The sequence below is a fragment of the Diuraphis noxia genome, unplaced genomic scaffold, assembly GCF_037042655.1.
Source record: "Diuraphis noxia isolate RWA-SAM2 unplaced genomic scaffold, SU_Dnox_SAM2 contig0001, whole genome shotgun sequence".
Lineage (NCBI taxonomy): Eukaryota > Metazoa > Arthropoda > Insecta > Hemiptera > Aphididae > Diuraphis > Diuraphis noxia.
This window is the reverse complement of record NW_028301711.1, coordinates 82033659-82105747: the sequence shown is the minus strand read 5'-3', so window position 1 is coordinate 82105747 and position 72089 is coordinate 82033659. Positions and strand designations below refer to the sequence as shown.

The window sequence follows — 72089 nt, the reverse complement described above, 5'->3', positions numbered from 1 at the left end:
TTTCAACTTCAAAATTACTTGCAAATTTCCGCGTTTTTGACAGATTTCGTAAAAATTTGAACTATATACGCTTATAAAAAAAATTTTTTTATAAGAAACATATACGTCTGATATGATACTGTCAATATAATACATGTATTGAATAAATTTACTATGTTTACATAAAATGTTTAGTTAATCTCCCAGAGTTAACAATATGTTTGTCTAGCAGCCTGTTATACTATAGTTTCAGCTAAACGATAAGTTTAAACTCAAAAAAGTCTAAAATTTTTGAAAATTAAACTGTATATAGATAACACTAACATACATATTTGGTGAAAATTTCAAGTATTTACAGTGATTAGTTTTTGAATTACAGCCATATAAAAAATTTTTTTGAAAACTGTTGGAAAATGTTTACTTTTGACCTCTATAATGCACCAAGGATATTCACTTTTACATCGAAAACCACCCCCAAAATTTGAAATTGAAGCATTATTTCAACTAGTTATGCTGTACACAGACACAAACAAAATACACATTGTAAAATCAATACTTCGTTCAGAATCTAAAATAATCAGTTTTATAATATAACAATATTATCCTTACCTGCATAAAGTTTTCTGTTTTCATTTTCAATATAACTGAATTTCTCATCGTTGTAGGTTTTATTCAAGACTTCTAATTTATTTGGTCCTTTATTCCCTGAATGAACGGCCAAATGACTTACCATTAAAAACATTTTTTTGTTTTCCTGTTTACTTGATTCTATAACTTTACGAGCTTCGTCTGTGAAAACATCAGTTGCGTACCGATCGTTGTTCATCTCATTTCCTACCCTTTCGAATCCACGCCTGGCATCGATACCACTCATTGTTTTCTATATTACCAATAACGAGAGTATAATATAATCGAATTTAATAGGCGGCGGGTACTTCCTAGCTAACTTATAATCTGTTGAATAATTTTTCTTACTGTAGCATGTATGCTGTTTCTATAACTGATATATCCGTTCCAGTAACCGAAATGACTGTCAAATCCCCTTTTTGTGGGAGTGAAACGTTTTTGATAACAGCCCAAATGCCATTTTCCCACCAAGTGTGTTGAATAGCCCAACTCTTTCAGATACTTAAAATTAATGTAAATAAAACTTTCAATTAATGACGATTGTACTAAATTAAATAATTAAATAATAAATGTGTACACTGCAGTTCTGCTTACTTTTGGTAAAATTTTTTCATTTATTGGCAGTGCTGAAGCTTGGCCAGCAGCAATGGGTGGACCTTGTAATCCTGACAACATTAAATTCGTGTTTGGTCTCAATAATACTTAATAATAACATATTTAATACTTATAGGTAGGTATTTTTAATTTTATATATTCCTATATTTTGAATCGTTATACAATATATTTGGAACATAGGAGTTTACCGATTGCGCATAAAATTACTTTTACATGTACCAATACGCCTATATTTTTTAGGCAATATTGAGCCTAAAAAATATTATTTTATTCGATAGCGCATAACATTATTTTAAATATAACACAATCATAATTTAATATACATAAGTATATAATTACAATTAAATAAATCACTATCATAATAGTATTCCATTTTAAAGCAGGTATATTTAAAAAATATATATCCAAAGTAGTAATGTTAATATATAGAATTTTTCAGATTCAATAAAAAAATTTGCTCGTAATTGTTTTAATTGTTATGCATTGAATATTAATAATAGTTGTTACATTTGAAAATTATAATCTATCTAACAATATTCATAAATATATAATTCAAATTTAATAAATCACCCACTATTTTAACTAAAGGTTAATTAAGGTTAGAAAATTAAAGGTTAATGGGATAATATGAGATAATATATTATAATATAAGATGCTGTTAGTGGAAAAGTTGAATGTAAATCTAGAATAATTTGTATTATTGTTTGAAGTTCAAATTTTTACAACATGAAATCGATTTCTCATGGAGCGATATTTTAAGTTTTTTGTCATTTACACTTTTTGCACTTTTATCATTTTCTAAACTAAATAAAATTTTAATGTCATAACATTTCATTGAAATTTAACATCCTTCATTACAATGACCAACTTGGGCCAATTGTATCTTATATTGTAAAGCATAACGTCACCCACTTACGTGCTTTTATAATCAAATACGATAGGTGCAAACGCCCTCAATAGGGGCTACCCGAAGGACCACTCGACAAAGTCGAGAACAAGTTGACAGATGGAATGCCGACAACAGAGTAAGCCTTAAGTTGGTGTAGATAGGCAAACTAATCTGCTCCCCGTTACCAATCTAGATACACAACCAATTACACACAGCGACGACGACGACGAATAGAACAGGAGGTACCTGGTACATGTAATGTCAGAGGAATGAGGATGGTGCAAGTTAGTTACGGGGTGGGACTCTCTGTGGTCGAATCGATTTGGTGCAATGACCACAGAGCTCACATACGATTGGGACGATATTTAAAATTATCTTAACAACTATTGGAGTATTACTACGACGGTGAACACAGTAGGTTAGGCAAGGGTGGTGAACGAAACGTTGAACCGGACGACCTGGGCGGCCTCTCACACAACGCAATGTTGCTGGCGGACTTACGCAGTGGACAATGGACACGTTCGAACCCGACGTCCAAAGGCGATTGATAGTGAATTTTGTGACGTTGATCAGACGTGTGAAACGAACTAGGCGGCCTCTCACACAACTCCGTTGCTGGCGGACTTATGCTTTACCCAACGGTTAAATAATAGTATTAATAAACAACAAATTACTGTTCGAAGACGAAATTTATTAGTTGATAGGTGCACACGGAGCATATACAATAGTTTGTTGATAGACAAATTGTTGAATAATAATGGTAATAATAATAATAATAATACGATAGAGACCACCGTGTGCACATAATGTTATATATCAATCTTAAGTATACGAAATAAAAGAATTTGGTCGCTTCATTAGCGGACCACAAAAAAAGAGCAACCTGAGTCGCTTTAATAGCGAGCAACAAGAAAAAATACGAAAGATGGCAATACGGCACACAGACACACCGACGCCAATAATACAGTAAAAACAATAATTTAGGGCGTTGGCCGCATAATAAATACAACAATAATAATAATAATAAATGATACAAACAAAATAATGATAGCGTACAGCAAGAGCTGACCAATAATTTACATAGAGAACATATAAAACAAAGAGAATAAATAAGGCAACAATTTTAACAATTTCACAATTAACGTAAAAGGATGGAGTGGTGGATGGACGAGGTGAACGAGATAACCGTCATGCAAATTTAAAAATGACACGCGATAAGCAGTAATTACCTTGGCGCGAACAATCGGTTTGATATATATTTATTTTGTTCAGTGCCTACTGTCTATTGGGATATAAGTGTTAGCTAGTGTTTCTATAACTACTTTTAGGACGACTTAAAATGTGGATGGCAAGACTAAAAATTTGATAAAAATGAAGCGTAAAATCTTTGACATGCATTATTGGTTGTACATTTAAAGCTTATTGAATAGATACCCAAGAATTTTGGAATTCAATAAAATTTATTATTCAATTAAGTACCTATATAGTTAATGAATTTACTGACATTTTAATGCGTTGGCTAAATTGTCATTATTTTTCCTATAAGCACATCTTCCTCTTTTTTAAGTGACTTGAAGTAAATATTCGTAAATACTTAATAACTTGTTTAGCAATAAAGAAAATATTGAACACATTGACTATTTTTAAACCATGGATCGTGAATAACTGTTACAAATATTTATAACAAAATTCAAAAGTTCAAATATTTTATCATAAGTAGGTACCTACATAAAAATTATAAAATGGTTTCTGTTGAAAAATATATTCTATTTAACAACGTTATAAATATATGTATTGACGCGGTCCCAGTCAACAAAAGTACCAGGAAAAGAGCCTAAAACATAAGCAGTGCAATACATAGACCTTAAAATATAAATTTTCTTTTAAGCACAACGGGTATATATAAGGTGCGACAGAAATGGCTGTAATACGATTGCGCGTGCTAAATTATTTTTGCTTCTAAGCAACGTTGCCAAATATATACAGATTATAGATTCACGGTAAATATCCGGTTAGATTCCGAATGTGGCTATCCGGACGTTATTTATTACTTATTATTGCCGATACCAGACGAACTTTCCATCACTAAGAAGTAGCAGGTAATTATATTTTAGATCATACTTTTATATTGAATATTTTATCTTTATTGTAAATTCCCATACATGTACGAACATACCTAAACTATGATCTCGCATTGTATGTCTATACGTATTTACTGGAATGTTAGTTGTGTTCGTGTCTTATACAAACGGGGCTGAAAGTTTCCATAAAACATATAACGCCCAGTTTACTAGTGCTCATCCACCGACATTTGTTGTTATAACTTATAAGTACCCTTATGGAAGCTCGGGCAGAAACCGTCACTAAATTATCAACCAATCAACCATTTCCAAAACAATAATCAAGCTAAAATCAAAGGAAGAACTAAAGAAAATTGATTTTATAAGTAAACAATATGAAGAATATTTAAAAAATAAAACACCAGAAAACTTACTTGAGTATTTTGCCATAATTGGAAATAGGTATCAACGCCTTAAAATTAAAATTATTTTATTTATATTATTTTATTATAACGATTTTTTTTTTAATGAATATAGTTTTTCGAATATTTTATATTATTTTATTATAACTATTTTTTTATTGAATATTTTTTACTTATGAGGTAGACTGAGTGTGAATATAAAGTATATGTTATTAAATGTAACTATTTGTACTATTTGTAACTTTGTGTACTATTTTTGACTGATTAGTGGTCGTATAACGCACGTTTATGTTATTAGAAATAAATACAATAGCAGCATATACGACAAATAACAATTTTTTTTATAATAATAATTATTTTATATTTTAATAATAAGTTGGCAACGTCGTATCAAATTTCATGCGCAATTATTCGCTTTTGAATATTCAAAAGCATGTTCCTTGTTATTCCGGCACCGCGCGAAATCGTATGCTCAAAAAGGTAAAACGCGAACAATCGTACTCCACCGACAGAAATACCAAAAAAAAGATAAACTTTTGTTCTAAATTTCTAATCAATACTATAAAATAAAATTTTATATTAATTTATAGACGCTTGCGTCAAATATTGTACAGCATAACATTATTTGTTTTTAATATACAAAATTAAAAATTGATTTAGATTTTTTGGGGCAACCCAATTTTTAAATTTAAATTTTTAGATAAATGTTAAAGGTAAAAGCGTTCATTTAAGTTCAAGTAGTTTATTTAAAAAAAATTTTAAATATCAACATTTTTTAGTAAATTAATTTAAATTTCTTGGATTATTTATTATCCATATAGGTAATCTTCATAATTTTTATCATACATTTAACAAGTATCAATTTTTTACCAGGTCTTTTCTTTAGTCTTAAAACCCTGTACTCATGGCTGTAACATAATTTAATTACGCTTATACCCAGTCTTGTAAAGAATACTTTTATTTTTTATTTAGAATATATATTCAAATAAATGAGAACTAAGGTATTCAGAATACTTATTTGAATACTTTTAAAAAAAAAAATTCAGAATACATATTCGAATACTATAAGAATGCTTTTTTCTGTTAGGTTTTATAGGTGTTTTTAAATGGTTGGAATTAACGAATATAAACAACAAATAATACATCAATATTCCAATATATTTACAAATTTATTTATTTATTTATCAAATACATTTTTATTACATTTTAATAACATTACTTTTTCAAAATTTTCATCACTCATACGACCCAGTTTCTTTTTGAACACTGCGCTTCCGACACTAAAAACCCTTTCAACAGATGCACTACTTGGAAGGGGAGTGTTATATTTTATGAATACCTTTTTAATTGAAGGTGTTTCATTTAATGATAAAAGTAATTTATTAGGACTTTTTGATAAGTAAGTGGATATTTCATTAATCATTTTCAATTGAAACATTTAATGAAATTTTATTTGACCATGGAAAAAAATCATTCTTACCAGTTTCACAGTTTTCCTTACTTTCCTCGCTAGGTATGGTATTTTGATCATCAGATAATTTAGCATACATTTCTATTACAGCATCTCTAAAAACTTTTATGGTGGAATCTTTATTTGTGTTGTCACACCACTGTGTTTTAAAAAAAGGATGAGAAACAGCTGCAATTATTAAAAAAGGATCAGTAAGAATACTAGAAAATCTTTTTAATAAACTATTGTGTATAACGTCTACTAAAGGACCATTAATGACAAAACATCTACTTTGTTTCATGTTTGAATATTTACTGATAAGTTGCGAAATTGAAGGAATTAAAAATCCAAAATACGTACTTTTGTCACCCTGTAAAATATCTAGACAAATGGCAAGAGGTTCCATTATAAAAACATAATCGTCTAACCATTCTGTGTCTGATTTGTTTAGATAACTAACATTTAAATCATCACACATCATTAAAAATATCCCAGGATTTTTTTTTAAATGTAGCATTAAATGTTTGGTTAAGTCAAAAAAAGAATTCCACCTAGTTTCATTGGGAGTTTTTAGATAGACACCCAAGTATTTTTTTACAATGTCTCCCGAAGTTGTAGATCGATTTTGTTTGTTCCATAGAGCTGTGCATTTGGCAATTGTCTGTCTTCTTTGTTTTTTAAAAAGTAACAAATCACTATGTTTAGTTTCACTTCCTGTGTCACATTTGATCACTGCATTTTCAATATCCTGAAACAAAATTATTGATGAACCACCCATAAAACCATCTAAAAATATTAAATAATTAGGTAATGTTCTAAATATTTACATTTGTTGCAACTAAATTAAACGTATGAGCAGCATATCTTACTTAAAACTTTTAACAAAATTTGAACCATTGTCTGTGGTTGTATAACTTATTTTGTTGTTTATATCATATTTTATGTATACAGATTCCATTTATTTTGCTAATACATCAAATGTATGTTTCCCCTCCAATCGTTTTACTGTCAATACACATAATTTTCTAGTTAAATCTTCATCAAGTATCCAATGACAAGTAATGCCTATGTATGATCTACCAAAAATTATAACATAATCAATTTTATAAATATATTCAGCAGTGGCAGTTTTTAATAGGTGACTGCTCTCTATTCCCCCCATGAGATTTGGTTAATATCTTTTAATATGAAAACATTCTAAAATAGAAATATATAACTATATATATATAAAACTTTTTTTCATAATTTTATGCCATTTTACTAAGTTTTGTCAAAGCTGCTATACTGATATTTAGTATTTAGTAAATAATATTATTTATTAAAATTGTAGATTACCTACCTTTTAAATATTGACCAGCAGTCAGCAGTAGTAGTAAGATATTCAATATTAGTCATTTCTTCTTTAAGACGGATTAAATGGTGTTGGAACTGGGTATTTAATCTTTTCATTAAAGTTGGACAAGACATAAGTGTTCTCCCAGGAAAGCCTTTTTGAAATTGAATTAGAGTTTTGAAATCAAAATGATCAACTATGCTAAAGGGTAAACATGCATTCACAATAACATTTTGGACTAAAATATCAAGTTCATCTAAAACAAAATATTTTAAAATGGTTAGTTAAAAACTAAAAAAATTTACCAAAATATTTATTTGAATAATTTCAAATTTTTACCTTGACTTGTATCTTTTTGACTGAAGTAAACTCTAATAACGTAGGTTGATTATGATCATACTTTTGAATATTTTTGGCTCTTTTTGCAGATTTTAATACTACAGTTTCTTTAATTTTAATAGTTCTTTAACACTATGTAAATACGAATGTTTAATCTGTGAAAAAAATTACAAAAATATATATTATTAATTATTATATTATATTATAATGATGTTAAATTAATATATTATACAAAATAATATTATAGTATGAGTACGGCTAAATATTAATGATCTATTATTCACAATGAACATAATTCATTTCATATTAAATTAATATTAATTTAGCCAATTTAGGTATAATTAGTAAAGCACTGAAGTACCTACCTTTAAACGATTTCGTAGGTTCGATTTCGATCTAGTATCAGCTGTACGTGTTTTTGTTGATGGACAATGTACGCATTTAACTTCGAACGTTTGGAATATCATTTCATCTTTAATTAATCTTACAATTTTAAAATTCTCGTTATTTATGTCCCAAGAAAGTTTTAAACACTGAACTGTCTGTACTGGTAATTGAATAATGGTATTCGAATGCGATACAGGATCATCAACCATTTCATAATTTAATGAAGACATAATAACAATATAACAAAAACTCGCACTTAAAAATTTATAAAATTAAGGTGCTTATGACCTACAAAACACTATTACCAAAAACAAAGTACGCGTGATGTAATCTTGTCGACTTTTCGAATTCGTTTGTTTGGTCTGTTCAGTGCTGGCAGCGGCAGAACTAATGTGTAATAAGTTAATAAGTAATATGAATAATTATATTATATATTATATAAGTAATAACGAATAACAACGAACCGATAACAAATGAACTGAAATTCCCGAAATTTAATGAATAGTGTAATCATAAGTTATTTATAATTTCGACGTATTATTGGTAACAGGATTGAGAATAGTTGTATCTTCACTGTTCAGTCATTTATCATTTATAATAATAGATCTATACACGACGAAAACCACATGCAATACTGGATATACGGGATAAGAGCATAAGACACAATTATGTTTATAAATATAATCATATCATGAGTCAATTATATTTCGTTTAATGATTAACATTAATATTAATAATATTCTTGATTTATAATTTTCTCATTTAATAATATAAAAATGTCTTGTTACAAATTTAGAACTATTTTTCTGGTCTAATAAAAGTATTTTTTTAATGAACAAAAAATACAAATAAAAGTATTCAGAATACGTATTTGAATACTTTTTCAAAAATGTATTTAAAATAGTATTAGAATACAAAAAAATTATTCAAATAGTTTTATTTGAATACATTTATTCGAATACTTTACAAGACTGCGCTTACCTGATACGTAACTGAGTTTCTACGGAGAATAAATAAATCTAGGTACCTATTATTACTTATTAGAGACTTTGTGAACCTACCATAGCGAATCGGATATTTTCCGGTAAGCAAAGCAGCCCTCGATGGAGTACAAGTTGGTTGGACATAATGACGATTCAATATCACACCGTTATAAGCAAGTGCGTCAATATTTGGCGTAGGTATTTGTATAGATCCGTGAAATCCAACATCATTCCAACCCTGTGTAAATACATTAAGTCAGCAGATCCCAAACGGGTCTTTTAAGGACAAATCGTTTTCAATTTTCAGGAGCGCGGTGGCATATTATAACTATATAAGAAATTATTTCTATAACACATTTGTCTACCTAAGTGGCGTAATTTTATATTTTAATCAAAGGGTTGAATAAATGAGGTACATTACGATATAAAACATGATTGGAAAATCGATAAATCACATGATTTTATTTTATTTTAAATTGTGGGTTGTAGCGGTAATCGCTTGTAAAAATTGTATTTAGAAGATCAAAATTTAAAATTTCCGATATTTTTCAAAAGTGCAGAAAACAAAAAAAAACTTAAGGGAAAACGGGAGTTTTCACAAAATGTCAACAAGATTAATTTAAATTTTGGTATAGCTCTAAAACAGATACTCAACTTTTAGTGTCTTTTACTGAATGTTTATATGAGCATTTTTACCATACATTTTTCAAAATATTTTCAATAATTTTAAACTATTTATATGCACACAAAATAATACTTTTTTATTAGTTTCTTTTAATAAATAACATTTTTATTAAAAAAAACTTAGAAATTAAAAAAATAAGGTACCTCAAAAGTTGTTTTTTATGAAAATTAAAAAAGGTTTAGTGTAAATCCACGATATTTTTGCATGATCATCTGAAGTTAGGATTTTGAAAAAGTTCGTAAAAATTAATGAAAATTTGCAAATTATTTTGAGTTAGAAATTCTTAAAAAAATGTTATTTTTGTATCTAAGATTTGGAAATATATTACAAAATTCCTTTTATGTTGTAACTATAACCTCTAACCTTTAACAAAAAAATTGTTTCAGTAGGTATGCTAAATTTAGTTACATACGTAAAAACAAAACAAAAATTACAAAAAAAAAAAAAAAAAATAGTGACTGGTAAAAAATAATAGTGAACATTAAACTGATGTTAAAATACTAACCAAATCATCAGCAATCATGAGTACAATATGAGGTGATTTTTTGAGTTCTTGTGGCAAAACGCAATCGATCATCTGTAGCAAGTTAACGATTAATATTAGTATACTAGTTTTAAGGATATTGGCCAAGTCCATGACAATCAGTAGTCCAGTGAGTGATATATTATTTTAATCGTCTGTTTTCGAGTATTATACAGTATAGCGACAGTTCAAGAGAAAATAAATTAGACCGATTTTGTTGATCTGACGCAAATTTTAATATTACAAAATATCGACTTGTTAGATGGGACGATTGATTAACAATTGTGAATTGTCGAGTTAAAACTGTACGCGCAAGTGTCAGATCGGATTTAATACGATTTGAATTGATGCGATACGCCGATACACATAATTATGTTTTTATTCGTATTTTATTGTACAATTACTACAATTTAATACTATACAATGAATAATGATGTAACATTCTATCGTATAATATCATATCATTAGCAACTTATTTCTACAAATTCTGATTAGTCAGAGTTTGTATGGTAATAAGTGATAATCAAAAATCATTAAGAGAATATTAATTATACACTGCCACATTATGTAGGTAATATATAAATATTTTCCCTATACGTAGGTGTACCTATACGTGAAAAACATAATTTTTATTATATACTTTTTGTACGAAAGAATCGTTTTATCAGTTTTAAGATTTTTATTTTTTAATAAATACAATTTTTAGTAGATGATTATCACTTATCTTTAGTAGTTCATAAAATAACATAAAGTTGTTCGTCGACCTTTATCGCACTGATACGCACCGACTGGTGCGTTTACGTTATCTCCGACACTTTGACGTAAGCCCAATAATATGCTATGTACACAGGTTTAAATGTTTTTGTATATAACAGTGGTTCTTAACCTTTTTCGAATGACGGAACATTTAACATTTTATTAGGTTTTTGCGAAACACAGCCGTAAAATAAAACAGTATTTATATAGGTACGTTTTTAAATTTTTTTTTTGCATTATCGCCATACATAATTTGAACTATTTCTGAACAATGATCATGCTGGTAAAATCAGACTCTCTACTATGGTTTGTTGTTTTAACTCTTTTGCAATTATTTCGGTAACTTTATATGTGATTATGTGATTTGTGCCTAATTAGATATTATTATGATTTTTTTAAATTGTATACATACATAGTTAGAATGTTAACGACAACATATTTTTGTACAAAAATAAACCAACAAAACCTTAAATTATTTTATACACGCTTATATTTTTGTGTTTTGGGAGTCCATCAAAGTCAAAATGTTTAGACAATAAAACTAAAAATTTAGTTAAAAGTGTTTTTATTACTAATTTTAAAATTTTTACGGAACACCGGTCAAGAACCAATATTTGGTATATTATACCATAATATAGTCTTACACTCTTACTACTTTAGTTGATAAATTATAATAAATACATAACGCAGAGGTTTACGACGTTACATTTCAACTATGGGTTCATAATATGGAACATTGAAGTAACTCATTGAAATAGTAAATGATTTAAAAATTGTTATGAGCTTATCAAATCCCAAGATAAAAAAATGCATGTATTTTGACCAAAACTCTATTTATTAACTCTACCCAACTAACTGATTTTATTAATGAAAATAAATCAGCGAATGTTCAAAAAACTAGAACTTGAGTTATCTGAAGTTGAGCGTGCTCAATCTACAAATTTCTAAGTTACAACCACAGATATATACAATAATTATTATTGTATATATCTGTGGTAACAACACCATCGAGTCTTACTACTGACGTATTTCAAATTTCAAGAGTAAAAAGGAAACTTATTACCTACTATGAATACTAGGTAGACTTAGTACTACCTATTCGCATTTAATTGGAGTCATTGAACCTAAAACTACTACAGCGTAAATATATCTCGTTTATTTTATTGGAATTAAAATAAAGAAAAAACGCTTGTGAACAGTATATTTATTAAATATTATATTATACCTAAATGGCTTACCGACTATCTCAAAAACGTCCGAACAATCACAATATAATGATTATATAGTAATGACCTTTATATATATGATCACAACACTCGTGGCATCAAAACTAGATTAAATTTATTTATACAAAACATATAGATTTATTTAATTACCGTTTCCAATTATGACATTATTGTAGGTACTAACTGAAACCTGGTTATTCAATGAACAATGATTAACTGACTCAGAACTTGGACTTAGTCCCAATTACCAAAGACCTATTTACAGTTACACTGTGGTCTGTGATCGTCATGTATACGAAAATACGTGGCGGCTGTGTATATATCGTAACAAAGGACCACTTCCCAACCCGTAAATTAACTCTCCACAATAACTCAATGGAACAGCTATTCCAAAAAATTAATTTTAAGACCTATAATTATTATTATGTACTATTAAAATTCCACCTACATCTGGTATAAGCTTAACTCACGTATAAGCCTCATATTTGTAACTATTAATATTTTTATTACATAGGTATTATATTAAAATTCTTTATTTACTAAAAGTGTTAACAACTAAAATCATGAATAAAAATGTATAATATTAATTAATCTAAATTTTAATTGATCAACCGTCCATCTAAATAAATATATAATAATTATAAAAACTATAACTCTTAATATAATTTATAAACTAAGAATTGAAAATTTAATACAAGATTCCTTACAAATTTTTCAATCTTTATCACAAAAAAATGTCCACCGGAAATTCAAATTAAATTTTTATTAGCATTTGAATTTCAAATATTGACAGAAATTCGTCAAAACCATGAATATTTGCAAATTATTTTGTAGTTCAAAATTCATAATATTGTTTGTATTGATATCTATAAGGTTATAAAATTCAACACTAAGTTTTCCATAAGTTTTGCTTCAAATAGCTATAGAGAAAATTTGAAGCGTCATTATAGGAAAAATGTTTTGAGCGTTTGAGTTTTAATTTTTTATGAAATCGCGTAATGATAACGATTTATCCTCAAACCAGGTATTCGTATATCTATGATAATATAAGGTATTATGAATTATGATAACTACACTAATTGATTAACCATGCCTTATGCAAAATGCGTCTTAATTGAAAAATAAAATATTTGTTTCAAAATAGAATATATGACAATATTTAAATATAATATATTATCCTAGACTGACAAATCATCTCCGTTCATAATCGTTTTTCGTATACAATGATACCTATCATTGCATTCAAATTTAATCCCATCCATTACAGTAACCTACTGTACAGCAGAGCGACATCCACGACTTACCCGCTTTTTTTAAAAATTAATATCGATAAAAATTTTATTTTTAGGGTAGAAAATCTTGAAAATTTAATACAAGGCTCTTAACATATTGTTACAATAGCAGTAGAAAAATAAAAGTAATTCAGAGTCACAATTTTTTTTTATAAGCATTAAAATTTTGAATTTTGACAAAATACGTAAAAATCACAAAAATTCGCAAATTGTTTTAAGCTAGAAATTCATAAAAAATTTTCTTTTTAAATCTAAGATTAGAAAATTTAATACAAGATTCCTTACAAATTTGTCAATCTTTATCACAAAAAAATTGTCCACCAGAAATTCAAATTAAATTTTTATTAGCATTTGAATTTCAAATATTTACAAAAATTCGTCAAAGCCATGGATATTTGCAAATTATTTTGTAGTTCAAAATTCATAATATTGTTTGTATTGATATCTATAAGGTTATAAAATTCAACACTAAGTTTTCCATAAGTTTTGCTTCAAATAGTTATAGAGAAAATTTGAAGCGTCATTATAGGAAAAATGTTTTGAGCGGTTGAGTTTTAATTTTTTTTGAAATCGCGTAATGATAACGATTTATCCTCAAACCAGGTATATGTATATCTATGATAATATAAGGTATTATGAATAATTATGATAACTACATGCATGCAATGTTTTTGGAAAAATTGATTAACCATGTCTTATTCGAAATGCGTCCTAATTGAAAAATAATATATTTGTTTCAAAATAGAATATATGATAATATTTGAATATAATATAATATCCTAGACTGACAAATCATCTCCGTTCATAATCGTTTTTCGTATACAATGATACCTATCATTGCATTCAAATCTAACCTACCCTAGTCAGTGGTCCACCCCACCACCTAATGTACAGCAGATCGATACCCACTTTTTAGTTTCTAATTTTCTTTTTTGTTTAACTTTATTAATATGTATTATAATACATTGTAAATAAATTGTATCCACCATGAAATTTTCAAAAATTTTTGACATAAGTTAAAACTATTCATAGGTATATGCAATTTTCGATCATTATTAGTTTTTTTAAAATTAATATCGATAAAAATTTACTTTTTGGGTAGAAAATCTTGAAAATATAATAGAAGGCTCTTAACATATTATTACAATAGCAGTTGAAAATTAAAAAGTGTCGATAAAATATTTTTGGCGCCATCAAAATACATGAAAATTTAATACAAAGTTTCTCATAAGTTTTTCTTATAGTGATTAAAAAATTATAAGAATACATATGCACGATTTTTTTTTATTAGCATTTGAAGTTCAAATTTTAACTAAGTACATAAAAATTACGGCAATGTTCAAATTATCTTAGATCGAAATTCATAAAAGTTTTTCTTTTTATACCTAAGATTTGAAAATTGTATATAAGCCTCCTAAAATATATTTACAATAGCATTTGAAAAATAAAAGAAATGTATAGTCACATTTTTTTTTTACAAGCATTTAAATTTAAATTTTAACAACATACGTAAAAATCGCGAAAATTCGCAAATTATTATAAGCTAGAAATTCATAAAAAATTTTCTTTTTAAATCTAAGATTTGAAAATTTAATAGAAGATTCCTTACAAATTTGTCAATCTTTATCACAAAAAAAATGTTAACAGGAAATTCAAATTAAATTTTTATTAGCATTTTAATTTCAAATATTGACAGACAATTTTTTTACCTTTTCACGAAGTTGACATAATTAATTTTATCCACACTGTGTAGAGGAGAGTAGTTTAATATGACATAGTAAGGTAAAATGATACACCAGTAAATTTCATAGAATAAAGAAGTTTTGAAGAATATTTCTAAATAAATGTTTGATAATTGCCATAAAAAATCTTCATTATTTGGGTATAGCATACAACTTAAATTTGGTGAAATTAATAAAAATATTTTTTGACGTTCCTGTTAACAGAATAAAAAAAAAGCGGGTAAGTGGGTCACTCTGCTGTACATAAGGTGGTTGGGTAGACCTCTGACTAGGGTAGGTTAGATTTAAATGCAATGATAGGTATCATTGTATACGAAAAACGATTATGAACGGAGATGATTTGTCAGTCTAGGATAATATATTATATTTAAATATTGTCATATATTCTATTTTGAAACAAATATTTTATTTTTCAATTAAGACGCATTTTGCATAAGGCATGGTTAATCAATTAGTGTAGTTATCATAATTCATAATACCTTATATTATCATAGATATACGAATACCTGGTTTGAGGATAAATCGTTATCATTACGCGATTTCATAAAAAATTAAAACTCAACCGCTCAAAACATTTTTCCTATAATGACGCTTCAAATTTTCTCTATAACTATTTGAAGCAAAACTTATGGAAAACTTAGTGTTGAATTTTATAACCTTATAGATATCAATACAAACAATATTATGAATTTTGAACTACAAAATAATTTGCAAATATCCATGGCTTTGACGAATTTTTGTAAATATTTGAAATTCAAATGCTAATAAAAATTTAATTTGAATTTCTGGTGGACAATTTTTTTGTGATAAAGATTGACAAATTTGTAAGGAATCTTGTATTAAATTTTCTAATCTTAGATTTAAAAAGAAAATTTTTTATGAATTTCTAGCTTAGCTTTCTTTTAATTTTCAACTGCTATTGTAATAATATGTTAAGAGCCTTGTATTATATTTTCAAGATTTTCTACCCAAAAAGTAAATTTTTATCGATATTAATTTAAAAAAAACTAATAATGATCGAAAATTGCATATACCTATGAATAGTTTAACTTCAGTCAAAAATTTTGAAAATTTCATAGTGGATACAATATACTCATATAAACATTCGGTGAAAATTTCATGTATCAATGATCATTTGTTTTAAAGTTACATCAAAAATCAAAATCGATTTTGTCGAAAACTGACTGCACGTAAAATTTCATGTTTTCCCCTTAATTTTTAGTTTGTTTATCCTGATTATTTAGAAAAATATTGAACATTTTTTAGTTTTGACCCCCAAAAAGTACAAACTAGATTTACTTTCTGATCGAACGAGGTACTGAAGTCAAAAATCGAAGCACTTTTACCGCCCCAAAACGTGATGACAGACACAAAAAAATATATATACATGGTTTTGACGAATTTTTGTCAATCTTTGAACTTCAAATGATAATAAAAAAAAATCGTGCGTATGTATTCTTATAATTTTTTAATCACTATAAGAAAAACTTATGAGAAATTTTGTATTAAATTCTCATGTATTTTGATTGGGGCAAAAATATTTTATCGACACTTCAAAAAAAATTTTTCAGAAAAATTGAAAATTTCAGTTGTCTATAAATATCTCAAAAAAAGTCAAAATATTTTGAAAATTAAATCATGTAAAGAAAATGCCAATCTAAATAACTGGTAAAATTTTCAAGTATCTACGACTTATACTTTTTGAATAATAACAAATGTTTAAAATCGTTTGAGGATAAATCGTTATCGTTACGCTATTTTGTAAAAATTTAAAATTCAAACGCACTTAAAATTTTTGCTATAATGATGCTTCGAGTTTTCTTTATAGCTACTTGAAGGAAAACTTACTGAAAACTTAGTGTTGTATTTTTGATCCTTAGTTACAAACACAAAACATTTTATGATTTTTCAACTTCAAAATTACTTGCAAATTTCCGCGTTTTTGACAGATTTCGTAAAAATTTGGACTATAAACGCTTATAACAAAAAATTGTGACTAACGATTTTTAATTATATTTAGCTACAATAAGAAAAACTTATAAGGAACCTTGTATTAAATTTGCAAGTTTTTTTGGTCGTCCAACACTTTTTTACCGACACTTCAAAAAAAAATTCTCAAAAAAATTGAAAATTTCAGTGGTCTATAAATAACTCAAAAAAAGTCAAAACTTTTTGAAAATTAAACTATATATATAACACTGACATAAACATTTGGTCAATATTTCAAGTATTTACATTTTACAGTGATTAGTTTTTGAATTACAACCATATAAAAAAATCAATTTGGTCGAAAACTGGTTTTGCGTAAAAATTCCAGTTTTTCTGTCATTTTTTTTTTGTTTTTCTCGATTTTTTTTAAAACTGTTGGAAAATGTTTAATTTTGACCTCTATAATGCACCAAGGATCTTCAATTTTACATCGGAAACCACTCCTAAAGTTTGAAATCGAAGCATTATTTCGACTAGTTATGCTGTACACAGATACGAAAAAAAAAACACACATCATTGTAAAATCAATACATTCATCACTTCGTTCAGAATCTAAAATGGAATATAATTAACAATAAAATATTATAAATTACGTTTTATTATTTAAAAGACGAAAAAAATACCTAGCAACTCCACAGTGGCGAAATTTCGGTGATCCGCGGTTTTCAAAACTTGCACACAAATACTCGGCAATTTGGAATATTGCACGGTTTTTAAAAAATATGAATAAAAATTATTATATTATTTATTGTATAATTTATTTTATTATACATTATATTATTTATTATAATACACTTTATTATTTACATAATATATACACTATATACAATTTATTTTGATATTCAACATTCATATTTACAATAATTATAACATATTTTAATATTCTAACATTTCTAGAAATTTATATTTACAATTGAAATGATTCTTCGTCGTCATCCTCGCTTTCACTACTGTCTTTCGGGTTAATTGTCAAAACTATTAGCTCTAAAATCTGGTCCCTGAATCCTCCTTTAATAAAGTCTTCTTCTTGAAGACGTTCGCAATGATCAACACAACGTTTCCAATTGTCTACAGTTACGGATTCTATGGCAATATTTGCTAAGTTTTCAACGTCCGTGATTTTAAAACTGTTGTTTTTGTTTGCAATTTCACCTTTAACTTGGGCCCATATCAACTCTATCGGGTTATATTGACAATGATATGGGGGTAGCCGTATGCCTTTATGTCCCATTTTCAAAGCAATTTCATCAAGTTCATACCTTTTGTCTTACGGTTTTAAAAGTTTTACCCATTCTCGTAGCTCACTGAGTGTTTCATATGAAGCGAATTCCTCACCATTTTCTGTAAGCCACTTTTGAAAAGTAGCTTTAATTTCATTTGCTTTTGGATAATTTTGAACTAGAACAGAATGGTAAGGGCAGTTGTCCATTACAATGACACAAGGTTCTCCCAAATTTTGCAGCATTTCAATGAACCATTTTTTAAAAAATTTCGAGTTAATTTGAGTATGATAATCAATATTTGTCCCTGACTTACATAGGAATATTAATTTCGCTCCTTTTACAAACCCAAATGCACTCGACCCAGCATTACAATATTTTACACATATTATGTTATCAATATTTTCTGTGAACACGAAAATATTTTAAATTTGTATTTTAATTATGTGATTTAAGTGTTAACAATAATGAAGCAATATTGTGACAACGACTCGTGGCAGAAAATTCCATATTGTGGAAATATGTTTTTTAAGATATTTTAACAATATGTGATACCACAGATTTCTAAGATATAGTTAAGTAATATTTCAGAAACATGTAAATAAATATATTTTTACAATAATAATTGAATAGTGTTGTTAACATATTTTTTCTAAATGTACTCAAATATTTAATGAGACAATTCATTATTTGATGCTTGTAGCTATATAATTGAGTACCTACTACAGTTACCTACTACTATATTAACCTATATTCCATTTTATGTATATTCCTTAATCTTACAAACCATGGTACACTAATTAATGTATTAATATATCAGTTTATTCACCTCATAATGGAACTCACCCTAACAGCACCGACCGTCCCAGGATCTTCGTACTAGGTTCCTGATTGGATCCTGTTTAGACCTTCCTACCAGGAAACAATAAGACCTTCCCAGAACTTCCTATTTTGGTTGATATGGTTGGGAACTAAAAAGGTGATTCCCAGGAATCACCTGTTTGAGTCTAGACAGGCACTACTTTGTGGGCACTAGTTACCTAATTCCCGGAAGTTACCTATTTGAGACTCTAGAGTCTAGACCAGTGTCGCAACAACCACAGGGGCAGCCGGGACAATGCCCCTGTAGAGGTCCGCTAATCGTTGGCTCAAGGGGCCCCGACGTACTCTGCGTCTATTTTAAATAATTACATAACTGTAGTGCAATGTTTAAATAAAATAAAATATATTTAATTTATTTTTTATTTATTTTCGCATTATATTTTAGGCTTTTTTAAAAAAAATCACCATCATTATTAATTATGTATAGGTAACTTATAAAAAAATATATACATAGATCTCAAGGCCCTATACATTGACTGTGTCCGGGGCCCCAAGAATCCTAGTTGCGGTGCGTGTAGTTTTGGTATACGTGTATTAGTTCGTGTAACTAAAATTACAGGTGTACAAGTTCGTGTTATTTAAGTACACGTGTAAATAATTAACCTAACCTATTAGTTGTGTGAGACAACAGACAAAGAGAAATTTAACAACAAAAATCATATTTTTATAAAAAGATAGTATATACTAACAACTTTAGGTTCTGTCTTACAAGTTATAAGTGGGATAGTTAAGCCGAAGTTTCATTTACCAAATGTGGCTATCGTGTGTACTTCCCGGAAACAGAGCATTAACACTCAATACTTTTAAATTCGTATCACAAATCTGTTTTGTAATACAACAAAAATGGTAGTAGGTAAGTAATTTACATAACAACAGTTTTTGTCGTTTTTTAGATTACATGGTTGGTATTACAATAATTATTTAATTTTGAAAATAAGTGTTATTAAAGTATTTTACTAATTGAGTATTAATTGAATGGTAATTTTTTCTGTTAACATATAGGACATATTTTAATTATTTAATTTTTAGTATGAGTTATATTAGTTAGTAGCACTACCCATATTAAGCACCGCATTGGTAGGATAGAGTGAACAATGTTAGAAGGATTTATAAACATGAAAGGGGAAATAAGAAATGTGTAACAAAAAAACAAATTTTGACATGGTGAATTGTGATTGAAAAGAATGGAAGTAGAAAGGAAACCATTGCTATTATGCTAGAAAAAATAAACAAATAAAAAGATTAATAAAAACAAATAAACAAAATATTATATGTTTACCAATACTTGTAAAATAATAAAAATAATTTTATCACATTTATGTTTAGTTAGATAGTTTTTAATTAAATGATATAATATACACACATATTATGTAAGATATATTAATTAATATAATTTTAAAATCTAATTAAACAGTAACTACATATTAAAAGAAAATAAGATATTATGAGATGATTGCAGATGATGATCTATAAAATATTAAACAAATGCAGTCTAGAAATTTATAGAAAACTGCATTTATAGGATATAAATATATTAAGAAATATAGAAAGATAACTTTGAACTAGATCTGTTCCTGTATGGTTATGTTGAATATTATAATTCAACTGAAATTAATATAGTGAAAAAAATAGTGATTAATAGGATTATGAATAAAAATAATTATAAATTAAAAAATGATATTACTATTTTCATTGTGGTTTGAAAGCAAGGAGTCTCTAATAAATTTCAAATATTCATTTTGTTCTGCCAAAAGTTTAAGTTTTTGGTCCAAATATTTTTGTTTGGCCAACAGTTTTCGTTCTCCCAAGTCTGCCAACCTGTTAGCAATTACATTACCTTCATCTAACCGGGCAGCTGATGGTGTGCGTTTACTAGTAATTGCTTTAAAAATAAATATGAACAGAAAATACTGTTAGTACACTGTTATATAAATAATTTAAGTTCACTAAACAATATTGTGTACCATATACATTGCTATAATGTGATACTTACCTATTGAAAATGAAAAGATTATACAAATAAATAACTGCATAAGTATTCTTAGGATAAAAAAATACACCTATGATACTTACAAGATTGCGGACCATGACATGAGGAATTAATTGACAGATTAGGTTCAGGGAACACTGGACTAGGGAAAGATTGGATGCTGTCATTTTTCTCAACCTCCTTAATAATTTTGCAAGCAGATTGATCTTTAAGAATTCAAAAAAACTGATTATTTTATGCTTATAAGATACAATTTAAAAATTCTAATTTTTATAATAACTTATTTTTATCCAAATTATAAAAAAAATGGAAGATATTATATAGGATATAAATTTTAAGTCATACTATTCTCAACAGAAGTAATAGGAGCTTCATTTGGTTGGAAAGAAGAGGAAGGGAAAAGATGATGGAGTTTTTGCCAATAAATCGTCTATGTCAGTAAACTCATCAGTAACTAATTGCTCTAAAAGTATTTAAAATAAATATTTTATATGATTTTTTTTTTTCAAAATTAGACATACCAGCAGCTTTACTTTTTGTAGATGCTTTCGTATCTTGCCAAGTCTAACAAATAACAATCCAATTAATAGCATAATACAAATTTTAACTAGGTATATGATTAATATTTGAGTAGCTAGTAGGTAACTTAAACTAACTATAAGATTTTGAACTTTTTATTAGTATAATTTATATATTATATATTTGTTAATAATTAAAATTATTTTTATGTACCTACTTCAACTATATTAAGAAAGTGTTGTTTCAGTATTTATACTATATGTATTTCATAAATATTCAAAAAACACTAAATAGTAAATACAAAAATGTATCAAATAAAATATTACCCAACAATCTAAATTATACACCATAGTAACTACTACCTACTCTTGTAGAATTCTAGCAATATTGAAAATGTATGTATAGTATGTACCTATATACATATATACCTACATAAGATATATTCCAAAATGTTTGTCTATATAATGTTCAACACTTCAACTATAATATATTTTACTATCCTAAGTTTATACCTAATACAAATCAATGAAAAAAAATATTGTCAACGTATATTTTAATGATGTTTTTTACAATATTTTCTTCAACACATAAAACACATACTGCTACAATATGTTTTTGATATTAATTTGTATATATATTGTTGCTCATAATATAAACCATAGGCGTAACTTGGGCTCTTTTCACGTGGGGGCAAAAACAATTTTTGCAAACCTCTACACATTTTCATTTCAGAAGTTAAAAAAAAGTTGTAAAAACATCTATCATAGTTCTATATATTCTATACGAATAACCGAACCGAACCTATGACATATTCTATACGACCGTTATCAGTTATCGCTTTAAAATTCTTACATGTGCCATAGAGTAATATTACTCTATGACATATTGACATGTGCAAATGTGCAATGATAATGTGAATAACTGATAAGATAGTGAACATCATAGTGTAACCACATATTAAGTATATACCACTAAACTATTATAGACTATATTATTATATAGTATATGTGAAGCCAAAGAACCTTTACATACCAGCTGTATTATATACGTCATTTTAGGTATTATTATTTATTATAGGCCTCAGAACAGCCTGAAATTAATTAATATTATAGTTCAGTTTGTGGGGGCAGTTGCCCCCATACGCCCCCGCCAAGTTACGCCTATTGTCAAAATATTTTTAAACAAATTATTTTCAAGAACACAAGGAAACATATGTCTACAATATAAATATTTTCAAATTGCTGTGTGGGAATTCTACTGCCCTTTCCAGTTGGTACTTTTAACCCTTCTGTATTCTCCGAATTTATCCAAATTGTTCCACCTGAATGATTTTGATTCACCCACGTTTCGTCAAGATATACGACGTATCACTATATTGTCTTAAGTCTTGCAATTTTCTTAAAAACTTGACACGCATGGCAACAATGTCGTTACATTCCATAAGAAAACGTCGGCCGTCGTTACATTTTTTGTATTTAAAATGTAAGAATTTAAGAATGCGCCACATGGAAATCCTAGATCCCTTATAATCGTTCACTTTTTGTTGATACCTACGCAGTTAAAACTTTTTGTGATGTGGGAAACTGACCTTTATCATAAAATTCGTGCACCGTCCTTCGAACAATATCTGCGTCAAAATCATCAATATCAGTTGCATATTTAATCCTTTTGTATGATTTTCGAGGAGATGTAAATGATGGACTAGCCACGGGTTCTGCAGCAGTCGATTTGACCCCTTCAAAAGTTATCCGTTTCACTGTACCGACACTAACACCACATGATTCTGCAGTTATTTCCTGAGCTTTTCGAAAAAATGTAGTTACAACGGGTTATTTTTGTCATTTGCTAATTTTTTTTAAAAAATTGTACATATTAAAAATAGTGTTTTTTGTCTGCGAATGTACGTCAGGTCGAATGGACATTTTGTTCAAAATTTTTTTTGCGCTTTTTCTCGAACATGTACGATGCAACCACAAACACAATAAAAACTCACTGATAAGTTGTATTAAAGTCGTAAAGTTATAAAGTTGTCAATAAAAACAATCGTCTAGATCAGCGTTTCCCAAACCATGGGTCGCGAAATTTTTTTGATGGGTCGCGACTCGCGGTTACGATTACAGTTATTTTAGTCGTAAATTTATAAATAGTATAAATAACTAGTATTGTAGAATAAATGACGTAAAGTTATTATGATTATGGAATTTTTTTTATCTTATCGGTAAATGTGCTAATGACTAGTGACTAGTCGATATTCACACTAAATTTTCTATTAGTTTTCTATTTTCTATTTCTATTATACTAATTTTTTGTATTTTTTTATAATTTATTTAATTTATTTATTAATTAAGTTATTATTATTTAGTATATTGTATTCGTATTGGATTTTATAAAAAAACTCAATGATAAAATGGATTATAGTAAAAATCTTATTTATTTAAGGCATACTTTTTTTAAGGAGGGTGGGGGGTTGCGTACCTAATAAAGATTAAATGTATGGGTCGCCGTTGCAAAAAGGTTGGGAAACGCTGGTCTAGATAACACTCGAACGAAGTTGTAAACATAACAACAAAATAATGTGGTTGTTATCGTTATCAACAGTAATATGTTCACCAATCACCATGCAACTGTGTGTTTATCATGGAATATCTATGGTATCACTGTAGACAATGGTTGTTAAAAAATGTTTGGCAATGGTAGGTTGCCAAACATTGTTTGAAAAACATGGTTGGAAAAAAATCCACATCAACAGGGCCAGCTGTTCGATGATTGCCGCGTCATTTTTAAATTGCCGCGCTTTTTAGTCACAAATTTAGGAAACCCTGACGAAAATCTGCCACCGGAAGCGACACTGAGGAGTTGCTAGTTTCGTGAAACGTTAAGCCGTAACCAATGAAACTATGAACATGAAATTTAGTCAGCAAGTTCATTTTACGATGCAAAAAAACTCCTTAGAAAAGATTTTTTTTAAATTCAACCCCTCCAGGGGTTAAACGGGTTTATATGATACACATTATAAAATAATATATATAATAATAAGAATAAATATAAATATATTTTTGTTTATTACAGGGTTGCTTCTTATTGGTTATAAAATTTAATATGCATAAATAAGAAATTAGTATTTTTTTATTAGTTACCAATTTTAAAAATTGTTTCACCTTTACAAAGATAATAATGCTGGAAAATATTATGATTGGATATCATTTTAGTCCTGTATTTTTAATGTGTCTATTCTTTGTAAACAAATCTTTAATGGAGATTAAGATAGGGTAAATTCACGGGAATTTGTCATGGAAGGTTTTGAAAATGACTTGCTGGGTAATAAACAACGAATTAAATAAACATTTTTAATCATATAGAGTTGGTTTTTTTAATGGACATCGAAGTGTACGGGGATCAGCTAGTAGATCTATAAAACGAGCCTAAAAATATGATACCATTTACATATGTCATATAACTTAATATTTTTTTATTGTAACCAAATATTAATTGTTTATAACAAAAAGTGTCAATGGAAACACAAATAAAATTTTCAATTTTAATTATTTGAAATTACCTTATATAAATAATAACTATATATATAGCTCACATCAGTTATAGCGTTTTACATAGGCGTAGAATGGGAGGCTAAGGATGCTATAGCCCAGGGGTAAAAAATACCATAACCTAACCTGCGGCTATTTAACATGTAATTTGTGATCCTTTGAAAAATGCATCAATATAATGAGACCAGTAAATTACAAATTTTATTTTTAAAAAAAATTTCAAAATACTACAGACTGCAAAAAAAGAAGTTGATTGGTTCCTGAACAGACCAACCTCTGTGGCTCTCTAAAGGTCATGATTTAGTAACTTTTTAAAAATAATGGCTCTTTCTTATAAAAAGGTTCCTGACTCCGACTATGGCCCTCCTTCATTTCGTTTAACTCCCGGCATATATTTTTTTTTAGTTGCGATTTTCAGAATTTATGTTACATAAATACCTGGAACATTGTAGACTAAAGCTCCACTATAAAAAATTATAACGAAAAAAACAAAATTTTATATCTATTATTAAATGTAATCTAACATTCTAACACCTGCAATTTATGTTATTAATCGGTTATAAATCACAATATATCATAGTATGTCAAATATATAATGTAATTTAATTTCAATCAGAATAAGGTAGGTTAGGTACCTTTCTAAACCATACAAAGTTTTTTCATCAAAGTTAAAACATTTGGTGCTAATAAAATTGGTACTGTAAAACCTGTTAATTTATTTTAGTTTCCTATATTAATAAATGAGACTGGGATTTTGATGCAAAGGCATCTTTTTTTGTGTTTTTAAACGCTGGTCCGTAAGAATAAAATATGTTTTGGATTGTTTTTATTTTAAACTAATTTATTTATTGAATTTTTTAACAATTTTAGTGATTTTTTTTAGTTTTTAGAGCATTTTTCACAATTTCTTCATAAAATGAACGAAAATTGTTGCGATTAATAATAAACTTTCAATAAACTGCTGACGATACAAATAAATTATAAATTATACAGCACGACAAGTCAATAAAAATTTTACTATAGGCCTTTCCACTTAAATTATATCCCTATTATGTTTTATTAATTTTATTACACCATACCTTTCATAAAAGTGAAAATAATATACTACCATATAGTATCATTTAAAATTGTTTTTCCAATGTTGAAGGTTTAAACTAAATAATAATTTAAATTAATTTTTATACCTAGTGCATTTTTTGTGATTTTTAAGGCATTAAAATCCCAGCCCTATTAATAGACATTAAACACTATTATGAGAATAATCAATGATAACATTTGATGATTATTTTAAATGTGTAGATACAATATTTTACAACATGCATACGATCACTACCACACTGGTTTATTGCAACTGCAGCTATCGGTTGGCCGCCGAAATGTATGGTGCGTTCGGCACATTGACGGGGACATCGGTTTTAGGGTGACCACCCTCTGGACGCAATACGTCAATAGTACAGTGTGTACTACGCTACTACGCAATATAATGCAGCCTATAGATAATATTATTATTACTACTACGCCGTACGCTCGTCGCTCGTATACCACCGCCTTGTATTGTATTATATTATTATACAAGTCCAGCTGCCACCACATTATATCAGTGGTTCTCAAACTGTGTTCACGGAGTCCTAGGGCTCCGCTAAAGTAGTCTAGGAGCTCCGTGGCGCCCTGGGAATATCTATATTAATTAAATTCAAATTATTATTATAATTCTTAGTTAAATTTTTATATTTATATTCAATATTATTTGGACCGAACCAATATAATGAATTGTTGTCGTCTCAAATAGAAATTTCTGATTTTTGGGGCTCCGTATTTTTTTTTAGGAACATAAGGGTTCCGTGAATAAAAAAGTTTTAGAACCACTGACTGCACTACTTTCTCGGTTACGAGTATTTTTTTATACTACTTGTAAGTATTGCAAACTGAGTACCTATATTCTCAGTTCTCGCGCCATTATTAAAACAATCATTTTATTTCATACATGCTGGTCATCAGTACTGGTCATCACGTCCTCTTAAACACATTGAGTGGCTGGAAATACTCCGTTTCCAAGGAGTAAACCATAGGCAATTAATTTAACTGCTGAAGTCACGTACGACTGTTGTGGGAGTAGTAAATGAATATTTGTGTGAGTGTCCACACGCCACCACTACTACCCGCATATTCTAAAGTGGTACGTTATTCTGAGAAACAACTATTAGTTCGCATGCACAAGTCATTTGATGATATAAAATATTTTGTTTCAACGAGGAAACTTATTTTAATCAATGTAGACCTAAAAGCCTGACAAAAGTACACCAACTCCGAATGATCGGATTTCAATTTTTTTTAATATTTGTACTTAACTTTGTGTTTTTTAGGATATTGTGGAATATATTTATTTTTCTTAAAAAAGACGCTAAAGTAAATCTAAAAATTACAAAAAAATTAAGAAATTCAACTAATACTTAAGAATAATTTTTAATGAAATATCAAAAATACATTTCCACAATAACCTAGGAAAAAGTTCGATCAACTCAAATCATTTTACAAAATTTAAATCCAATTATTTTAAGTATGCGTAATCTTATCAGGCTTTTAGGTCTAAAACTTGAAATAAATACGCTCAGTGACGTATTAACGAGGAAGGGGAGGGGTTAACCACTAGTTTGTGCCCTATTTAACCAACCAAAGTAGTTCTTTCGACTTCCGTAAAAACTGTTGCATAAATTATCTAGTTCCTATACATTAACTGGTGGCACAGTACTAATTAGGGTGCTTTGCATTTTAATTTCAATAAACGATAAGATTGAAGTTTTTAAAGTTGATCCTATTAAATTGGTCCTAAATTAGATTTAGCATCTGATGTTATTGTAAACGGATTGCGCGCCTAATCATAATCACTAACAGGCAAAGATAGTAAATATAATATTTTAATATAAGATTCGATGCAGACTATTTTTAAGGAGATCAGTATAGGCAATATACATAAAATCGTTCTATTTGCGTGCGTCCAAGTATCTACTGTACTACTGTTAATGCATTTTCCGCGTCTGAAGTACTAATTTTTGAAAAATAGACAATGTTTATTCAAAGTGTGCCTTGACTAATTATAACTACCTAGTAATTATGTCCCTTGATGAAAAAAAGTTTGGAAACCATTGATCTGGTACGATAAATTTATAACCATGTTCATTTTCAGCATTTTTGTTTATCATACCAATATTTTCTGTGGAAGTAAATACTTGTATTATTAGTCCTTATCAAGATTTATAAAAACTTGACTCGTACTTTTCATAATCTTACCAATAATGCATACACTTATATAATTTAACAGATTACTTAATGGACTTAATGCTGATAACACAAATACCCTTTTTTATTACCATTTATGACAGATTACATAATATACATTCTATTTTATCAAAATTAACTATAATACACCAATAAAATAAGCAATTTTAATGATATAATTTAAGGGAATACAATCTCGCCCATGTTATCTACCAAATTAGACCTATTTATTCAAACCGGACCATTTATTCCAGTTATAGAATAAACCATTTTAAAACATATTTGCAGTTTTCGTGAAGTTTACTTGAGAACGGCTTTTCTAATTTTTTGAAATAAAACTTCTGTCCTTCAAAATTAAATTTTTTAAATTTTGAATATTAAGAATTTGAAAATGTTATCTAACAATTAAAATTAAAAAATTAATATAAAAATGTAAGAAAGCCGTTTTTGATTAAATTCCATTACGAATTAAAATATGATTTCAGTTATTTTATCGGATAAATAAGTCAGTTAGTACGATAAGCAAAAAATTAACACTTGTAACCAAAAAAAAGAACCTAATAATTATTATTCGAGTACCCAGTGCGTTATAGACATAACGGGCTTCGCGTTCAGGGGCGCGCCGCTAATTATTTTACACAGTCACTCACACTAATGATCACTTACTGTACAAAAAACATAGATAGAACTAGAATGCGTATGGAAAATTGCCTATATTAAGCTCCTTAACAGTCGGTATCCAATTTGCAAATGGAAAATTTTTAAAGAATTCGAAATAGGCAATTTGAAAATTGCATACATTCTGGTTTTTTAAATGGGTGCGTAGAAAGTAATTATTAATGTGTGTAACTGTATGTAAATAAAATAGTGGAGCGTTCTTGTATGCGCATGTACAAATCACCGCCCGGCGTCGTACGCGTTCGTGGTAAATAATGTATGCTCATTTGCATGACGATGACGTTCTTTTTATCAATCCTATTATCCTACCGATGGACCTGATTATAGCAATTAAACTTCTAAAAACTAATTTGAATTTGTCAATATATCTTCTTGAGATCGACCAAGCTACATTTTAAGATATATAATTTAATTTTCGAATAATTAGTATTAAAACTGTATGAATTTTAAATTTACAAATAAAATGTATCGGAGTGTAAGAATAAATTATAAAATTATAAAAAAAATGGCCTGATCGATCTCATGTAGACATATTCCCATAGTCATATAATACAACTAGATAGTGTAGGTACGACTGGATAATTTTGAAGCCATATGCCAACAGGGTAATGTTTAAAATGTTTACTATTATACGAAACTATAAAAAGAGATTCGTTATATGTATTTTCATTAGTATAGATGTATTATCTTTACTTTATATTTTGTAAAAATTTACCTGTTGGCATATGGCAGCACGACACTAACGTGCCTATGAGATTCAGTCCGCTATCTAGTTGTTTTATAATATGTCTATGCATACTTCCGAATTCAGATCAGTTTTCAGAAGTCTTATCATGTCATTCGGTATGGGCGCTCACGAATTGCCTCCTATCTGACCCTCGAATTGCCACCCGTGATTTAAAAGGTTGCACGAATTGCCTCCCGAAAAAAAAAGTAGTGACCCTCTTGCACTAGAATGGCCTACGATAGTTAAAATTAATCAATTTAGGTATAACTTTACATATTAAATAAACTGAGAAAATAATACATTAAATTAATATTTTAATAAATAGACTGTCAGGTGTAATAATAACAAATAATAATACGTATAATAAATAAATTTACTATTTTCGAACTGGATTTCATTACACTTATTAGTTTTTAAATAAGCAGAACATATTTTTTTGTACACGTCCATCGCTTAACATCATTGGCTAAATTTTTTGGAATCCAAACTTAAAACCATCACAAATTAAAATTGTTTTGCCTTTTTCCCTAATAACGTTCATTTTTTATAACACTGTGTGTAGTTGGTATTTACGAAACTGACCGTGTTGAACGGTGATGACGGACTAATCTTTAACTGATAATCAATGATCGACAAGATTGTTGCATTTGGCAAATTAATCTGCCTGGGAAATACTGTATGTCTTAAAATAATATTTTTGAAAATTATGGAAATCGATATAATCGATAGTAAAAACTATCGATAATCTAAGGTATATTATGGGAGGCAATTCGAATAGACTATTTGGGTACACTCGAATTGCCTCCGAAAACACCCGAAAGCAATTCGAGTGAAAAACGATTACCTACCTGAATTTGGGGGGCAATTCGAGTGTCACCAAACGGCAAAGTTAACAAAAGATTGGCATATTTTGTTTGAAATAATTATCTGTTTGTAACAAAATTAAAAAAAAAACATATATCATACAATAACGTCGTAGAGTGATTGTTTCTTGCATAGTTATAGAAATCGCACACACGATCACCTGTTTTTAAATTCTTTAATTGGGTGAACCGTGAACCAGCGACAAACCGAATGTTCTAGACGTAGGTCATATTATATTCTTTAAATCATTAAAGCTCAGTTTACTGGAGATGAGTATTCGTCCGAGTACTATACCAATCTAAACACTGAGTACAGAAATCGGCTTAATCGACAGACAAGTGAATAGAAACCGTTTCTATTCACTGGCGAGAGTAGTACTTCCATTATCAAAATGTATTGTACTATGCAGGGTCGGATTAAGCCAAAATTATACACTAGGCAAAACAATTTAGGCGCACTTAAAAGATTCATGTTACTTTATACACTTAATTTTTTTCTATTCTTAATACCTACTAGGTATATAATTGTTTCACTTCATAATTCATAGGTTAGCAGGTCTTTGATATCTCAATAATTTTATGGCATTATTCATCCTCATTACTCATATTTTATATTATGTATGTTGTATGTATTTCTTAAATACAACTTATAAATATTTATACACAAAATTAATGTTACAAACTTATAAATATTACAATATTTTTTTTTAAGGTACCTGTATGAACTATGAATATACATTTATGAAATTTATATTATATTTAATTATTATATACAACTTATTAGAGAAACTTTTTTTTCTTGATTTTAATGTGGCAAAATCATTTATAATTTCATCTAAATTTAGTATTTTTAATTAATCTGACTCAATACTTAATTGAGAAAGTGCATTTAAACGGTCATCTTTCATTGAAGATCTCATATAATTTTTCATTCTTTTTAACACCTAAAACGACCTCTCTCCCGTACAATTAGAAACAGCAGTACTTAAATACATTCTTAAAATTATTTCTACATTTGGAAAGATTCCATCTAATGCCTCACCAAAAGTATTATCACAGAACATCTGGTATTATCACGTAATACTGATTACTGATATTCTGTATTTCTGTGGTACGTACGGAACAATATTATTATTATTATTTATCACAAGATGTTACATATATTATGTGATATTAGTATATTACCATTATATAACCACTATCCTGTTAAACAACATACCGCTGCCTCAAAAGCTACACAGGCCACATCTTTTCATTTATTTTTAAATAATTGGAGGGGAATTACGTATTTTTATAACTAATATATTTTATTAATAGTATTATGTCTACGTTATTTCATAATATTATAATATTTTTTCAATTACATATTGACCTTTTTTTTTGTGTGTGTGTGTGTGTAGTTAGTTTCTATGTTATCCATAAATATGTCATTCTAATATTCTATATTATTTCTCGTCTCGAGCGCCCCTAAAACTTCGGCGCTCTAGACAAATGCCTACTTTGCCTATACGTTAATCCATGCCTGGTACCAGTGGCGTACGCAGGATTTTACATTGGGGGGGGGGGGGCTTGAAAATGGATTTACCTAGTGATATCCTTAAATTAGAAACACCCTTTTAGATATGTAAATATTTTTTTTACCTCTGATTTATTAGATCATATATGTTGTGAAACATAAATATGGTGTACAGAGCAACTCTAATACCTCCTTAAAAATTAATAATGTAGATTTACAAAAATATAAGTATAAATAAGTATTCTTATAATTATGAATTTGGTAATACATCTAATATTAGAAATTATTAGTCTCCGGTATAAGGCTATGATTTAATAAAAACTACAATGACTGTAAATAGTGTAAATATATTTTAAACTTATTAGACTGGACTAAATGTATTTTATTGCCCATTTTGTTGTTTAAACATTTTTATTTAGTCCAATCTAATAACTGTAATCGCTTAGGTGACGTTTTTGAAAATTATTGTAAAACTTCCAAAATTACATAGATGACTGATATGTATAATAACGAAAGTCGAAAAATTATCGGAAATCGGAATGTTGGCTATTTTTATAGATTGACGTTGTTCGGATTGTTGGTAACATAGTACGTTCGGTTGTAATCATAGATTATAGATATCTACATATCTATGGATTGTGGTCGTCATCACAATTAAAGATATTAATTATAGTAATAATATAACTAATATATGGTATCTTAGTCCGTGATTGTAATAAATGGGGAAATACACACTTAGATATGTACTATATTAAATCGTCGGTAGATTTAAAAATAAAAATAATAATAATACAATAATACGGGCAATGGGGGGGGGCTTCCACCCGTTAGCCCCCCCCCCTTGCGTACGCCACTGCCTGGTACTATGCGCATCTACCGTCAGCCATGTGACAGGTAGTGAATGTCGAGTACAATTTATTAGTCTTGGTTGTGGGACTAACCACCAGCACCGGTGAATGAATGTGTGTAGATACTAAAACGGTCAACATATTGGGCTACAAAACCAGTTCCAGACCGGGTGCTCGATTTTATTGAGTAGGTAGGTACTAGGTGCTTAATATAATTGAGTACTAATTACAACTAGACAGACAGTGTCTGCAATCTAGTAGATGTATACAACTATCATGGTAGGTACAAGCAAATATCACCTAGGTAATATTAAATACTGCCAACAATCATAATTTATAAGTTATATGACTAAGTAAACTCTAACTATAACTAAATATAACTAATATTTTAAGTTCCAATTCATTTTTCGCATTGTCGAGGTATTTTCTTTTTACGTCCGGTCGTCGAAATTTTTTTGAAACGTGAAATGTAGTAAATGGACTAGAAGCGGTATTTATCGACAAACAGTTTACGGTTCCATTACTAATATTGACAACTACCGCTGACCGCGATGATACTGAATAATAATAACAATAACAATTATAATCACCACCAAATGGCAACTAGTGTGTATAATAACAGGAAAAAGGTATGCTTAAATAACACAAAGACCATCAGCGTACGTCTCCCACTCCTTTCCATTTTACCGACCGATCCACTAATTATTATCAGTGGGACCAGTCGAGCAGCTCTCTCCAAACAACTCGTAGCGGCGGCGCAGGCAGTCGACGGAGAAATCAATAATTCCCGGGTTTTATTCAGCTCGGGTGTTAAAAGTTGATGCCGTTGAAGAGGAGAGAGTAACGACCCGAACACAAAGGGCGTAAAGATAAAAACCCAAAAACAATATCTGGCAACGTCTGAATGACGTCACGTTTTGAATGACGTCACGTTTTGAATTACCACGACGGCGCACAGGCTGCAGCAACTAGCGCTGTTAAGCAAGTTGTTCCCGCACGACGGGTCCCCGGGAAAAGAGCCAGCGTTCAACACGGTAAACGGTGTCTCATGTAGCGTCCGAGGCGAGTGCGGTAGCCATTAGTCTATAGTCGGTTGTCAATGCACGATAGTTGTACTGCCGTCATCTGTAATCTCATGTTAATCGGATGTCCCTTGGCCGTTTGTTCTCGTGTTACATTGCACTACGCAAAACAGACACACGGCATCGCCTTCCAGAAGCCGTGTTTCACAAAATGGGCAATGATATAATAGTATTATCACTGTGATTACGTATAATAATCTAATTTAAAGGCACTAGACTTACAAATTATTGTCTATTTTCCTATGACCAGACGTTACGAGTTCAGACATGGAATTCAATAGAATGGAATACAACAATTCGCCTCGTGATCTCAACTCAATAATAGTTTACATTTTACGACATAGGTAACATTATCTTTATTATAATTTATAGGTAGGTACTTCCAATTGTCGACCAACTATTTTTATCCATTAATCATTAGACTCATCTAAGAATTTAGGTACTATTTTTCATTAGATTGCAAGGTAATGGTTAGTTGTAATTTATGTTAAAATAATTTATTTTGTTGTGTTAACGTTCATCCGTCTGCTATTGGTTTTGGATTTCCATTGCCAAACTACCCACTGCTAATTTTTAATTATGCTATTGTGAACGAATTTCTGTGTTTTCATCACATAGGTATACACACAAAAGGTAAACACCATAAAAAATGATATGTAACTTCATATTTTGCAACTAACTGTGACACCTAGCAATTGCCATAATATTGGATAGAACAAAAAAGTAGTGGGTAAGACTCTAAACCAATTATCGATTGTCATACTTAAACGCACAGATTCTTATTATTTTTTTAAATAACTTTAATACAAATCAACACATTTGAATTTCCAATCCAGTTGTTTGAAAAAGCATTATTCAAAAATTAAATAAATTATTTTTTATATAATTATTTTTTAATGAATAAATCATTTTTCACCAAAATTGTAGGTACTTGTGTATTGTAAAGTATATGTGTTATAAGCGTAGGCCCTTCCACAAATCAACATCAAGTGCAGCATAATTGATTCACTCACCAAATACATAAATACAAATTGAAAATTTGTGTACATACATCTAAATTTCATAATGGTTTTCTACTTATTAATCATAAGCAAAATGTAAATTCAATTCAAAAATAATACTTCTAACATAGATACAAAAAAAACTACTAAACGTTAATAATTTAACAAAAAAATAATAGGTATCCAATCACAATTGAAACTTGTAATAGGTTTTGTCACCAATTACTGTTAAGTCTTATAGAAGTTAGAAAAAATACCAATTCTAATTTAAAGTCATTATAATTTATAACATTATAACTATTCATGAATTGCTCGAACTGAAATACCATCTGGAATATCTGAGATATTTTCTATCTTCAATTTTATCATAATTCCAATTGAATTATTTAATTATAATGATTTATGGTTAAATCAAGAATCATTTTAATTTATAAGTTTATCTATTGTCTTGTAAAATATTATTGTTTTACCTTAATTATAGCAAATAGATGGTAAATAATATTTCAGAATGACAATAGAATTATGGAATGGCGGACAATTTCCCCCTGACTGTTTTTGGCATAGTAGGACATTTTCCCCCCAATATATTTTCGATGCGGACATTTTCCCCCATTTTTTTTTTTTTAAGTTTATTATTGAATAATATAATATTTTTTTTTTCATAAATATAATCAATTATACTATAGTTAACTTTATAAATTTATACTATAAATTACATTTTTTTTTTCAGAAATATAATAAAACAAACAATTTGTATATAAGTAAAAATGTACAATAGGTTAAAAATTTCATTTTTTTTTTCATAAATATATTAAAAATTGTATAATAAAACGTAAAAAAATTATATAAATATAATAGTCTAAAAATATCGACATAAAAATGATATATTTTGTAAAAAACATTTAATTTCTGATTCTTTTTTTATATTTAAGCACATATTTTGTAATCGTCTTTCATATTTATTTTTTTTGTAAAAAAAACCGTACCTGTTTTAATTTTTAATAATATATTAATTGCCATTGAATTTGACTTTAGTAGTGCTTCAATGAACATCCAAATATTTGGATGCTGAGTTCTTACCAAAGTTTTAAATTTATTATTGAAACATTCACTTATATTATCTGTTCTACCTGTGTTTTTCTTTGTAGAATTATGTACATTCCATAAATAAGGAGGAAATAATATTATTTAATATAAAAATAATATTTTCTTATTAAATAATAAATTATATTATATTATTCAATTATAAACTAATAAAATAATGACATTTCATTGGTATTTACTTGATTCATATGCTGTAACTATATACTAAATTTAAGTGGTAGCTGGAACCTTAAATCCACATATGATGAATTAATATTTAATAAGTACCTAGTATGTACAATTTGTGAGAAATTATTAATTAATTAATTATCTAAATGAAATAAACAAAAAATAATTATTATTATTAAAGTTGTATTTCATTATTATTATAAATGAATATAGAACATACAGTAACAACTTATGACTATTTAAATTATACACTTATAATAAACTGTAAGACAAATATTACAGATATTATTGTTTGTATTTATATTATTTTTTTTTTTATTTTTGACATATTACAGCTGACAAAATAACACTTAAATAAGTTACATTATTTATTTATTATGATAATCCTAATACAGCCTAGTCTCTTGATATATTTTTTGCTAATAAATCATAAGTAATATGTCAAAAGTTGCACTATATGAGAAGATGAGATGTAATAAAAAGTAGAATAGAACCATTTAGAAATATACCTCTTATTACCAAATTTATATAGACTATAATTTAAACAATAGAATAAATATGAATGAATTTTTAATTTGTATTGATCATTATGTTAGGAAACTTAATTAATTTTATTAGATATTTCTAATTCATTTAAATCTTGTATTTTGTTTGATTATTTAGATTTTCTTTTTCTATGAAATGTTTGTGTAATCATCAAAATATATGTCTAGGATTTCCAACTAAAAGTTCTAAGCATTCCAAAAAGGACACCACAGCTGCATGTGAATCTTCCACTTATAAAAGTACAACATAGAAAAATGTGTTCAGCAGTTTCAATTTAGTGTAGTAACCTTTAATAATATAGTGAATTTATCTATAATCAAACTTAAAGGTAAATACATTACTTGGTTTTCACATGATTTTTTTGCAATATTTTAATTTTTAAATAAGTTATAAGTATAAATATTTTGTTTATTTAATGTTGTAGCTTCTAAGAATAGTTAATAGGTGTTTATTTTAATCCTGAAGGTAAAAGTTTAATTGATTTTAATTGCCTATTTATTTTTGTTCATTCACCAATCATGATCAACTACATTTTTTCAATCAATAATAATTTTATTTAAATTCTGATTTTTTGAATTTATAAATATACTTATAGAACACACTTTTAAATTATTAAGATTTTTAATACTATCTAAAGAAGTGTCCTCCTGTGGTGTTACAAACTTCTATTTTCAATTAAAAACACACTTTTTTCAATGCAAATTATTGATGTACTTATTCAAGATTCTTAAGAGTAATATTTTAGTTATAACAATGTTTATATTAAGTCTATAAAAATATGAAATGGATATAATATTGAATCTAGTCTTTTGAACCATGTTATAACAAATTATAAAGGTTTATTGATTAATATAAATTAGTAGAGCTCGGATGTTAATGACTAAAATTTCATTAAAATATGCATTTAAAACTTTCAAAATCTTCAAATATATCAAATATACCTTTTTTTCAACAAAAATATGCAAAAAAATATACGTAAAATAGGGGTTATTATTAATTCAAAATGAATTATAAAAAAATGCATGATAAAAATAAATTACTATAAATATATATATAATATAAACTAAAATACATGTTACATAAGTTAAATAATTTAAATATTAAGATCACACTGTATAAGAATTATTTTCGATATATTTTCGAATTTGAAAGATATTCGACAATCTGAAAGTATGTTTTTGTAAGCTGAAAATGACCGCTCCGCGTCTACAGAGTTGGCCGGTGCATACTTAAAGTTAACAATATCGATAGTTTCTATAGCTTCAGGAAATCAATCAAACAAATCTGTTTTGCCATCTATTATTTTAGAAATTTTACATAATACCCAGAATGTTTGTCCAAAACTTTTTGAAATTTTACTAATTTTAATAATTTTACTTCACAAATTTATCTTATATTTATAATGAAGATCAAAAATATTCATTATTAAATATTAATAATTATTAGGAATAGAGGCCTCCTTATTTCTTAGATAAATCATACATTCATACTGTAAATCTGTTAGTCCTTCTGTAGTTGTTACTGTGGATTAGAACACCAAAAAAAAACTTAAGAAACTATGAAATTATGTGATAACTGATTAGGATTGGAGAATGGAAGATTTTTTTTCTATGTATATAAGAAAGTAATTCTTCAAATTATTATTTGTGGGTCAAAATTATTTCAAGTTTTTTATTAAATTAATATCAAAAAAAATTAGAATACCTAAACTTAAACTAAATTAATTTTATTTATAACTTAATAAATTCATCTTGGTTTTTCTAACAAATTAGACTTAATAATGTAACTTGATCCTTTTTTATAGGATATATTAACAAAATAACATGAAGTCAGCCGAATCGATGAGATCAATGGTGGATTCCTTTACTTATTATGAACCATGTGTCGTTTTAGAAAAAATTTCGTATGTATAATAAATTATTATTATGTTAGTTAAAACTATAATAATTAAACACAATTTTTAGTACACTATTTAAAGTGTTGTTTCTTAAAAAAATTGGATTTGAATCATTTTCAATAGGTTCTTATTTAATTAAATATTTATTATTACCCATAGAGCATTATGCGATAATAATAATAATAATTGGAATGTATTATCCAATGCCTATTGATTGGTAGTTTAATTAATAATAAATAAATATAATTAATATTTTTAGAAATATAATAAAATGTTATTCATATTTTAGGATTCCTATATGGATGGAAAATAAACAGAATAATTGTGGTTTTACTAATGGAGTGCCTGAATGTATAGAATTGAAAAATGGAGAAACAGAGAAACTTGTTAATGGAGAACCTAACCATAAAAAATTTAAAACTGAAGAAACAGATTTAGAAATCCCAAGGTTGATATTGTCAAAAAATGGGGATACGTTTAGATCGAAACTTAAATATTCAAAATTACAGCAAACAGAAAATTTTCATCTCAAAATACTATCTAATAAATTGAACATAAAAAATGATGTTGAGCCTTCAAATAATGAAAAATGTATAATAATTAACCCTGACAAGAAAGAAGAAACTAAAGAGATCAAGGAATCAGTAACAAATATTAACTTATTAATTGGTAAAATCAAAGTACGTAACGTAAATACAATAAATGCCAATTTTACTAAAATTAACAATTTTGAGACAGAAAAATCAGATATTTCAAAAACTAATTCAACTTTTGTTTTTCCACCACTGGGGACCAAAAAACTTACAATGTTATGTTTTGAACAATTACATAAAAAATACTTCAATAAAAATTTTCAAGATACTTTGGTTATTAATAACAACATATTATTTATGATCATGTTAGCAAATATGCATTGTATATCACGGGTCAACTTGATATTAAGTTGGAAAGATAAACATGTTATAGCTCAAAATGTTCATAAGCTGGCAGTTCTGTACATAAATTATTTTGAAAAACTTGACAAAATACTGAAAACGAATATTATTGATTTAATATCTATTTTTGACGACTCTGACTTTGAACATGGTTTTTTAATGATTATTTTAAGTTTATTCGTTGGTCTCAAGATGTTAGGTAGCAATATATTTCAGAAGAGTAATGTTCTACTGGCAAAACTTAAAAAATTACAATGGGGAGTTATAAAAGACGAAAATATTGGTCACAATAAAATCCAAACAACTTTAGAATCTGATACATTTTGTTCGTGCTATTATAAAATATCAGAATTGATCGGAGAAGGCTCTCATACAGATCCCAATATAATTGAGTGTTGGAAGTTATTTTTTATACCTGCAGTTCTTAAAATTACTTATTTTAGTTCAGTAACTGATGCTATTATAAATGCTGTAGATGCTGATAAATTAGAAGGTTTGTTAGAAGAAGCATCAAATAAAGTACGTCAAAATTCTTATTCATTAAGTGACACTAAAATTGAAAATTTAATCGCATTAGTGAACAAATCCACAAAAAAAAATACCAATAGCAGTAATGAAATGGTCCAACCAATTACCAGTGGATTAACTACGGCTGAAAATACAAGGTAATAAGTGAATTATCATAAAATAAATTATTTTAAGTAGGTATCCAAATAGTATAATCTGTCAATGAATTATAAATAAAAAAAACACATTTTAAACCAAATATATTATGTGTCATCCGTGGTCACTCGAGATTCAATTAGATCAAGTTAACTTGAATAAACTAGATATAATAATACTGCTATTCTATTAAAAATGTTGGTATCAGATTGCATGAATATTTGATTAATTTTATAGGTAACTGAAATATAATAAATCAAACATGGGACATTGCATCATTTTTAAGTGACAATTAGAATACTATTGATTTGTTAAATATTTAAATTGCTTAATATACAACCTGGTATGAAGCTTATTACTTATTAGTTTCAGGGGATTGGAAGGGGTAGTTTTCTGTCTTTGTCTAATACACGTATAGCATAGGATTATAGACGTTTTGTATATCCAATGTACTGATTGATATATTGAAGCGATAAGAATTCTGAAAAGAAATTTGAATTTGTCGTCAAGTTTTCTCAAGATCGCCCTTACCACATTTTTGATATCATCCTTCAAAATCCTAAAAACGATACATTAAAACAAAGTAATTGAAAAATTACATATTTTAATTTTTGGAGAAGATTAAATTAAAAATCAAAAGTGTGGGAATGGTGATCTTAAGAAGACTTGACAACAAATTCAAATCTGTTTTCAGAATTCTTATCGCTTCAGTATATCTGTTGGTGCGTTGGAAATAGAACACGTCTATAATGCTATGTTGTATGTGTGTTAGACAAAGACAGAAAATCACCGATTCCAATCCCCTTAACAAAGTTTTGCATTATATTAAAAACAGATTTTGGAATGAATATAGTTGAGATGCAATAATTAGTATTTTACAAATTTACAATGTGTTAATAAAAATATATTAAAAATAATTTGACAATGAATTGCTTAATTCATGCAATATTGATTTATGTACATTATTTACTATGTATCAAAACATTTTTTTGTTTTCAAATTATATTATTTTTCAATTGACCAAAATAAAAAATAAATTTTACATACAGTAAAAAAAAGTAAAGATAAAAATATTTAATCACTAAATCAATTAAATTATTATTTTAGAATTAAATGTACAACATTGTGTTAAAATAACTGTTATTAAAAATAATTTGCTACTATAACTGGTGTCATTATAAGCAGTATCTACTATATATGTTTTTATAAGCATTTTGATATGATACATAGTATATCATCCCCGTTCATGCAAAACATACTAAGACCAAAAATCGATTTTTCCAATTTATTATTAGACATAATGCAGTTTAAAATCTTCAATATGCTACATTCAATCAAGTCCTAATATAATTTTTAAAGTATTCAATAAATAATTTAAAATTTCAACAAGTCCATTTGATACTTTCTTTAATACACAGAACACACTAAGTTCACTTGTTACATGCTAAAACAGACTTAATTAATTTTGCTTTTGATTATTTTTCACCAACAACTCATAAATACCGCACTAAGTCCATGCAAACTAAGCAAATAAACACCAAGTTTACCTTAATAATTTGTATTTTCACTATAATAAGAAAGAATATACATTCACAGTGTCATATACTCAAATTATTTATAACCATTTATAAATAACTACTTTGCTTAAAGGAAAATCAATTAAAACAAGCAAAAAACAAATTTGGTTACATATGGTATACAATTAAAATTTGGAAAAATTTCAAACGCTGATTCTCAACTATCACGTTTTTGAACTTGGTGTGTTTTGCATAAACGTGGACGATATCATTTCAAAATAAACATTTTATTTTCATGTTCCGTGATGTACGGAAGAAATGTTATACTTGCCCATTCAGAAAAAAATGCCAATCAGATAATTCAATAGCTAGTTGAAATAACGCATAACTTTAAATTCTATTAAATATTTTATAATAACAAAATGTCAGTTGGGCAGTATAATATGTATATAATATATAGTTTTGGTTGATAAAATAAAATGTTGTAACTTGAATACTTTATTTTTCTTTAGCTCCATGTCAATTCAAAATATAAATACTCCAAATATTGTTCATACAAGATCTTTAAAAATTGAAGAACCAAATAAGGCAATGCCTAATTGCAAGTCAAAAGTTTGTCGTGTTAAAAATGCTTCTACTTTCATTCCTGAAGAATCGAAAAACTGGTTCAAAAAACCCATTCCTGTTCAAAGTCATCAAACATCTACTCGTAAAAAAAATGCTTCAACTTTCTTTCCTGAAGAATCGAAAGACTGGTTCAAAAAACCCATTCCTGTTCTTAGTCAACAAACACCTAAATGTAAAAAAAATTCTGTACCCAGGAAATTGAAAATGCATTATGAATATAATTCTAATACACCTCCAACAAACATACCTTCATTATCAATAGCTGACCGTGTGAAATTACGTAAGACGAGAAATACTTTTGTTGCTGTGTCTAAAACATCTGAAGACTCACGCAAAAAACTTAGATCAATCAAAAGTGAATTTATGAATACTTCTAGTATTGTTCATTCAAGAATTACAAGATCCTCAAAACTAAGTATGAATTGTGATGACCCTCAAAAAAAAGAATTAAAAAAAATACATGAATCTAACCAAATTAAAGTTCATGAAGCTAAAGATGCCACAACTGCAGTGCCATCAAAACCTGATGACCTGTTGAAATTTCCCTTCTCAATTAAGCATGAAAATAAATCTTTTCCACACATATTTTATGTAAGTACCTCAGAACATAATAGACATAATAAAACATCACTACTTCATACAAATATATCTACAACATCAATACTTAAACATGGAGAAGTTTGTCAAGTTAAAAATTGCTCTAGTAAACTTTCAACAAATATATGTATGCACGAAAAAGTAAACTCTACAATTAAAACAGTCAACGTACAACATGGATTAAATGGAAATCAAATGATCTCAATGCCAAAATAACTAAGTATCTGTTTAAAATACTTCCAAGAGTTCGAGCAATCACTCAATATGGGTATGTAGATACTTATATTTGATTATCTCTATAAATATAATTACATGTTTTGTTTTAATAGATATTTAAACAAATTGAAAATTTAAATACTTTATTTTATTGAATTCTCAGTCTATAGTACTAAGTTAATTTTATATTATTAGTATTAAAGTATTTTATTCTACTATTTGTAATATAGCCGATTCAATTAATTTTGGCTGAAAATATCCACAATAATAAAATGTAATTATCTGTATAAAATATAAAATTTAAGTAGGTACAGCTCTTCTGTACTCTAGAGATGTCATTTTAATGAATTTTATAAATCTGAATTCAATAATTTAAAACGAAAACGGTTCTGAGGATGGTAGGAAAAAAAGTCAAAAGATATATTTAAAAAAAATAATAGATAATAAAATAATTATTAAAATTAACATGTCATTGAATTGTAGTCAATAATATTATTAAAAAATAATGTATAAAGGTCGCAAACACGCTGCAGCGGTGGCGGTAAAATTCTGTCCCGCTTTATTTTGCCGTAACCGCCACAGCCACCGCTACTGCTGCAGTGTGTGGCAACCTTAAGACATATATATCACTAACTTGGATGACTTGTCAGGAAAATTTTTACAAAATATAAAAAATATCATATATTTATCTAAAACAAACCCATTGTATTAATTATCATCATTGTAACTTAATATTTTGGACTATAGCTTTTAAAAAATTTTGAAGACAAAACTTTATTTAAAATGTTCCTAGTTTTATATATTTTTTTCCCACAAGGACTTTTTTTTCTGTTTAACCAATTCTGAGCTGTGTGTATCAGCTGATAGTTTTAAGTATATTTTATGATATTATTACTATTGAAGTAATTGATTTTAGTATTACAGTGGGTTAGACTAATTTATGCCAAAAAATCTCATTTGAAAATGTAATTATGTGTATAAAGTATAATAGTAGAATAATATTTTATAGATTTTATGATTACACTAACTACCTATGAAAAAGAAATGTTTTAAATTATTAATTCTTAGATATAATATTGGAACATCTACTTTTTTAACTATAAAATAATTTCCAAACTTTCAAGTTTTTGAAGAATTTTGTCAAAATTTTAACTTTAATTACTTGTACAAAAAATGCTCGATTTCCAATATTTTTCAACTGCAATATAAGTATGTTATTGTTTATAGTACTATATTTCTAAAAGAATGCCCAATCTTACTTATTGGGGTGGACGAGAGGAATTCCCATCTACGTCATAATCAATAATTAAATTAAGCTTATTTTAATATTTAGTTAGACATTTCATATCACTTGATGTCACCTGTCATAAATATTTTTATATTATATAATGTGACATATTATCACAAATTAAATATAAATAACTGAAAATGATATTATTTTAGTTTACTATGAATTCAAATAATGAAATATTTCAAACATTTCAGGATTCAATAATGCCTAGTAACTATTACAGATTACTCAGAAATAATTCTTATTCTTACTGGATGGAAAATCTATCAGGTTTATTACTATATATATATTTTATTACTTTAAATATTATTTTATATTGTTTAAATATTTTGTATTTTGTTGAAAGTTAAGTTGTTAAACTAACAAAAATAATTGTAAACTAGATGGATATAATGCACAGGCAGCTATAATTCTGCATGCAGTCTACCTGTAAATATTGCCACACTGGTACCTAGTACCTACTGCTATAGAAACAGTTGTTCTGATTTAATTAATGGAAATGAAAATTTCCATTAATTAAATAGGTAATAGTAAGTTAAAACAGGTACTTAATTTTTAATAATTTTATAAAATAGTTATTTTTGATCGTCCAATTTTTTTAAATTTTCATTAGCTAAATCACAAACATACAAAGCCAAGTTAAATGATTAACAGTCAAATAATAGCTAGTGATTTCAAAACAATAAAGAATTGGAACTTGTGCAGTATGCTATCTACATGAGATGGTGGCACCACGTGTTGTTATGCCATATTTTACTTTGACACTTTTTCCATTTATGTCAACATAAGTAAAGAATTCATTTTGTTTTCTGATGGACTACATCTAATACTCTATTTGGCATCTTTTCTTCTGACAACATAAACACTTTTCTATAATAACTTTACATTCTCCATCATTTTTTTAGTATTCTTCATATATTCCTTAATAGTCCCTCCACATACTTCATTATTTGAATTTATTTTTTGTCATACTTTAGAAGTGGGCAAAACACCATGTTGTTTTTAAAAATTGCTGCAAGTTTTGTCATTGTAAATAACATGTCTATAAAAGTCAATAAAATTTTTCATTTTGATTCAACTTAAAATAATTAAATTTGAAAATAATTCAAATACACACAACTTTTACGAGTCAAACTGTAAGTCATATATCTACTAACTATGATATGTGTAAAATGTATTATAGATGCTTATAATTATACAGTTATACCTGCAATATCAGTCTCAGTACAAAGTAGATATCAACCGAAAGGTAGATAGCATATAATGCGATCAAAGTCCAGGTGGATAGCATACAATGCAAGTTCCAAAGAATTGTATGACTTTTTGAATTTGTGATAGCTAATGGAATGCGTATTTTGAGGATTTTATCTTTTATCTTTGGGCCAGTAGCAACTAAGGTGTTAAACACTGGGTCCTTTATTGATTTGTACAATATACATATAAACACTTTAAATAGATTGGTATTTTAATATTATACATATTGCTACCTTAACAACTACAACACATATCTCATTTTTGCTACTTTTCGGAAGTAACAATAACCTAAATTAATTGTGGATTAATATTTAATCGACCCATTTCAAGATACACTATGTTAATCTAAGTACCTAGTTTTACTGAATAAGCCAATTATGTGTGTTTTACCGAGTATAAATACTAGGTATAAAATTATGTTCAATTATAATAACTATTTTGTTTTCTGTAACAAATGAAAATCCTATACAAACAAAAAAATCATTTTTGTGAGCCAAAACATCCCTATGTAAGCCCTCATCTTTACAGTACATAATTTAAATATTTGGCTTCAAGATACACATTCTTGGGTACAGGATTTATTACATTTCAGAACCACAAGTGCATAGACTTTGTTATCAATCGCTATCACACACACAAACATTATCTTTTATTAATATACATCTAAATAACTAAAAGTAATTTGAAGTTCAAAATTGTATATTATTTTTTTTGTAATAATAATGAAAAGAATTGAATAATATTTTTATTTTTTTAATAATAATGAAAATGATTTAATAATATTTTTATTTTTGTGTTTTATTGCTTCCAAAATTTGAGTACTCCTATTTAATTTATTGGGTACATACATATGCCCTGTCTAGAAATGTCTTAAACATACTTCTAGTATGTCTAGATTAGCACTCTTTTGTCTTTTATGTATACGTCCATGTTTCAATGCATTGGTGATCCAGTTCCTCTACTACTCAGTATCTCTTTCAACATGGATATGTCAATTCAAATTAACTTAGTTTGTGGTAGCCAGTGTATCTCAATTGTGCTGTTAAGGTGGCTATATTATGTTAAGATGAATATTTTTTAATATATCAGCTGTCATTTGTCAGTTAAACTAATGTTATTAAGCTGAATTTTGTAATACTTTGCAGTAAGAATATTTATAAATAAAATAATATATTTTATAAATGTTTTTAATATTATTTGTAATATTTTATGATGCATTTTTGTTAGTATTTTATTGTAATATTACCATACAGTTATATAGGGAGGCCCATACCTATAAAGAATGCATAACAATATGAACCAATTAAAACAGCAAATTTCAGTGTGATCCAATACAAAGGTCATATCTTATATTTTACTTACTTCACATTTGTTTGGATATGGTTACCCTTTGGATATAACTAATACAGTAATACTAATCATTAATTAATATTAAAAAGTAATATTGGATTATCCTTTGTTATTTTTTTTTATTTAAAATTTTATTTACTGTCTACAAATCTTCTATAGTATAGCTCTCCATAAAATAATTGTATGAAATAATTTTTAATTGTATAAAATGTATTATAATTGACCTTTTGAAAAATGAGGATATTTAATATTATTATGTAAACTACAAAAAAAAAATTAAATAGGTAGAAAAGTAAATATAAGTTTTCCAAATATTTCACTAAGAAAATATTTTTTATTAAACTGTACATTTTACCGCCAATTACCTTTAAAGTGTTTTTAAAATATTGAAATACTTTTACTTTCCACCGAAAATATCTCGATAATTTATATTTAGGCCTAGTATTTATATTAATATTTTATTTTTGTACATTGAGTAATTTTACAATGTATATTATATTTTGATAATACTTTATTATGCTTTATAGCTTAGAAATAAATATTATTTCTGATTAGTTATGAACAGGAGGAAATTAAAGTAAATCTCTGAAATATTTTGTTAAAATTAAAAAATAAAAATAAAATCATATTATAACACTTCAATCCTATCGCTCAATTCACTAAAATTATTTTTATAAAAAATTAAATTTATTATTTTAAATGAATTTTTGCTATTTTGATCATTTTTATATTTTAAATTGTATTTAAATATTACAATAGACATCTATATTTGAACTTTTAAATGAATTAAGTATAATACTATAAAATATGATTAAGTTCAGAAAGAGTTAAGTAAAAATGATTTTGTTATAAACTAAGTCAATTTTCAATATAACAAAATTTTCTTCTGTTCTTAGCTTATTATAATACTCATTGTAACTACGTCTATTTTTTATTTTTTGTAGGTTTATATGCATTAAATACAAATTTTCCTATAAATCAAAACATCAAAGTAACAGCTGATGCAAACATTATATTATTATGTTGAATAAAATATCATGAATAGAAAATAAAAATAAAAAATCCAGAAAAAAAGTTTTAGAAATAAAAGATGTGCCATGAACCCACAATGAAATATTTCCTAAGTACAATGTTATGTTCCTACATTACCATTTTCACAATATTTTAAGTTTGTAGACAATATAGATAAAAAAAATGTCAAAAACAATACAAATTTAAGAAATAATAATTTTCTCATTGATGTATGAAATTATTATTTGTACTAATTGTTTTAAACTATAATAATATTATAGACTAGTATAAGTTATAATTATCAATCTCGGTTCAGTACTGATTAAAATATTATTTTTATTGTTACTATAATAAGTTCAGTTTTACATCAACTATTTAAAATTGTATGTGATGTGTGCTAGATATTTACTATTTTATTGTTTTATTGATGGTTTACTATACATTATAATGATTTAAAATTGAAATGATTATAATGTTGTCATTTTAACCATTGTTCAAAATTGTATTCTGACCCATTTTTAGTTTCAATTAAAACTATTGTTGGTTGGTTTTCAATTACAGTTACACATTCAATGATGGCTAATAATGAGTTTTTATAATTGTTTATTTTTTTTTTTTACATACATGTTAAATGTTCATTAAATAAAAACAATTTTAACTGTATTTATTTGTATTGTAGCTCTCCAAACAAAAAAATCTTATTTCTCGATAAAATAAAAAAAATGAAGTTAATATTTGTGTTAACTTAACAAAGGTTACAGGTGACTTTGTTTGTAATTCATTATATAATATGTTAGAATTTGTTTAGGACCTTAGGGGGTCAAGAATTACAATTTTATGAATCGGAAAAAATAATATCCTAATAGATTATATTATTTAAAATCTTAACTAGTCACAATTTGGTTTTTAATATTTTAGATCTAGATTACATATTCTTACTTGCTCGGACATTTATATAATTGACTTCTCTAAATACAATTTTATATTATTATTTTTTTTCATCTTGATTAAAGTATCTGTATCCTAGCATTTATGTCTATACACTAAATTTCCTATATATTTCTGTTGTTTTTCAGTCAACAATTGGTTAGAAATTAGAGAACTACCCTCGTATTTTTTTTATTTATGTTATATGGAAGCAACAAATTTACTTTTTTCATTGATAAGTAAGGTAATTTCATCATTGTTTTATTTGAGTGACGAATGAAGTAGCTACTTTGATCTCTAAATAACGAGTAGGTGTTATAAATTAATTATCTTTTATTACATACAACTTTCCAAACACTGGTGGATCATAGATTAAACAAGATAGATCATCTCTATAGATAATTAATACCCATTTGGTATCATTCTTAGATTTTTGGTAAATGCCCCATACCACAGTACTACAGTGATCAGTCTCTGTGTCCAAAATTATGTACATTATTTCTTGGTGATGGTGATTTTAACTCTTAATTGTGACGTCACGATTTTACTTCCATAATCCATATTGATACACTTTAAATCAATTATTTATGAAGTTGTGTGATATAATAATTATGTTGACTATTTGACTAAAATTTATCTCGCATAGAAGTACAAATCATATTTATTTGAAATTTAACTTCTCCAGGTTGTCAATATTGTGTGCAAAATAAAAGTTTAATTCATATTTCAAACGTAAGACTGATATGTATTATTATTTTTTTTTTTTGTAAGTATCAATTAAAATCGCCCGTTACAAAAAAGATAAAGAATAATATTTTTGTGGAGAATGACATATCGATATTATATTTTATTGTTATTTGATTTTGTATTCGACTTTCAAAATAAACAATGAAATGTTGTTCATTTAAATGATGTTTAAATTGCTTAGAGATAATATTTAGACAAATTGATATGTCATTCCTTAAAAAAAAAGTATTCACTATCTCTTGTGTAATGGGTGATTTTACTCTATAAAATATAAATGTGTTTTGTTTATGTTGCGCTAGGCCTAAAAGAGAAAACAAATAATGCGCTAACATCTTCTTAAGGTTTGAGTACCTACATTTACATATAGATATAATATATAGCCTATATAGCCAGGTAAGTATCCTCATGTTTTTCAGTATTGCAACGTAGCCATGTGTAAAACTGTTGGGTTTATTTATTTACTAATTATATGTAGATAGTGTGACTTATTGCTGCAAGGAAACATACATTCCGCGTGTTTAACAATGAAACTAACCAAAAAACCAGCTAGGGTAGTTCACCAACATTCAGCTTAAAATTCATCATTAAATAGCCAATAGGTATTAAACGCATAAAGTAAAGTATTAAGAAGACGTCACAGGAAAACGTTTAGACATACAACGCTCAAGAGATAACTTTGTTAGCTGCCGTCGAGGCAGGCCGTAATTTTCCACGGTTTTCTTATAAAACATTATTTATGCGTTCAAAGAATATGGTTAGTCTGAGTGGTTTTATTGTAAAAATTGTAGAAGAGATTCATATCTAGTTCCGTTATAGAAGCTCAACTTTTGATAGGTATCTGTAAAACTTCGTATAATATTTCATGTTTAATCATGACCGTTTTTTTTACCTTTTTCAAGAGTTATTTTTAGGGCCGTAGCCATTTTCCTCCAAAAACAAGATACCGTTTTCCTCCAATAAACTTACATAACTTTGTCCTAGTTCCTTAAGTATCACCTTTTTTGGTCGTGAGAATAAATCGTCAATTGCTTTTCGCTTACATGATGCATTATTCACTATTTGTCGATTTACTTTTTTTGGTGATGGCAAATGATGATGTACATTTTTGTGTAATTCATCGGCTACTATTTCTTCATTTTTATTAGTGTATATAACTGCTTGACAAGTCATTAAACAACATCGCCAACGTGATAATTCAGATTTTGACTTATATGCTAAGAAATATTTATAACTATCACGAATTATCAAAAGTTTTCCTCGAGAACTTTCAATAAACGTCGTTTTTTCAGACATGTTAAACCTTAAAACACACTATAGGCACTACGGCGTACGGTAAGCTACTAAAAATATAGTCTTATTGATACGAGTATTTAGTATATTGTCTAACTCATAATCAATGACATTTGATGATACACAATATAACAATAAAAGTAAAATGTAGGTATATACGTATATGACCGTACGTTGTATATGTACGTATCTTTATTAGGCTTAATCAATGTTACAATCGACTGTTAGTCGGACACTTAGACTAGCGTTTTTCCCTAGCTGATAAGAACGCGACCAGAATTTAATCTACAGATACGCGCAAAATGTGATCCTAGCCATACTCTATTTTTATAATACGAAACGCAACACTGACTAAAATATTGGAGGAAAATAGACATAATTTTAGTCAAAAATAATGTGGAGGAAAATGGAAACCAACCTTTTTGTTTTTGGCGGAAAATGGACAGTGGAGGAAAACGGAATCTCGTTTTTGGAGGAAAATGGTCCCGCCCATTTTTAGGACTTAAAAGTCAAAAATCGGGCTTTTCACGGAACCAGATTTTAATCTCATCTTCAATTTTGTTCATAGGTGTTTTTACAATAAAACAACTCAGTAACCATATATTATTCTCGAAACGCGTAAACGTGTTTTTATTGGAATTTTTTCGTGTACCTATATATTTTGATGAGATTTCTTCTAAGTATTAAAGTTAGTGCCTACCTATATAACAACAAGATAAAATATTTCTTCAAAAATTCTTTTATCGGTCTTATTAAACTTCATCAGAAGTTTACAGATGATTCATACTTAACCACGACCAACGCATATAGATTTTAATCGAAATATGTATAAATCATATACCTATCATAAAAGATTTTATCTCCATAGTTAACGTAATACATTTTAATAGAAGTTCCCTACAAATTGTTCTATTATATAAATTCACCGAAAGTTACGCTATTTATGGCGATGAGATATTTTTTGATTAAATAATATATAAAAATTATTGAAAGTTTGAAAATATAGATTATCATAAAATAATGAATATTACATTTTAAAGAAACAGCTCTATATATGAATAGAGAATAATAATATAGAATTGAAATTCTATATTTAGCCTCAGAATGTTATAAAAATAAACGATATTTTTTTTGTTTCAAAACTAGTACTTTTGATCACCTAAATTAATCTTGTCATCTTTTGCACTATAGTGAGTCATTGAGAGTCGAGAACCTGAGAAGAGAGCATTTTATGAAAGATATAATTGTTTATACAATTACATGCTGCATGTTGTTACAAAATAGTATGTGACTGAAAAAGAAGAAAACAAATTCAAATCATTCAGAAAAAAAATATTTAGAAATAATAGAAACCGAGTTTTAATAGTTTTTTAAATATCTACAGTGGTCACTGTTGTTAATGTTGTTATAATCAGTTTATGTTTTAAATTGTATTTTTGACGAAATCTATAAATAGGTACAGACCTTATTACGTATGTATGTGTAATGTGCATTGGTTTTAAAATAAAGTTAAGTTTATAGATACGTATTAAAGTCCCCACACACTGCAGCGGTAGGTAGCAGTAAAATTCTTTTGTCTTGGTGGTGGTGGTAAATTGTGACAGACTTAATTTTGCCGTTACCGCGTCCAGTCGTATAATCGTCAGTGTGTGGAGATCTTTATACTTCTATATTGATCTAAATCAATGGTAGGCAATAGGTACATGATTTAACTTTTGTTTAATTTTGTCACTTATCAGTTTTGTTCTTAGAAGTTAGCAAAATTCATTTCAGGATCTTCTCTACCCTTGACACTTAAATAAATACAGGCTGTACATATATCATATTTTATTGTATTTTGATGTATTATAATAAAAATAACTCTTTTGAATTGTAACTATATAAATAAGAATTAGTTTTGTCATTGGGTCTAAACAATAGTTACGATATCATTTTCAAAAAAAACTGATCATTTATCTTATATGTAGGTATAGTAGGTAATCTATGCACTATTATAATATTAATCGTTATTATACATTATTATGTTATTATGTATGAATTGTATGATAAAAATCAAAATTAAAAAAGCATACTGTTTATTTTTTATATAGATATTTTGCTACCTTGAACTAGTTAGGCTTATCGTAACAAAAATTTATATAATTTAATTTAATGATATAAATGTGTATTTTAATTTTGCCATCATTCACAAATTACAATCATAAATCATAATGAAGAAATGTATGATTATAATGTTTTATAATTTTGACCATTTGTTAATGTGTTGAAGACGGTAAATCTCGGGACCTATTAAAATTTAAAACCAAAAAGTACGCGGGCACTGGACCACATTACGTCCCATATGTCCTCCCTTAACGCCGCCGGCACTGTGAATATTATTATGGTGCAATGTGGTATACGTAAGTTCTACCTCCAAGCGGAGGTATAGTCATGGAGAAAACGCGTTTATCATAATGCAATGACCAGCAACTTGTTCGAAGGTGATCGATATGAGAAACGGCCAACAGGAGTGGGAGTCATTTACAATATAACCATTATTCCGTCTTTTCTCGTGTGGCTGCGGCTTTGTTGTTTTCTATCTACTGCGAGTACGGAGTGGTCTTTGTGCGCATTTTCGAGTAACGTAAATGTCGTAAATTACTTATATTTTACTTAATTACGCACATAATTGATCACGAGGACGAGTCTTCTAGACCTGCAGTTCCATTGGACAGTTCAATTATTGTTTATGTAATTATTTCGGCGCGTCGATGAGATCAGTAGAATTTTAAAGGTAATAATGGTTAATTTTATATTATCGTTATATATTGATAATATTATTAATGTATTGGTAATATGTATAGATTATTATAATATACTTATTATGCTTTCGTGTGATGTATATTACAACATAATAACTTGCGTCACCGTAAAATTACAATATCGTCTCACAGCTCACGCTGATCAGTTTACAGAGAAATGTATACCAATAAATTCAACGTTTCTATCCAATATAATATTTTATAATACTTTTGTGAACAAAGACAAAATAGATGATCAGTGGTATTAAGTAAATAATATTAGGCTTGCTCAGTGGTGTTAGTTTTTTTGAGATATGTTATAGTGTATTATATATTTATAGCTCTATTTCAACTGTACATAATTAATGTACAACACTAAATACTTTATACTAGGTGGATAGTATTTTACTTTCGAATACCTATAGAGAAAAATGAATGATAAAACATTTTAAACAATTTAGGCCAATACTGTGGTTTGATTCAGATTAATTGACTTTTATGTTTCAATAATATTTACTAATGCCTAATGTAAGTTTTAATAGTTTATAATTATTACATTTTAGCGTGTTACTTGCTCGAATAAGTCGTACTTCAAATTTATAATTTTTATTGTGATTTATGTTATTTTATTATTTTATACGGTTTGCCGACGTTATCACTTATTATCTTTACGCGGTTCATTCTATGATTTTGTCCACGGTTATCTTTGCTTGTACATTTTAATGTTATCACGTTTAGTCGCTCTTATCGATTGGCGCCCTGAGTCCGGACGCGCCAGTGTCGGCGTACTGTTGTTTATTTGATAGTTATCGTTGCCGTTTGTAATTTTTACAATAAAACTACGCGTGTGTTCACGTTCTCCTTTTTCTTGTATTTGTCCGTATTGCAGTCGATTATGGCGAACAATACCCTTTTAAAATTTCGGAATCATCTGCGCATCTGAAGTTCGAATACGTTCCAAGTGAGTTGATATTTTCATTTACAAATCTCGCCAGATATTGCATGCAAATATTTAATATTTATGACTTCGACTCTCGGCGTTTTTGAAATTCTGACAATCTTAGGTTGGTGAAAAATTCTGTTAACAATATAGGCTGACTTGGAATCTCGGACGAAAAGGTCTTGGACAAAAAATCTATTTTGAAAAACTATTGACTCATTTTTAATTATATACTGTATAAGTATATATATAATTATATACATTGTGATCCATGTAACGTAAGGTACTCATTATTTTCAATGATGCATTATGTATGAAAGTTTTATTCTGTTCGCTGGTTAGATCTTTACTGGAATATGAGTCGGTATTGTGGAATACTAATCAATCAGGTTTGGATCGCGGTGAATTGGTCGCGAACATTTGATCGCCGGTGAATTTATCGTGAATATAATTGGTCGCTAAGATAATTGATCGTCAAACGAACAATTTTTATTTATTATAGTAATTACATCCAATTATAATTATATAATATAATATATAATTATATCCAATTTACAATGTGCAGATTAACAGATGTAATAATTTTATATAGGTACTATTATATGATGTACACACGAGATAATTGAACTAGCGTGGCAATAACTTAGATAAGCTTATACGATCGTTATCGACTTATCGTCATCTATATTCCGATAGTCGTACCAATTTGTCATTAGTCATTACATACTTGCATTTGTTAGTCCATGCTAGTACGATATTGTGTGTGTTTACTGTTTTTTTATTTTATAATAATGGAGTTCATTAAGAGTGAAAAAGGCAAAGATAAATTAATTTATAACGGCTATATGTATAATTTTGAAAAATTTGGAACCGAAGAAAAGTCAATATGGAAATGTGACCAATATAAAAAAATGAATTGCAAAATTTAGGATTCCAAAAAAGGTACATGGAAGACTCGGAATTTGCTTTGCAAATTAGAATGATGGCAGCACTTAGTTTTGTACCAGAAGAAGATGTAGAAAATGCTTGGAACGAACTACTGAACTCAGAGTTTTATTCACTGAACGAAGAAATATTAACACCTTTGACAAATTATTTTGAAGATACGTGGATTGGGCGTCTTGATCGAAGAAATCGAAGGAAACCAGCATTATTTCCAGTGACGCTGTGGAACTGTCATAAATATATTTTCGAAAATATCCCCCGGACCAACAATTCTGTTGAAGGATGGCATAATGGCTTTGCATCTAGTTTGAACGCATGTCATCCAACTATATGGAAATGTATAGATTCGTTCAAAAAGGAAGAGAGTCTTATGAAGTTACAAATAGAACAACTAATTGCAGGAATGGCGATGGGTGTTAAACGGAAGTACAAAGACCACGCAGAAAAAATTATAAAAATATGTGACGACTATCATAATAGGAGTAAAATAGACTTTTTAAAAGGAATAGCCCATAATTTTCAGCTCCAACTTTAAATAATTATAAATTAAAATGTATGATTATTAATATTATTATTATTTTTATTTATATTATTATTATTATTTTTTATACTTGACGACTATCATACTAGAAGTAAACTACAAATAAATTAAAATGTATAATTATTAATATTATTATTTTGTATTATTATTATTATTTATTTATTTATTATAATTTTAAATTTACTGTGAGAAACTTTAAAAACATAAAACTCGGATGTGTACCTATATTAAATATTAACTACCTATGTAATTACTATAATAAAATAACTAAAAAACTAAAAATGTTCGTTTGACGATCAATTATCTTAGCGACCAATTATATTCACGATAAATTCACCCGCGATCTATTCACCGGTGACCGATTCACCGGCGATCAATTCACCGGATACCTCAGGTTTAGTTAATAAATTTAAAAAATTACAAAGAAATTTTTTGCGTTTATATGCTTTTAAAACTAATTACTCGTATAATAACTCTGTTGAGATTGCGAGCTCTGTGGGTTTGAGGTCACTTAAAACTCGAAGATCAGTATATGATATCACGTTTATGTATAAAATCTTGAATGGTATTATCGACTGTCCTGAGTTATTACAAAAAGTCGGCCTTATAGTACCCTCTTTTAATTCAAGATTTAACCCACCCTTTTCTATTCCTCATTCAAATAAAAATTATATTATTAATAGTCTGGTGTGCCGCCTACCAACATCATGTAACTTATTACATAATTTTGATTATTTTTTTGACTCCTGTACAAAGCTAAAAATTATTTTTATAATTTAATTGTTGATGGTTAACATGTTATGTACTTTATTTAATTTGGTTAAATTGTTTTTTCTTTAATAATAATAATAATTATTATTATTATTATTATTTGTAGTAGTAGTAATTTATATTCAATTGTTAATTTAGCGATAATTTTAGTCATACTTTCTGTACTCTTACCATTTGGGGTGTTAAAATATTAATTATTATTATTATTATTTCAAAAAGTATTCAAATATCAAAATGTTATAATAGTTATAACATTGGAACAAGTCTAGTTTAGCGGTCACTCAAATTTTTTGATTTTTTTTTCGGAAACCTATGTATTTTAACGAGTATTAAACGATGGTGTAAAAATAAATTTGCGGAAACCATTAGTTTTGAAATTATAATATATAATTTACGCTACATATTAAACACAATATTTTAAACACTCATGGTAAACAAAATTGGCAATCATCGAGTTTGTTATTATGTATTGATTCATTATCATTTATCATCAGAATTTTGATGATCTAAAAAATAATAATATTTCTATATTCTCAAGTAAATAATATTTTTGTGTATATTACTATTATTTTCATTCAAATCAGTTTTAGAATCATCATTGAGTTTGGTTGGCATAATTGCATTTCCATTACTAGACTCTATTCAAAATAAGACCGTGATCCGGCGGTGGTCAGACTCCATTCATGACTGAGGCTCTGGTGGCTACCTTTAGAACAAAAGCCACGCCCATGCGCACAACTCGGCCGCCTGGTCACGGTCTTATTTTGAATAGAGTATAGCATTGATCAAGGTGTTAAAATATAATGAAAAATTACACAGTTCGCTTTTTACTTCTTCAAATTGTAATTTAGTTTTTACACAAAGGAATTCGAGTGCACCTTCTAGGATAATAATATAATATTTGTTTAAAACAAAATAATGGTTAGAACCTACATAGTTATAAAATATAATTCTAAAATTATATGTATTATTAATAATTATTAATTTATTATATAAGATCTAACAGTAAGTATTTAGAACTATTTTTAGATGGGTATAAAGGTATTTTAATTATCATAATTTTATCCAAGGCTGGTCAATTTTATGACATTTTTTAACTCATTTAAGTTAACTTAAAATTAATTTAATTTCTAACTTATTAACTTATTTATACTCAGCCTTGATTTTTTCTAACTTTTAGAAAAATTTATAAATTAATATTCTGTTAATATGATCCAATATTATTAATGATAATATGGAGTCAATTTATTGAAATATCTTGTGTGGAATCCACTTCTAGAGAAAATTGACCAGCGGATTTTATCTCCTTAGAAATAGAATGTTGAATCTCCTGGCCAATTATTTGAATAATTTTATTAACAGTTGACTTCGACATAAAACTAACCAATCTACCTCATCCACGACTTTAAGATTTTTTTTGTCTTTTTTTAATCATATTTTCAATGTGGCATTTTAAAATTGGATCATATGATAGCCACAAGTTGAACTGTTGCTAAAAAATTACTGTGATTAAACTTTGTTTTATCATTAAGATCACTAATAGATTCATAGACATGTCCACGAAAAGCCAAGTTTTGTTTAGCAAGAACAATCATTATGTTTATTATTCTATCAAGAACCAGATGGTTTTTTTAGATTTCTTTATTATGAAGATTTTCAAGAATGACATCTATATTGTTGTTAGTACATGCCGGATTACATGCTCTTAAACAAATTTCACACTCAGATTTATGTATTGCTTTGTTTTCATTCTTTTGAACTTTTATATAAATGTTCTTAATATTAACTACTACACCATTAACAAATGCAATTGATAAATCGACTGAAAATGCTATGCAAGTACTACAATATATTTTGTTAGTAAAAGCACGATATGAAATCCATTTTCTTTCAACAATATCATAATTTGACATTTTTCGAAAATAAATGTTTCTGGGATCAAACCTAACTTTGGAATTATTTTCCACAATTGGTTGAATAGGATGGTGATCTAAAAATTTTAATTTAGCTACTATGCTGTCATTTTTATTTGGAGGTGCAAATACAAAAGCATCAAAATTGTCTTCAAAATCAACTTTAATATCATTTTCATGTTTTACTGAAATATCTACAAATTTTAATTCAGAATCAGAATCAATGTTATTAGTCAATGTGTTTGGTGTTGAAAATGAGAAAAAGAGTGAAATAGGTTGTAAAGGTTCTAAACAATTTTTAAATTCCTCATTAACTTTTTCTTTTCCAACTTCGATGATTAGTTTATTGTCTTCATTTATTGCTTTAGATATGCATGGTATTGAATGAAATAATGCAATAGGTTCTACATTTGATACAGATATCTCATAAATTATTTCTTTTTCATCCTTTCGATTTTCATAATTTAAGAACTCATCATGATCAACATTTTTAGAATAAGATGAGTACTGTTCTGTATTAGAAAATGCAATACTAACTGATGGTACAGATAAATTAAAACATAATTTCTTTTGATTTTTGATTTTTGTCATTTGCAGCTAATATTAATAGGTAACTTATTTTCTTTAATTTTTTTATTTTGGCTACCGCTATTCAATTTCTTCCCCATATTTATAATTGTGTCAAGTAATCTGATTTTAAAAATAAGGCATTGAAAACAAAGTATTTATCCAATTTATATGAACACAACACACACACATGTAGAAAACAAGTAACAAACAAATAGTGTGATGTGTGTTCAAAACTTAAAGAACTAATTAAAATTTATTACAATATTAAACATAAATACATACCTAATGCAATACCATACATACCTGTAGCATCCAAGCATCCCAGCCAGTCCGCGCCTGGTATTAGTTGACCACTTGACCATATTATGTGTATTTTAATATCCATTCCAGGAGTTACCACTACCTAATCAGTTGTGAGCCAATTGCCTCTAAGTACTTACAGCAATTCATTATAATACATACATTTAATTAAAACAGTAACACTCTTCAATTTCTATGTTATTTGTTAGCTATATATAAGGTATAATTTTTAATTTTATCTGAAAAAAGTAGCTAATTTTCAACACACAAATGGTTCACGAACAATTAATTGTTGAAATGCCTGAATCTAACCTTGTATAATGTAAGTAAATAGTATTATGATTGCGTAGGATAGCATACTACATAAGCATTTATCATGTAGATAACATACGATACCACTATCCATATTATTAAGTTCACTAATTATTTTATTCATTGCCATTTTACTTTATTTTTATTAATTATATCTCTAGTAATATTATATTTACATGCATTTTTTATCACACTTAAGTTGTGTAAAAGAATTTTTAGAATATTAATTATATCAATTAAGGGTGTATTAAATTTTTTCAAACATTTGACAGCCATAAATTATTTTAAATAAAAATTAAATGTTTTTTTACTATATAGGTTTATCATGATTTTTGCATTTTTAAAATCCTAAAAATTGTTTCAATTAAATACAGTGTATTCCTCTTGCCAAGTTCCCCACCTAGTGAGTACAGATTCTGAAGATAATGATTGGGCAATATTCCTTACATATCTGGGTATATTATAGCGCTTTTTAAAATACTTTTTATGTTATAGGTAAATTTGTGCATTTTTAGAAACATGCGATATAAACAACATAACACAAATTAAATTAGATTAGAAAACTTGAAGTGTATCACTGATTTTTGTCATGTCTGCACACAAATAACATTAACAGCACTTTTTTAACATTTCCACCCAAAGACCATAATAATTTTAGTCCATCATTGATAAACCATGCAACTGTGGAATGATAAGTTTTTTTCCAAAATCATAGATCAGGAAATATTGTATTTTAATTTGCAAATATTTACTATGCAAATACACATAGTCAAGGGATGTCAGACCTATTAAGAATTTGTATGTAAAGCTTAAGCAGCTTCTCAATATCTTAAGACTTTTTTCAGTGTTAGTTTTATCCTTACGAAAAAAAAAATTATTATTATTTAAACCGTGGAAAATTTGAGCAAGTTTTTGGTTTAGTACTATTACGAAAATAAGGTTACAGTCATAAGCTAAGGTTGAATTAAGAAATTGTATGGCATGCGAGAGTTCTATTCATTATTGATCATGTATTTTGTTGAGCTTATTGGCAGGAACGGTCAACGCTTAATTCCATAGCTTAGTTTTGTTCACTTGATTTACTTGAGCAGTCAATCTACACATATTTTCAACTGCTATTTCATTTCTGCGAGAAATTCGCAACCGTTTTGATGTAGCAGACTGCCGAGAAAGCTGAGTTCTTTTTCTAGGTATAATGCAAACGTTGAATGAACTAGCAACATTATACCCAATAGAAAATTATTACAAAATCAAATAATGTACTGTTTAAATCAAATTGTGTTTGGAAAACAACTTAAATAAAATCAATAATACAAATATGAATGCGTCATATTAATATTATTTTGTTGCCTATATAGTAATTTTACTTAAAAACTATATTTTTTACTCTTTCATTCTTTGCAGAGCATAGTTTTAAACTTTTTTTTTTTTGAAAATAGTGCAAGAAGTTTAGACCATCGAAACTGTTTCGAATTCGAGACACTCCGTACAATAACACTACTGAAGTGTCACTGCGTCATAGAATTTCCAAAACACGGAATTAATTTTACGGCTTTTTAAGTAGCAAATTCATAAATTCTTAAGTTCCGACTTAACCTGTGGACTTACTAAAAATGTTATATAGGCTATAGCATTCCTCGAAAAAAGGACAATTCAACAAAAAAAATTTTTAATTTGTACCAGTGGTTCTTGAGATTAGCCCATTCAAACTTTTTTAACCCTTTTGGCTTTATAATATTAAGTTTGGATTAAATTAATAATAATACTTATACTAAAGTAGGTTCTTACATAACATGCTTTTTAAATATTAATTTAACATTTACTAGTCAATACAATTAACAATTTAATAATTTATTATTTTTACTAGCGGTTGTGATCTATTCTGAAGATATCCTAGTCATCCATAATTTGAATAAACTAATAACTACATAATAATCATATATTATAGAAATTTTAATTAATTAAAATTATTTCCAGGTTATATGGTAATCATACTGAAGAAATAAATGATTTTCTTCTGGTAAAAAAATAGAAACTAATATGGATTTAAATTCATTGGAAGATCCTCACAATTCTACTTGTTACATAAGTAGTCAATTAAATGTTAACAATAGCACAAATGATATAAAAGTTGACAAATTAAATGAATCACCTTCAACTGAAGTACAAGAACAAAGCAAAACTGAACAATTTAAAATTGTTGAAATATCTGAACATCTGCCAGTGGAGCAAATTATTGCAACTGCTTCCATTATAAATGCAGCATCCAAAATAAATGAAAAAACTGTAGATCCTCACAACATAAGTAGTTCATTGGATAACAAAAGTAGTAAAAGTGGTGTAGGAGTTACCAGATTAAATGAATCTTCTTTAACTAAAGTACAAGCACAAAAAAAAACTGAAAATGTTAATATTGTTGAAATATCTAAACAACAAATGCCAATAAAGCATGTTATTCCAACTGCTTCCATTATAAATGTCGCACCTAAAATAAATGAAAAAACTGTAGATCCTCAAAACATAAGTATTTCATTTAATAATAACAGTAGCACAAGTGGTAAAGAAGTTACCAAATTAAATGAATCTACTTTAACTAAAGTTCAAGAACAAAAAATAACTGAAAATGTTAAAATTGTTGAAATATCTAGACAACACATGCCAATAAAGCATGTTATTCCAACTGCTTCTAAAATAAATGAAAAATACATAAATCCTCAAAACATAAGTATTTCAATTGATAACAACAGTAGTAAAAGTGGTATAGGAGTTATCAAATTAAATGAATTTTCTTCAGCTAAAGTACAAGAACAAAAAAAAACTGAAAATGTTAAAATTGTTGAAGTATCTAAACAACAAATGCCAATAAAGCATGTTATTCCAACTGCTTCCATTATAAATGTCGCACCTAAAATAAATGAAAAAACTGTAGATCCTCACAACATAAGTAGTTCATTGGATAACAAAAGTAATACAAGTGGTATAGGAGTTACCAAATTAAATGAATCTTCTTCAGCTAAGGTACAAGAACAAAAAAAAACTGAAAATGTTAGAATTGTTGAAATATCTAAACAACAACAGGTGCCAGTAAAGCAAATTATTGCAACTGCTTCTATAATAAATTCACCTAAAGTAAATGAAAAAAATATAGATGCTCGAAACAAAAATAGTTCATTGAATAACAGGAGTGGTATAGAATTAACTAAATTAAATGAATTTACTTTAACTAAAGTACAAGAACAAAAGAAAACTGATAATGTTAAAATTGTTGATAATAATAATGTTGAAATATCTAAACAACGGGGGGTGCCATTAACAAAAATGATTGCAACTACTTTTCTTATAAATGCACCTAAGAAAAATGAAAACAATATAGATCCTCATAATTCCCATCGTGACTTAGGCAGTTTATTGAACAATAACAATAGTACTCATGGTATAGAAATCACCAAATTAAATAAATTGAATTCAAATAATGTACAAGAGCAAAACAAAACGGTACATTTTAAAACTGTTGATAAAAATGATATTAAAATATCTAACCAACAAATGCCGTTAAAGAAAATGATTGCAACTACATTCGTATTAAACGCACCTAAAAAAAATGAAAATAATGTATATTTAAGACCTAACAATTTTCCTTTAAATTTAGAAAAAATCGCTGTTCCAAAAACAGTTCTTTCTAATATCAAATTAATTCCTCCAACTTCGTCTAGCCAAATTCAAAAACCATCAACAATATCTTTAATGCCCGCAACTACACTCATCAATCCAAAAACTACAATTATTACAAGGTTACAACCCAAGTTATATCCTGGTGAAATAACTAATAATAAAAATGTTCCAACATTGAAACCTGGGTTCAAAATAATATCTTCAAATGACCCAAATTCTAAAATGTTTATACTTCCGCAAGGAGTTAATTATGTAATAAAAACATTAAATAAAGAAGAAGTCAAAAACCAATCATTACCAAATTTTAGTTCTCCGCCAACTATATTAAAACCAGTAAATTCTATAATACCAATAACGGTTGCTGAAAAATTTAATACAATCGAAAAACCAAAAACACAAAATGAGAATTCAAAATTTGTTATTCGCTGGAAAGAATTTCAGAATCAAAGATACGAAGCTCTACCAAATGATGAAAACATGACTAATAAAGATGTCAAACATTTATTCAAATCAAACACACATTTTGAATTACTATTTCCATGTTCATCAAAGGCATTTGTTAGAAATCAGAAAAGAAGACTTAAACCTCATACAGATACACCAAAGTCTAAAATAATTAAAATCGCAGATACTTCAGAATCTTACCATGTTCAACCAAAAATAACATTCAAAACATCAGCATTAAATGAAATTAAAAATTCAATGGATTTTTGTGGTACTAGTGAAGAGAAAAAATGTATACCCCATACTATTACAAGTAAAGATGTAATTGATAATCATACAAACGTGGCTATTGAAAATAATAAGTCCAAATTAAATACTGGTGTCATGAAAAAGTTTTGCCCTTCGTCTGGATTTATTCAAATGTCATCAACACCTGAATCTTCAACACTCAAAACATATAGTCAATCAATAACTGTTAAAAAATATGGTTTGTATAGATTTAAAATTATTATAGTTTATCTTCTATCAACTAATTTTATTTGATTAATAATTACAGGTAATTTTTCTAAAAATGAATTAAGCACTGTAAGATTGGTACCTTTAAGTGCAATTAATCAAACACAAACAAAAGGAGATGGTAAACAATTATTTATAAAAATTTTGAAGAATAATGGTAGTACTCCCAATGGTAATATTGCTAAAGTTTCTACTGATAAAATAATGAAAGTAATTCCCACCAAAGTTTATGCGCCACAAGTAAGGAGTATCATATTTTTTAATGAAAATAGTACTCATAAAGGTTTTTTTCAGAATCCAAAGATTAATGTAGCAGCTAAAGAAAATCTAAAGAAAATTCCATTGTCAAAACCAAATACCATGAAAATTCCATTGTCAAAACCAATTACCATGAAAATACCACTGTCAAAACCAAATACCGTCAAATTTCTTTTGCCAAAAGAAATTAAAAAAGAAGTTGAAGATCCAGGTATAACAATATTTATTATTTATTATTTTTCTTACTCCATATTATTACTTTTTAAAATTTGGTTTTTCAGCTTATAGTGATAAACGTCCATTTGCTTATTGTCAATATGAATATTGTGGAATACTAATAAATGAAGCTGAAATGATAGACAATTTGTATTGTAGCTTGGTATGTAAAAAGTTAGATACCAAACTAAAGTTAGCTACAGAAAAGCCTGTTACCATACCAGAACCACCAGAAGAAACACAAAAAAAACCAGTAATTGATCGAAAAATGCTCTTAGCTAAATTAAAAAGTAGAATTAATAAAAGAAAGCAAAGTTTACCATCATTCCAAAAAGAAAATGAAGCTCATCAAACCGATTTAAATAAAAATGACAAGCTTGATAATGAGACCTGCCAGATGCCAGCACCAATACCAATAACTGTAAAACAATCTTTTGAAAAATCACAAAATAAAAGAAAATCTTCAAGATCAAATGAATCTACATCAATTGTACGTATAATTACTTTTAATTACATTAGGAAATTAAAATTTTTAATTAGTGGTACAAGTTTTTTTTATATTTTTTCAGGGTAAATTAGAAAATGCAAAAATATTGAGCTATTTGGAACATACTGATTACATACCTGCTCCAAAAAAATTGTTTGATAATCCTTTTCCATATGAATGTAATCCTTTTAAAGTTGGACAAAGATTAGAAGGTATCGACCCAGAACATGAAGCATTATTTTGTGTAATGACTGTAGTAGAAGTTGTTGGTAATAATCAATTTAACTAATATTCATCCAAGTTGTATTTAAAATTTACTAAATTTTATTTAATTTTCACTAGGATATCGTATTAAGCTACATTTTGATGGCTACTCGGATATACATGATTTTTGGACAAATGCAAATTGTCCCGATTTGTTTTATCCTAGATGGTGTGAACAAAACTCTCGCATTTTACAACCACCTAAAAATTACAAACTTCAATTCAATTGGACCGATTACCTTAGAATGCCCGGTGTTATGCCTGCTCCAAAATGGAATTTTCCAAGTGCAATATATATTGTTGTAAGTCGAACAATTTTATTTTTATATGAATATTTTACATACTTAATTCTTTTTATATGAACTATATTTCATTATATTCTATAAGTAGTACATTTATAGACATGGATATTTAATATGAAATCATTTTTATACTTAGAATCGTAATATAGAACACTTATTTCGTGTTGGGGCTAAATTAGAAGCTTTAGATAAATTAACCCGTACACTACCAAAACAGCTTATATGTGTTGCTACTGTTGCTGATATATTGGGAAATCGTATACGTATTCATTTTGATGGTTGGACAGATGATTTTGATTATTGGGTGGATATCACATCAACTAATATACATCCAGTTGGATGGTGTGACAAAAATGGTCGAACTTTATGCCCACCTAGTGGTTACGATAGTAAATATTTATTTATTTATTTTTACATTTTTACTCTGATAATTAATACTGTAATTTATTTAGATTGTAAAGGGAAAAAACCTTTTTCTTGGCCTGTGTACTTACAAGAAACTAATAGTGAACCTGTGCCAGAAGATGCATTTGTTCGTAGACCATTACGAGAATTTACCAATAGCATGGCAATTGAAGTAGTTGATATTGCTAATCCTTCATTAATAAGAATTGCTAAAGTAGTAGATGTTAAAGGAGATGAACTTAAAATACTTTATGATGGATTTGATTCCATCTATGCATACTGGATTGAAGACGATAGTCCAAATATTCATCCACTTGGATGGTGTTTAAAAACTAACCATCCAATTGAATTATTTAAAGGTAAACGTTATACATTTAAATATACCAATTAATTCACACAAATTAAATTATCTATCATTTTACGGTGAATAAAAAATTGCATTATGCAATTTTATTCCTCTGCTATACAATGTACCTCATCATTAAAATTAGGGTACTCAAATAAATGTGTTAAATTTCAAATAATTTTGTATGGTAAACTATGAAAAGTTTGTTAAAGTCTGTGTGAAGAATGATAGTTTAATTTTTTAGTGACTAAGGTTACCAAAAAATTATTTAAATAATAATATCAAAATTTTAACAAATAATATTTGTAGAACAGTTTCTACATTTGACCCACCACATTAGATCAAACCTACTACATGAAATCTCTCTCCAAGTTGATGTAAAACATTTTTTTCTAAAAAAAGATTCTTCAGACAAAATAAATTAAAAAAAAAAAAAAATACTTTTTAATATTTTTTAATATTTTATATATAACATTCAAAATCTTAAATGTGCCATGTATACATTTTTGATAAGTTTTTATTTTAATGTAACTATTTTTAGTAATATAAATCCATCTTGAATTTGATAATTATCAATTAGTCATATTTTTATTCAAGATTTGACTTTTGAATCAACTTAACATCAATATTTAAAAACTTATAAAATTCTAATTTTATTTAAAATTGTATACAAATTAGAAAGTGTTAATTAAATTAATGCAAAATGTTTTCCTTCATTCTGTATATTAATTAATACAGAAATAAAACACTTAACTTAATAGCAGTAAACTAGTGCACATTCCATTAAATTGTACTAAATTGCATTTCTAAACTCGGTAAATCAGGAAACATGATTTTTTTACTCAATCAACGTTTATAAGACAAGGAGAAAGAAAAAAAACATTTTGAAGTTTCTTAGGTCAAACCACATTTAATATTTATTTGTTAAAACTTAAATTTTTTCTGCTTATTTGTGACTTGTGCCAACTGAACATTACATACATCATAAAGAAAACATTAAATGTAAACATTTTATTGATATTGATCTTAAAATTATTAATACCAATAATTTTAATATGCCATAAAAACCAAAATAAGAATAATAAATTAATATAATAATGTCGTGTCTTGTGAAAGAATAATACAGTAGAACCCCTCTCGTACGCCCTCGGCTAATCCGCCGCTCCGGTTGATCTGACCATAGTATTATTGATATGAATACTGTGTATGTAATTTAAAAAGTACAATTTGGATTTTCCAATTTTTAAAAGATATATACAATTAATTGCTAGTTTAATATTTCCCTTATTAGTCTTAGCTAAGTCTAAAATGTCATTTGCTAAACAAAAATCTATAATTAGTTTTTTTTTAAGTATTGTAAAATATAATAAATTTCTAATATAATCTTGTATGTAATATATAAATAAAAATGTTCTGTATATTCTGATAATCCGACCTTTTTCGAGTTCCAACCACACCCCCAGTCCCGGAGGTGACGGATTAGAGAGGTTCTACTGTAATTAAAAAATGTAAAAACAGTAATTTGGGTAGGTGCACTATATGTCTATATGCCACAGTGAGTAAGTTATAATTAATTAAGAAATAAACTTGGCATTCATAGATAGAAAAATTAACTCTTCAGCATGTTCTGAAGACAATGAGGATCGGTGATTAGTAATGACATTACCAGCACAACTACGCGGTTTTTACGGTATACCATTTATTTGGTATTTAGGGTTTACCATTTATTCGGTTTTCAAAGGTATACCAGAAATACCTTCAGCCCTATAAAAACCATACTATTTTTGATCCCTCGGCAGCAATTGCCATTAGTTTAACTTTTTTTATATATTAAAATGGTTTAAGATAGGAAGTATTTATACTTCTTTGGGTGTGGTATACTTCATAACCCAACATGTTAATATTTAATAGATTCTGAAAATAATTATATGTATTGATGTTAAAACAAAAGAAACAAATTAATTTTTACTCAATTATTTTTAATAAACAACCTTTGACACGATTGCCTGTTAACCATTTAAAAAATGACATACATTTACATACATTACTAAAAAGTTTCACAATCTTCAAGTTCCCGTCTTCCAACTTATTTGTATACAAAATAAAATTGTGTTGTATTATTTAACAATACAATTAATTAATAATTTGTGTATTTATTTTTAGTAAACGCAATACTTTGGAGTTGCAGAGTTCCTGGTTGTAATGGTAAAGGCAATACAAATAGTTCCAAAACTACTCATGTATTTGCCAAAGATTGTCCATATGAATTTGAGTCTTGGAAAAAATCAATCTCTGGGTTGACAGATATTCCTGATAGATTAAAACCTGTTGAAATTCCAATTTCAGTTGCTAGGTAATTAAAAAAAAAATTTATGTACCTATGTATTTACCTCATACATGTATGATTTATTGTTTAATATAAATTTAAATGTATGTTAAGTTGTTCAAAATCTGCAAGTATTGCACCTCAAGAGAATAAGAAAAAACAAAAATCTAAGTTAAATAAAACAAAAAGTTATAACATAAACAAACCTAAAAAAAGAACCAATAACAAGTAATATACCCGTTAATAAATATATCAAGAAAATATTGAAACATTTAATGTTTGATATAGGTTGAAAAATAATTTTAAAAAGAAGATACCAAGTGGTCGTTCTAAAACTGTTTATTCAAGAGCTGTTGAGGCAAAGAATGAATTAGAAAATATTAAGGGCGTTAATGATTATACGAGCTATGGTTATGGCTCTTTTAAACTCCCAAGACTTAATGTATGGAACAGGCATTATGTTCTTCGAGGTATACCAATATTTAGTATTTCTGATGTGAGAAAATGGACTGTCAAAGAAGTAGCTACTTTTGTTGAAAGAGTAGTATCTAATAATTACACAGACGATAATCCCTCTGAACGAATAAAACTTTCTAAACCTTTTCTAAATCAGGTATCAATATTTTATTTTTATTTTTATCTCATAATAAATAATATTTATATTAATTACTTAATGTATTGCTTTTATATAAAGGAGATTGATGGTGAGGTATTTTTAATGTTAACTCAAAAAGATTTGACAAGTATATTAAACATTCCTCTTGGACCAGCATTAAAATTGCACAACGCCATTGTAGTGTTAAGACAAAAAATTTCTGCATTTGATGTTGCAAATGGACTGTTGTAAACCAAAAAATAAGTTGTACTAATTTTATTTCATTTCTCATTTTGTATTTTATTACTTTTTTAATTTAAAAATGTTTAGTATTGCGCATTTTAATTTTAAAATGTTAAGCATTGTATTGTATTGTGCATTTTAATTTGATACCTTTTTCTTTTTAAGAGTTTATGTGTTCCTCACGGTTAATAATAGTAACTATAGTATTTTTATGTTGTATAAAATATGTATATGAATATTACAAAATAAAAACTTTAGTAAATTTTTAGGTACAGAATTCATAATATGTATTTACTTAATGTATTTTCATTTACAATGATTTATTAAACAATATGTTAACTTTGGAAAAAATTTTTTTTGCATAATTTTATGATATAATATCATATCTAATTATTAAAACGTATGATGACTGTAATTCATCATTTTGTCAATGTTAATGTTGTAAAGCATTAAATAATAAATTGATCATTAGTTACAACTTAATTTTTTATGAAAAATTTATAAATTGTTCTAAAAGGTTTGAATTTATTTGTTTTTGCTTAATCCTTTTTCCAACTGATTAACTTTAATGCATTCAATCTTTTGGATTAAATTTGTTTTATAATTTTAGCCAAAGCTAAGCAAGTTAATTTAAATTTAACTCCTTCAAGTTTTTTTTCAATTGAGTAAATAAATAAATAAATAGACATTTTAGGTGTCATAACTTAAATTAATTATTTAGATTGTAATTTAATACACTTGATTAACTATTACTGTAATAGTTATTAAATATTATTACCAAAATTTTAAACTGAATATTTATTTAAATTATTTAAATACATATTTATGTAAATACATTTTATTATTATTTATTACTCTTGAAAAAAAAAACATTTATTTTAATTTTGTTCAATAGTTAATCAATAACTATTTATTAAAAATTTGTATTTAATGGTATTAAAACATTTTCAAGTCAAAATTATTTTTAAGTTTTATTTTTTGACATCAAATTTGGTGGTGTTTTGTTAAAAATTACCCTTAATTTTAATTCACACCCGAATGTGTTGTTTCTATCTTTCATAACAAATTTTACGCTCAGCATTCACATATAACTCCGTTAGTTTAAAATTTAGAATGAATTGATCTCTCATAAAAAACTAAAAATAACATTATAATCTAGTTTATCACATGAGCTTTTTATTATATTTTAGATTCTAAGCGGAGCGATGAATGTATTGATTTTACCATGATGTGTGTGTGTTTTTTTTTTGTCTGTCATCACGTTTTGGGGAAGTAAAAATGCTTCGATTTTTGACTTCAGTACCTCGTTCGATCAGAAAGTGAATCTAGTTGGTACTTTGGGGGTCAAAAATAAATAAT

General features: G+C 27.3%; 4 protein-coding genes across 7 annotated transcripts in view; 2 read left to right on the top strand and 2 right to left on the bottom strand.

Moving 5' to 3' along the window:
* The window catches only part of LOC107168015 (arylsulfatase B-like), a 17765-nt gene extending 7070 nt beyond the window's left edge, over nt 1-10695 (bottom strand). Inside the window, exons 1-5 of one of the 2 annotated variants that reach the window (XM_089217354.1) lie at nt 10275-10695; nt 9163-9322; nt 1201-1271; nt 955-1107; nt 589-859 (exon numbers count right to left, since the gene is read on the bottom strand). In XM_089217354.1, the coding sequence (XP_089073480.1) occupies nt 589-859; nt 955-1107; nt 1201-1271; nt 9163-9322; nt 10275-10406 (787 nt within the window). In that variant the 5' untranslated portion in view covers nt 10407-10695. Of the gene's footprint in view, nt 1-588; nt 860-954; nt 1108-1200; nt 1272-4286; nt 4437-9162; nt 9323-10274 lie in introns of those variants that run through there. The other variant, XM_089217355.1, reaches the window with a different exon arrangement.
* LOC107168020 (uncharacterized) lies at nt 6654-8762 on the bottom strand. 2 transcript variants are annotated; one of them, XM_089217378.1, is made up of 5 exons: nt 8080-8762; nt 7715-7869; nt 7382-7631; nt 6912-7118; nt 6654-6790 (listed from the first exon to the last, which is right to left on the bottom strand). In XM_089217378.1, the coding sequence occupies exons 1-2, from the start codon at nt 8329-8331 to the stop codon at nt 7813-7815; spliced, it is 309 nt and encodes a 102-aa protein (XP_089073504.1). In that variant the 5' UTR covers nt 8332-8762; the 3' UTR covers nt 6654-6790; nt 6912-7118; nt 7382-7631; nt 7715-7812. The 2 variants fall into 2 exon arrangements, with proteins under 2 accessions (XP_089073504.1, XP_089073505.1); XM_089217379.1 differs by having other exon boundaries at nt 8080-8740.
* Nucleotides 10696-34095: 23400 nt separating the features above from the next.
* LOC149062057 (uncharacterized) lies at nt 34096-47706 on the top strand. Its single transcript, XM_089217353.1, has 7 exons — nt 34096-34787; nt 37430-37590; nt 39067-39165; nt 39449-40759; nt 42787-43766; nt 45200-45275; nt 45389-47706. Exons 3-5 carry the CDS (start codon nt 39086-39088, stop codon nt 43712-43714), a joined length of 2319 nt encoding a protein of 772 aa, XP_089073479.1. The 5' UTR covers nt 34096-34787; nt 37430-37590; nt 39067-39085; the 3' UTR covers nt 43715-43766; nt 45200-45275; nt 45389-47706.
* A 6404-nt stretch (nt 47707-54110) lies between these two features.
* On the top strand, nt 54111-71208 carry LOC107168026 (uncharacterized). 2 transcript variants are annotated; one of them, XM_015517286.2, is made up of 13 exons: nt 54111-54357; nt 62634-65259; nt 65329-65528; nt 65583-65757; nt 65828-66252; nt 66332-66518; nt 66592-66815; nt 66952-67204; nt 67268-67579; nt 69730-69919; nt 70007-70120; nt 70181-70505; nt 70587-71208. In XM_015517286.2, exons 2-13 carry the CDS (start codon nt 62697-62699, stop codon nt 70737-70739), a joined length of 5121 nt encoding a protein of 1706 aa, XP_015372772.2. In that variant the 5' UTR covers nt 54111-54357; nt 62634-62696; the 3' UTR covers nt 70740-71208. The 2 variants fall into 2 exon arrangements, with proteins under 2 accessions (XP_015372772.2, XP_015372771.2); XM_015517285.2 differs by lacking the exon at nt 54111-54357 and adding an exon at nt 55140-55325.
* Nucleotides 71209-72089: the final 881 nt, after the last annotated feature.

What these genes read in the sequence shown, in the direction of transcription:
- LOC107168026 (XM_015517286.2), top strand. Translation starts at nt 62,697, where the DNA reads ATGGATTTAAATTCATTGGAAGATCCTCACAATTCTACTTGTTACATA. An exon ending in AAAAAAAGAACCAATAACAA is followed by an intron (nt 70,121 to 70,180) that starts GTAATATACCCG and finishes TGTTTGATATAG; the next exon opens with GTTGAAAAATAATTTTAAAA. An exon ending in CTAAACCTTTTCTAAATCAG is followed by an intron (nt 70,506 to 70,586) that starts GTATCAATATTT and finishes TTTTATATAAAG; the next exon opens with GAGATTGATGGTGAGGTATT.
- LOC107168020 (XM_089217378.1), bottom strand. Translation starts at nt 8,331, where the DNA reads ATGTCTTCATTAAATTATGAAATGGTTGATGATCCTGTATCGCATTCG. An exon ending in ACCTACGAAATCGTTTAAAG is followed by an intron (nt 7,870 to 8,079) that starts GTAGGTACTTCA and finishes TTTTTTTCACAG; the next exon opens with ATTAAACATTCGTATTTACA.
- LOC149062057 (XM_089217353.1), top strand. Translation starts at nt 39,086, where the DNA reads ATGAAGTCAGCCGAATCGATGAGATCAATGGTGGATTCCTTTACTTAT. An exon ending in GTCGTTTTAGAAAAAATTTC is followed by an intron (nt 39,166 to 39,448) that starts GTATGTATAATA and finishes TTCATATTTTAG; the next exon opens with GATTCCTATATGGATGGAAA. An exon ending in ACTACGGCTGAAAATACAAG is followed by an intron (nt 40,760 to 42,786) that starts GTAATAAGTGAA and finishes ATTTTTCTTTAG; the next exon opens with CTCCATGTCAATTCAAAATA.